The 60,948-nt window shown below is 40.7% G+C and overlaps 1 protein-coding gene across 2 annotated transcripts; it reads right to left on the bottom strand.

The window, feature by feature from the left end:
- Positions 1-1,588: 1,588 nt before the first annotated feature.
- DDHD1 (DDHD domain containing 1) lies at positions 1,589-56,516 on the bottom strand. 2 transcript variants are annotated; one of them, XM_070749319.1, is made up of 13 exons: positions 55,276-56,334; positions 42,514-42,684; positions 29,076-29,177; positions 26,699-26,827; positions 19,196-19,343; positions 18,097-18,203; positions 17,638-17,744; positions 13,564-13,826; positions 12,909-12,984; positions 11,111-11,260; positions 6,956-7,208; positions 4,462-4,656; positions 1,589-2,597 (listed from the first exon to the last, which is right to left on the bottom strand). In XM_070749319.1, exons 1-13 carry the CDS (start codon positions 56,249-56,251, stop codon positions 2,413-2,415), a joined length of 2,862 nt encoding a protein of 953 aa, XP_070605420.1. In that variant the 5' UTR covers positions 56,252-56,334; the 3' UTR covers positions 1,589-2,412. The 2 variants fall into 2 exon arrangements, with proteins under 2 accessions (XP_070605420.1, XP_070605421.1); XM_070749320.1 differs by lacking the exon at positions 29,076-29,177 and having other exon boundaries at positions 55,276-56,516.
- Positions 56,517-60,948: the final 4,432 nt, after the last annotated feature.

The following is a 60,948-nucleotide window of genomic DNA, read 5'->3' as shown; positions in this document are numbered from 1 at the left end:
CAGTTTATATTCTAGTGCAGTGATGGCAAACCTTTTTTGGTTCATGCGCCAAAATGGGTATGGGTGTGTGCTAGCATGCATACACATGCCCATACCCCTTCCCTCCCATCGCACCAGAAAGCCGCACCGATAGGAACCCAGTGTCAGGCCCAAAGCCATTATGTGAAGTTAGAGGCTTTAGCCTGCCACAGCAGCGATAGGGAGGGGTGAGAGAGAGAGAGATTGATACCACCACACATTATTTTACAGAGTCCAAGGTCAACTGAACAAATGAAGAAACCAGTGAATCCCTGCACCAGATTGGTCCATGTGATTGCACTTGTGGGTGTGGGGAGGTGAGATGAACCTTAACCTGGATGGGGAACTGAAGACAAATTCAGTATTGGAATGACGGTCACGAATCCAACATCGCTCTGCTAATAAATCGAACCTTGTGTGAGAGCTCAGGAGTGGAATGTGATTTATTTCTCAGATGCTATTTGGTTCGTTGACACCCAGTGATTTTCAGCAAAAAAAATTTTTACGGTGTTTTCGTGTGGAAGAAAGTCATCCCACCGGCCCTTGTCTTAATGCTGACCTTTATTCTTCGTCCGAAGCACAGCTGAGGGCTTCTTCCACATGAAGACACCGGGGGGGAAAATCATGGAAAATCAATTCACACTGGTGCGGCTCTGGACAACACCACTGCTGGTAGGTGAAAAAATACTACCATCTGTGTTAGGAGTTATCACACCGAAGCCCTAGTTCTCAGCCTGAGGGCTCCATCCCTAAACATAGAAAGTATGACTGTAGAAGCCACTTCTTAGGGAAGCTTTGTGATTCTGGGTAATAGCTTTTAGCTATAGCTATGATTTAGAACGGACGTCTCCAACCTTGGCAACTTTTAATACTTGTGGACTCCAACTCCCATAATTCCCCAGGCAGCCTGAGTTCCAGTCCACAAGTCTTAAAATTTGCCAAGGTTGGACATCCATGATTTAGAATCTTCTGTCCAAGTACTGCGGGAATTACATCAATGATCATATTTTAACGTTTTCCTAAATTGTTTCAATGTTTTCCTCCAAGTTCCCTCAATATCCAAGAATAAAGATTGAATTGATACACAAATCAAGTAAATTCGGTGTCACATTTACAGATTTAGGGATAACTCTGCATGGAAACGAAGGAGGGATGCATGTGAGGGAATGAACTGAATGTCTTGTTGAAGAAGGACTGAAGAAATGCTTTGTGCTTTGGACTGCAGTAGTTGCCCTTGTGAAGAATCAAGCACTCTGCAGTTTGAAAAGCAGATGGCTTCATTTACAGCCTGAGTAGCTGAAAGAAAAACCTGTTGAGTAGTTGAGTACGAATGCCTCTTTTTGGATACTGGCCAGCATCATTTTATCAACAGCTTAACAATGGTCTAATTGTTCAAAGTCAAACACTCATCTTAAGAATCTGCTTGATACTGAAGAACCACAAATTAAGACTTACTTTCCACCACTTACGTCTCCGAGAAGTTGAGTGCAGGTAGATTGCGAATTGAGAAGACAGCGAAATGAACGTATGCCCAAATCAAAGAGAAAGCGTATCTTTGAACAAATAATGCTTGTGTGATATCACAAAAGTTTATTTTTAATGAAAAAAATACTGAAAAGTGTGCCACAGTGTCCATAGCTCCATTGAAATAGTACAAAGGTATGACATATGTCATCTGAGGAATAAAGTTTTAACACTGTAGAAAATAAATGTGGTTTTTCTTTTTAAATTATGTTCCTCTGCTTCAAAGAAAACAAAAAGGAAAAAAAACTGTAGAAAACTAACATTTTTAATACATCGGAGAAAACAAATAGTAAGAGGTAATAATAAATTATTGTTACAATATTTCCAAACATTAAGGACTACTTGTCAGTTTTAGTACATGGAATGAGTTTTGTTACACCCTTGGTATCTGCCACTTGCTTGATAGGGTTTCAATGCAATCAAATTGAATACTCATTTGCTTCCTAATTCATACAAAGGACACAGAACATGGCTCTTTTAGATCTGCAGGCATTTGTCTTAAATGAAAACAAATTCCATTGTAACAGATTAATATCTGTATTTAATAAAAAAAAAGCAGCTACTCTTAAACAGATATGTTAATCTGCAAAGATGTTATTCTACATGGATGCTAAAACAACTACTGCTGGCTTGTTTGGGAGCTGGAAGGGTGGGTGCTGAGGATGATCTTTCAAGAAGGCCTCAATTAGCACAGAAACAGGTATGTGCACCGAAGGACAAATAATCTTGGAAGGAAGGAAATCAGACATGCATTTAAACCGAAACCACCATGCCTTATAAACAGATGTTGTCTGACTGCTTTTGTGCCAACTGACATGTTTCATCCTTTCTCCCCATCCCACTCCTCCCTAATTCCTGCCCTATCCCTAATCAAACAGGATCTAAGCGGGCCTTGATGCCATCCTCCTCTTGGTCCTGCTTGTACATGAAGGTAAGAAGGAAAAGAGCGATGTCCATTGATGACCAGTAAGCTGTATGCGATGTAACGGCGGACCAGTACCTGCTTTCCACCAGGCCTTCCCTGAGCTCGAAGTCGATCCGGTGCTCCAGCTCAACTAGGCGGGAAACAAAAACCGTTACTGCAGAAGAACTGTCCCCTGGTCCTTTCCTGCACTTTTGATTCTTCACGTCTAACCCAGGGGTAGGCAAAGTTGGCTCTTCTATGGCATGTGGACTTCAACTCCCAGAATTCCTGAGCTAGCATGATTGGCTCAGGAATTCTGGGAGTTGAAGTCCACAAGTTATAGAAGCCAACTTTGCCTACCCCTGGTCTAACCCAACATTTGAAGGGGGAGTGGGGAAGGGATAAGACTGGAAGTAGCATTACTGAATGGCATCCTTCATCTCCTAAAGCTGCTAATTAGATACAGATCTCAAAAAAATGCCACCCCTTCCTCCAAACCACCCAACAAAATGGAAATAGTGAGGCTCGGTAGCAATGCCACTAGAAAGTAGTTTCCAGCCAAAATATTAGAAGCTACATAACTGCCAAAGCAGCTATACGGGTTGGCCCTGGATTGGAAACCCCCACCCCCCCAATGGTCTTTATAATATGAGCAATTGAAGAATAGGGAAATGTGGGTAAAACTGAAAACTGAAGCAGCAAGTGATCTCTCATAAGAGCAAGATTTAAAAATTTATTTTTATTTTATTTATTTATTTATTAGATTTGTATGCCGCCCCTCTCCGAAGACTCGTGAAAAATCAGTTCACACTGGTGCGGCTCTCTGGACCACACCGGTGGTCCAGAGAATGGGAGAATGAGATCTTGTAGTGCTAAGATATTACTTTGCTTTCTGACTCGTAGGGTTGAAGGTGATGAATTTTAAGGAGGGTCAGAACTTCCAGAGCAGTGGTTCTCAACCTGGGGATTGGGACTCCTTTGGGGGTTGAATGACTGTTTCAGAGGGGTCATCTAAGACCATGGAAAAAGATTAATTGCCCTTGGTGTTAGGAACTAAAGCTTCTATTCCGACACATTGGAACATATTTTTACAATCCGACCAATCAGGTGTTTACAGTGGGGGTTTCCCCGCTGACCTTCCTGCCAATCAGCTTAAAGCTCTGTTGGGAGAACTGGCGCTAAAGTTATGGTTGGGGGTCACCACATGAGAAACTGTATTAAGGAGTCGTGACATTAGAAAGGTTGAGAACCACTGTTCTAGAACCAGATGAACTGGAATTTAAATCTACATTGAAGCTTGTCACGATTCCTTCTCTTGTCAACTCCCAGCGACCGATTAGGTCCCACAGAGTTGGCCTTCTCCGGGTCCCGTCGACGAAACAATGTTGTCTGCTGGGGCCCAGGGGAAGAGCCTTCTCTGTGGCGGCCCCGACCCTCTGGAACCAACTCCCTCCGGAGATCAGAATTGCCCACACCCTCCTTGCCTTTTGCAAACTCCTAAAAACCCACCTTTGCTGTCAGGCATGGGGGAATTGATTCCCCTGGGCCGTTTCATTTCATGTATGGTTTGTCTGGGATGCATGACTGTTTTTATAATAAGGGTTTTAAACTGTCCTTTTTAACCATTAGATTTATACTATGTATTGTTGTTGTAAGCCGCTCCGAGTCTCCGGAGAGGGGCGGCATACAAATCTAATAAATAATAATAATAATAATAATAATAATAATAATAATAATAACAACAACAACAACAACAACAACAACAACAACTCATGAGGCCTGCTCTCTGCTGATCAAAATCCTGCTTCCAGATCAGGAGGAAGCAGGGACTGGGTGAGGGGAGGGATGGTTTCGTGTGCTACCTAGGCCCTGCGCATGCACAGATGAAGCATTGCTCACTTATGCAGTTCCTAGTGGTCTGATACCAGTCCACGGACCAGGGCCAGGTGACTCCTGCCCTATAGATAGAAAGGTGAAAACATCGTTAGCAAAGTAAGGAACCAAGAATTACTTACTTGTTGGATCTAGGAAGCCAGAACTGCTGTGTGGAAAAGTCTGAGTCCCGACTGATGTTTGAATCAGAACTGGCTTCTTGTCCTCCACTTCTGTCCCTTCTTTTCCTGGCTCAGGCACTTGTGAGGCGGGCAGACTGGAGCGTCCGAATCTCGAGAACAGCATCCCTCCGAGGCCTTTCCCAATGCTAGCTGCCCCTATTCAATTAGCACAGTAAAACAACACGTGTCATTCTGCAGCCACAGCACACCAGGATTAGTGACAGGTTACAAGAGAAGCTCTCAACTGCTCCCTGTAAACAGAAATCACAGGGTTTCTCTACAAGCCCCTTTAAGATCAACTATAACTGACCAGTGTCCACACTTCATAATTTTTTTTCAGTCTGATTGCAATATTCAGTGGCTGATTCCGCCCCCCCCCCCCCCGGTCCATTGTCACCACCACCCCGAGCTTTCCTTCATCGTACATAAGAAATATTTGACTAAAATAGTGTCACTGAAACTGCAGTTATTGACCCTTAAAAGTATAAGTTTTTTTCTTTTGTCTCTGCTGCCCCCGTGTGGATAGTGTGACCCTGAAACTAGGGGGTGTGACTCCCAAATACTGTACTATTCCCAGGGTCACTACTTCATTAAAAAAAGCATCAATTGGAATTGTCTGCTTCACCTGTCTATGCCCCTGTATTAGCACACTTGAGGCTCTGTTATATATATGACCCACTCGCAACTAACTAGTTCCTTGTTTATTTAGGGTGGGATCCAGAGTTTATGAGAGTGTTGTACTAATATGAAAAGGAATCTCATTTACTTCAATCTGCTCAAGGCCAAGGTTTCTTTCCTTGAATAGTTTCCATCCATCGCTTCTTGCTGTCAACAGTCGTTTTGGAGAATAGGTTGACTCCCCTCTTCTCTGAGGCAGCTCCGTTCTTCATGTGTTTTAGTCTCTAGTCCCTCAATATTTGTTGCTCTTCTTCGGATGGTGACCAAAACTGGATGCCTGTCTTAAGCCCTTTCCTCCACTTAGGGGAATCATGGAATGATGTGGGACTGAGTAGTGTAAGAGTCATTTATGCAACAGGACCTTTAGCCCAAATGATTCATAAGTATTATCCACTAACTCACAGAGCAATGTTTTAAATTTTAATATTCTATATAGGATTATAGATCATGCAGAATGCAGCTGCGTGAGCAATCATGGGCTTTCCCAAATATGCCCATGTTACACCAACACTCCGCAGTCTGCATTGGTAGCCGATCAATTTCTGGTCACAATTCAAAGTGTTGGTTATGACCTATAAAGCCCTTCCTGGCATCGGACCAGAATATCTCCGGGACCGCCTTCTGCCGCACGAATTAGGTCCCACAGAGTTGGCCTTCTCCGGGTCCCGTCGACTAAACAATGTCGTTTGGCGGGACCCAGGAAAAGAGCCTTCTCTGTGGCGGCCCCGACCCTCTGGAACCAGCTCTCCCTGGAGATCAGAACTGCCCCCACCCTCCTTGCCTTTCGTAAAGTTCTTAAGACCCATCTCTGCCGTCAGGCATGGGGGAACTGAGACATCTCCCCTGGGCCTATACAGTTTATACATGGTATGTTTGTGTGTATGCTTGCTTTTAATAATGGGAGTTTTAGTGTTTTTTAAATTATTAGATTTGTTCTTACATTGTCTTTGTTATTGTTGTGAGCCGCCCCGAGTCTATGGAGAGGGGCGGCATACAAATCTAATAAATAATAATAATAAATAATAAATAATTATGAACTCTTGAAGAATGAGTCTGAAATATAATTAGGTAGCCTTCATTTAGCAACCAGAGTTGGGACCAGAACTTGGCCGTTAAGTGAAGTGGTTGCTAAGTGAAACTGTGCTTATCATCATACTGCAGCTTTACTTTACAGACATGTGAAGGTCATAAATGTGAGGACTGTTTGCAAAGTTACTTTTTCATTACTGTCAGAACTGTGAATGGTTACTGTACAAGGCAGATACTAAGTGAGAATTAACTAAACATTATGATTAAACATTTATGCTTTCTTGCAGCACCGTTTATAAGTAGCACATTTCCATTTCTTATTTAATTTATTCCTTTTTAAAAAAGGAAAAACATTAAAGACGACCATACTGAGGAAATCTAATTTATCTATATCTTGTGCTTATACTTCCTCTATTATTTCTGTGAAGTAGATTAATTGGAGATTGGCCCAATGTCACTATAAGCCTCATGGTTCCAGGAATTCTATTTTGCTTGACTCAATTATCCTTTTTCCTAATACCAGGAAAATGCCATTATTTCACAAAAACAAATTACAACCCACCCACCTCCAAACATTTTGCTCTTCACAGCAGCAATCGCAAACTGGATTTTGACTCATACATAAGCAATTACATATTGCTCCATTGCTTTCAGGATTATGCCTAATTTCTCCTCAATTTAAGATCCACTGCTTTAGAGGAAGACAAACACTACCAATAAAGAAAAAATTGATTTAGCGTATAGTTACCCAATATGCTTGCTTTGCCTATATTTGTTATGGATTCCCCATAATGCCGCCGAGACATGACAGGAGATGTTGTTGGACTGGGCAATGTTGTGAGAGATTCAGGGTCAGAAACAGAGGTAGATTCTTTTGCTGGATTAAGAAAGCTTGGCTTCATGTGTTCATAAGGTAGTGGATTTGTGGTGTTATACCAATGTATTTGCACAGGAGAAATATTACTGTAGTGCTTCAGAATTAAAGGTTCTAGTCTATAGGCCTGCAAATAAGAAGACAAAGGAAGAAACTGTGAACAGGGAACATTTTAGTTATATCCAGCCTTCATCTGGTGAAATATCTATGCATTTTTATCACGTAAATGTTTAAGAAATGTTCCTTCACTCTTCACCCCCATTTAAAAGTTGTAAACAATATGATTGATGCTGAATCCAATCTTGGTCACCGGGAACAAAGGTTTGATCTTCTGAGCTTTCGGACTTGTGCTGGATCCCATCTTTGGGGAACCTCTGCCTATTGTATCCTAGAGACTATTCTCTGCGTACTATTTATCTGGTGCCACACATAGCTAGGTGTCACATAAATACTATACATAGAATAATCCAAAGCACATACTGTATTCAATTACGGAGAAGTTCCTTGATGGGCTCCAGCACCAGTCCAAAAATTTGGAAGACTAAATCTTTGGTCCCAGTGACAGATTGGATCAGACAACATTATCCTGTGCACATATATTTGCCTTCATTCATAATATGATTAATCTGAAAATCCTGCTGCCTAGAAAAATAAAATCATTACTGTCCTACAGCTTCATATGAGCTTTATACAAACAATCATTTTTGCTTATATTAGAATTGAGAATATTTTACATTAATTTGTTCTACATATTTTTTTAAAAATAAACAACATATGCTGTTTTGGTGGCATATTTGCACATGGCCAAATTTTGCTAAGGATATTATTGCATTAAAGATAAAATAAGTTTTTGAATAAATTGTTTTCTTTTAACATTTCTAAAACAACCATCCCACATCTATGAAAGCAAAAATGCCATTTTCTAGTTATATAATACAGCTAGTTCATGCAGTTGATGTTTCTGATGTTCAGATATGTCTTCATTTTTTCTTTCATATTTGAGCTATTGGGAGTTAAGTAGCTATAAATTTGATAAGTACATAAATAAATATATAACCCATAACCAAGAAAAAAAAGAAAAGACAGACCCTGAACAAAGACTTAAAGGTCAAGACACATATTATGTGTTAGAACAAGAGTTTATATTTATTTATTTATTATTTATTACTTAGATTTGTATGCCGCCCCTCTCCGAAGACTTGGGGCGGCTCACAACATGTAGAAACAAATCATAAGCAATTAGACAAATTTAAAATATTTAAATATTTAAAAACCCCATATGCTAACAGACACACACACAGACATACCATGCATAAATTAAACGTGCCCAGGGGGAGATGTTTCAGTTCCCCCATGCCTGACGGCAAAGGTGGGTTTTAAGGAGTTTATGGAAGTCTCTTTGCAGAACTTAATTTTAAAAGGCTATTTTGTGTGACTGAATTAATTAAGAAAAATGTTTCTGTCAAGTTCAATTAGAAGTGAGCTATGACAATTACTTGGTAGCCTGTGATATCCAATTTTTTTTAAAAAAAAGCTTATATGTCTGTGATTATACATTATGGATCCACTGATAGACCCCCTGCAATTTGCATAGTGAGCAAATAGATCAACAGATGATGCTGTTAATATGGCTCTGCATTACATCCTACATCTTGAATCTCCAAAGACCTACTCAAGGGTGCTCTTTGTAGACTTTAGTTCAGCATTCAATACTATCATACCAGATATTCTTCTAACTAAATTAAAACAGCTAGTGGTACCTAACACACTTGTAACTGGATTACAAGCTTCCTAATAGACAGGAAGCAGCAGGTGAAGCTAGGCAAAATCCCATCAGATACCTGTACAATCAGCACAGTACCTGTCACCCTCCAAGATTGTGTAATTCTTACCACTTCTCTTTTCTCTATACGTATAACAATGACAGAATCTCAAACAATCCATCTGTTAAACTACTGAAATTTGCAGATGATACAACAGTGATTGGTCTCATTTGAGACAACGCTGAAACCGCATACAGACAGGAAGTTGAACAACTAGCCTCGTGGTATGCCCAGAGCAATCTGGAACTGAATACTGTACACTCAAAACCGTAGAAATGGTGGTAGACTTTAGGAGAAACATCCCATTCTACCCCCTCTCACAATATTAGACAACACGGTATCAACAGTAGAGACCTTCAAATGTCTAGATTTTATCATATCTCAAGACCTAAAATGGTCACCAAACATAAAAAATGTCATTAAAAAAGCACAAGAATGTTCTTTCTGCGTCAACTCAGGAAGCTCAAACTGCCCAAAGAGCTGCTGATACAGTTCCACAGAGGAATTATTGAGTCTGTCATCTGCACCTCTATCACTATCTGGTTTGGTTCTGCAACCCAACAAGACAGACAGGGACTTCAGAGGATAATCAGAACTGCAGAAAAAACAATTACTGCCAACCTGCCTTCCATTGAGGATCTGTATATTGCACAAGCCAAAAGGAGGATCGTGAAAATATTTACTGACCCCTTGTATCCTGGACATAAATTGTTTCAACTCCCACTCTCAAAATGAAGCTATAGAGTACTGCAGACCAAGACTAGACACAAGAACAATTTTCCCCGGAACACCATCACTCTGCTAAACAAATAATTCCCTCACCTCTGTCAAACTATTCACTAAGGCTGCATTACCAATACTCTTCTCATTGTTCCTACCATCCATCTCCTCCCACTTAATGACTGAATGACTGTAACGTGTTGCTTGTAACCTTACGATTTACAGTATATTGTTTCCTGATTGCTTATTTGTAACCTTTGACAATCATTAAATGATGTACCTCATGATTCTTGATAAATGTATCTTTTCTTTTATGTGCACTGAGAGCATATTCACCCAAAGACAAATTCCTTGTGTGTCCAATTATACTTGGCCAATAAAGAATTCTATTCTATTCTATTCTATTCTATTCTATCTGTAATGGGGCCATCCATCCCATGCTGTTCCATTTTATGAAAAATGGTCATCGTCCATTTTACCAACTGCTTTACTACAGTCTAAGGATACTTCATCCATAACATTCTCTTGGCCTACTAATCTAGTTATTTTGTCAAAAAATGTAATGAAATTTATTTGGCACAAACTATTTTTAACAAGTAATACTAGGTTCTAGTAATCACTCTGTTCCTTTCTAAATGCTTACAAACTCACTACTTGATCTTACTTTTTTTTCTTAGATTTTTCCAGATACTAAGGTGTCAAGTTGATTGGGCTGTGTTCTGAGCCACTTTTTTCATAAAACCTATCTTTTATCCAGTCTTCTGGAACTTTTCCAACACCTGCCAGCATTCTGGGATGTAACCCATCTAGGCTATTAGATCTGAATTTATTCAAAGCATCCAGGTATTTTCTTACAAATTCCTGGCCTATTTTGACCTGCATGTCTGTTTGGCCCCAATTCCGAAGCTGAACCATTTTTCTTTTTGTGAAAAGACAGATGCAAAATAAGAAATAAGAAATTCAGCCTTCTCCAAACAGCAGATGGATTGTTTCCCTCACATTCTTCCTGTTTTGCACAGGATTTAATTGCAAGATTCAGTTCAATCTTAGCCTTTCTAAAAGTGGTAAAATAGGTTTTAAGGATTTGAACTATTTATTTCAATTTTGGCATTTTTATGATACTCTTTTTCCAGTTTAAATTCAGTATTTTGTTTCTCTATTTCTCAGAAAGCTCTTTATGCCACCATACTGGTCTCATTAGTTCTTCCCATTTTTCTTTCTCTTTTATATTGTTTGTGTTTGAGCCTTTAATTACCTCATTTTTCAGAATTTCCCAACCATCTTGAATTGTTTTTCCCTTCAGACCTTTCACCAATGGAATTCTTCATTTTTTTTCCTTAGAAAAAAAATCCGGATGCACTATGGTCTAATAAACTTCATTGCCATTTTAATGGCATCATTTTTTTTGCTATCTGAGAGGCTACAGCATCTGGCTCCATGAAAGTTGCCTCTGTTCTTGAAAGCTTGCTACTATACTAACACTCACCACTGGATCTGTTGGATGAAAAATGTTTAGCAACCGGTTACAAATTTTTCTGGGTAGAATGTGATCTTGAGTTCCATTGTTTCCTGGACGGATGCCACGCAAGGCCAAAAACACTGCTAATGGAGATCCCATACAGAAGAAATTGTCCACCTATGGAAACATTTCATTTGATATTAACAGGCAGAGTAATAGGCAGCTGGCTTAGCACATAGCAGAAAACTTTGAGATAAGGAAGAAGAGCTGTGATCTCATTGCCTTGAGAAACAATGCAAATTGAGGAAAGCCACAGTTTAATAATGAATTAATAATCTTTTCGCATTATGTGATAACCAAAGAAAGCTATGTTACAAAAATACGATAATGTGGTTTTGGGTTTTTTTCTGAGAACATTTCAATTAAAAGAAGTATTGCAGGAAAGGTTGGGGAAACTGCAACTTAGGAAAACTGCAGTATTTTCCCCCCTACAAAAACGACAAGGAAGATATAGTGGTATGAGGGAAGGGCCATGGGAGACAGGGAGTGGAGCCACAGCTAGGGGGACAGCCTGATATATTATATGCTTGCATATGGCCCCCCAAACATGTTAAGGATCCCATTTCCTGGTTATATTGATAGTTATAGTTGTAATTTTTCACAGCTGATAAGACAGAAACATATATTTATGTGTTGTGCTTGCACTTGGTTCTAAATGCTCTTATGTACTTTTTCTGTTTGACAATTCATTGTTTTGACAATGACAATAAATTAATAAATTAATTAATTAATTATGGTTGTTCACAGTCCAGAGAGGAGTGGCTATAGAAACTGAATAAACAAACAAATAAGAGGCAGCTTAATCCACAGCAGGAATGTGGGTATGGCAAATATCACAGAAGGGACCCTCCCTAATTTCTTGGGCTCTAAAGGCAACAGGGAAGAAATGTACTTTCAGACTTGTAAGATTCTATTGTTGTAACCTTACAATAAAGTAGGACTGTGGCTCATCTGGGTGTGTTAGCTGTGCGGGTTACCATGCAAGGCTGCCAGAAGATGAAAAACAAATATGTTTTAAAATGTTTAATATCCAACATCATAGAGAATCCTATACGCCAGAATACAGTGATGGAAGATCTTTTAAAAAGTCCAGTACCAAATGTAATTATTGTGCAGTAATTTCTCACAAAATTAAGCTACCGTTATTAAGCTGTGTTCAATATCAGAGATGTGACTTCTTCAAAACAATCTGATCACAACTTGCAGATATACTGATGGGTTGACAGTAATAGATGCCCGCTTCCTATTATGCTCATATTCCTTTGTATAAACTGCATGATTTTTAAAAAACAACAACATATGAACTACTAGCTGGATTGAGATGACAAAACTGGAGAGAAAAAGGTAAATTCACACTGTTTTTGGTGATGGATCTTTTAATGTTGCAGAGACAAAAAAACTTTTGAGGCAAAAATAGCATCCAAATTTGCACAACTTCTTTTCACTGGGTGTGCACATATTGAAAACAATTCATGATGTACAGCCAAAACCAGCTAAATGACATTTGATAGCCTGACTCAGGTCAATGTGTACCACACCCTTCATGTCTTGATTATTTCCTCCTATCCTCTGTTATATAATAAGGTACTTTTTCTGTTTGAAAATAATCTATTTCCTGGTAATATTTGAATTAACAAGTTTTGTATGTAGAAAACATATTTGTAGATTTATCTACATTGAAAGTAGTATTGGTTAAAAAAAAAAGTTGACCAGCTTGTTAAAAGTGACCTATCAGAAATAAAAGACATTCCTTTTCTATTCATACCTTGAATTGTAAGGCAGGTGTTTTGGCTACAGTTGATGTCTTTAGTCCATGCAATCTATCTTCTATCTCCCTCAGCCTAGGAGAAAATTAACACTGGCATGAACACTTTTAATTAGAACAACCAATCCATTCTATTTAAATTTGTTATTTTCTATATATATGTGGCAACGGTAGAAAAGAAGATATTTTATTTAGGAAAACAGTGGGGGAAAAATATCCTTTTGCCCATGGTCCATTTGGCTAATCCCCTAGTGAAGAACTGAATGATAATTAAGAAATGTTCCCAACCTTCCTAAAATGCCTTTATGTAGACCAGGGGTCCCCAAGCTTGGCAACTTTAAGATTTATGGACCTCAATTCCCAGAATTCTGAGTTGAAGTCCACAAGTCTTAAAGTTGCCAAATCTGAAGACCTCTGGTGTAGAACGAAACCAACGAAGTGCTTCATGAATCATTACATTACCCCTGCCAGTGAAGTCTTTAAAAAATAAAATATGGATAGAAATGGCCTTCAATATTTATTTTACCAAGGCATAGCTGAACTAAGATCTGCCTATGTATCAAACCTTTCTTGTTCTCTCAAAATGGTGCTGAATCTACTCATGCATTTCCTTCAGGTCAGAGATTTCCCTAGTAATTCAAATACATTTTCTTACTGTTTCTTGGTTAAGTAAAACTCTTCTAGCAAACGCTGCTCCTCGTAGGTCATCCAAGAGTGCTCGAGAACATCATATTCCTTCTCAAGTAACTGTTCATAGAGCCTGACTGGATTCCATCCTGTCATGATATCATACGTAATCACACACCCTAAGGAATGTGATACAATAGACACCTTTCCACCTTTTTCTGTAAATTCTGGATTCCGGGAACAGAAAAGGTTGTACAAACGATTCATCTCTTGCTGGAGACCTTTTACAAGCTGTGTTAAAAGTGTCAGGAAAAGAGAGAGAGGGGGAGAGGGAAGGAGGTATGAAAAAAAAATCATTTAAAAACTATTCTGCATATTGTTAGCTTCTGCATTCCTGCTTATATTTAAGTGCATATTTTATGGCCAATTGAAATGGACAGAAAAACCAATGAAGAGCAACTAGTTCCAGCCTCCACATTTAATGGAATGGTAGCTTTTAAATGCAACATTTAAGTAAACAAAGAGTAAAGTATTTTAAAAAGCTAAATCCGAATGATTCTATTAAATTATAGTTAAATCAAGCTTGCAGCTTAACTCCTTAAAGTGCCAACTATTTAACAATATATATTAATCACAAGCAGCCTTTCTTTGGGTAGAAGATACTGTACATAGGCTACCACTATTTAGATGATTAACAAATTAGGGCAGATTGAAATAAAGTAATTTGCAACAAGAGGATTCAAATAAACGTTGTGGAACATCTGCTTGGAGGCACGAGGTATTATAAAGATTTTCTTCTTTGATGAAATCAGATCAAGCAGCGCAAATATGGAAAGGAATGTCTCAGGCAGCAGCTAAAGGATTGAGCTAGAAATTGGGATGTCATTTTTGTCCTCTCTTAGGAATGAAAGCTGACTAAGTGACTCTGGGTCAAACCCTCCTTCTTATTCCAACACACCTCGCAGGATTGTTGTTGGGAACATAGGGGGTAGCAACATTGAACTGATCCAAAATAAAGATGGGATAAACAGTGCATAAATAAGTAAATAAGCCCAATCTCAGAAGGTCAGAACAATCAGCTATTTTTATCAGTCATATTCATGATCTGTTTCTGTTGAGCGGTCCAATCCATTTGAAAAGATAGTAGTATTTAATGCATAAGTTCCAAGCATGGGGGAGGGGGGACATGAAATATGATTTGTGATATGAGATAAAAAAAACAAAAAAAGGGAAAAATTGCAAAATGAGAAAAATATACTAGTGACTTTTTGTAGTGTACCTAATTTATTAGATATTGAAGTATCTACTTGGTATATGAGAATAATCTAATAGTTTATATACCTGCTTTCAACCCTGTCCCTGCTATGGAAATTTATTATTACAATGTTAGCCTGACCCTGTTTAACTAAGTAAACTTCAGATGTGTGGCAGAGTTTTTACTTTCTGACTCTATCGTACCTTTTTCCTTTTTCATAGCAAGATCTTGACCATCAAATTTTTGTCGTTGGTTTTTCTTTTTTCGTGTTTTTTCTTATTAACTTAACACTATGTTTATTAGAATATGTAGACAAAATTCTTCTTTTCACTTAAAATATTATGTTGATTTAAAGACTTAAGAATATATCCTTTTTTCTGTATTAAAAATTGACTTCAAGAAAAGAGGGGTGATTGTAACCCCTACTATTTGTTTTTAAATGTTTGTGAGTGTGTATGTCTTTTTATGAAAAAATTAATAAAGTATATTTTTTAAAAAAAATTGTACACCGCTGTATGAATATTTATTCTATTTATCATACGTATTTGTCAGGGGAAGAATATCCTGGATCCTTGAAACCATCGTTTTGTTTATTCTTCAAAAATAGTTTCCTCTTTTTAAATTTTAAAATGTCTATTGGCACTGTAATATCTGACTGATTTCTTTTCCCTTTATGTAGCTTACAAAGCACATTTCTCTTTGACTCCTACAATCAAATTTCTCATTCCAGTTGCTGGATGACCTTCTTAAACCATGGAACATTTTTTTAATTCTTTAGGAAAATCTCTTAAAGAGATTGCTACCCTCTTATTCAATGCATAATGAATTTCATTTGGAACTGAAGGGAATAACATATTCTCATGCAAAAATGTTGAGTGGGGATTTTTCTCCTCTTAAAAATGTCTCCTACTTCCACATTGCAGCTCTTTGCTGCAGCTAACAATTGACTCTTTGAAGGATAAATCTTGTGATCTCATTATTTGCAAACCACTCCATAGTCCACTTCTTAGTCCATGCCTACTAATTTAAGCAAGCAATCAAACGCACTCAAACAGCTTATACTGAAAGTGTTAGAAAATTATCAGTGAGAATTCTATTAGGAAAACCATGGAATTATTTTTGTAAAGGATAATTAAAGTTGTATTTTTATGTAAAGTTGGATAATTACAGAAGCTGTGTAGAGGATAATTAAAATCGGGCTTAATTCTGTATTCAGTCATCAAAGAAAACAAAAAGTCCTGCTGAATCTTGCTACAAAGCTCAACATATTTAGCTTTTTGTTCAAACAGTAGCCAGGCAAGCAACTTTAAAGCAAAGTGCGAAGGCAAAAAACATTTCCACTAATGCTCATTGTTTAAACAATATTTCATACCACTTCTAATTTTGGAATAATATAACTACTGATAGATTTATTTGTTATGGATATATGTAAATCCCCTCCAAGTCAAACTAGTTATCATTACTGCATCTGTGATTAGTCCCATCATTTCATGGCATACTGGATATCTAAAACTACCTCTGCAACAACACAACAGCCCAAGGCAAACAAATGTTCAGCCTCAACTATCTCACGAGGTCACTGCAAATAAAAAATGTTGACTTAGACAGTTATACATTTGGCAATCCGTGTAGCCATCACATTACAGTATAAGAATGGATTTTAAAATTTTACCAGAAATAACCATGATTAACTGAACTTTCCCCCAGTGCTGAGAGAAGAAAGTGAGGAGATTTATTAAATGGATCCACCCCACAAATTACATGTATTCTGAATCAAGTCTGTGTTGCGCTAATTCAACTGTTATCACTGCACAGCTGGAATGTAGAGACCCGAAGAGGATGATGACATACTTACCGGTAACTATTATTATATCCCACTATCACAGCATAACTTAGTATACTTCTATCTTGCCTCTTGTATGGTAAATGAGGGACTATGAGATGCTACTGGTAAGGTTACGTTTTAGCAAATCATGGGCATCAAGTTATTTCCAACATACCAATTGATGCTGTGATTGTATATTTCGGCACACAATGTCTGAAAAAGATACTAACCTTACTCAAATCACTCAATGTGTTATCTGACTGTAGGACTTCCAACTGCAGGGCCGTAGAATGCAGGAAGTATCAGGGCTCCAATAAATAATAGTGGAGGTGCCCTATGCAACAGCTTCTTTTTTTAGACAACCTCTCTTCTCTTTCTTGTTTGGCACTAAGATGCCCTTTTAGAACCCTTCCACTAACCCAAAGCCTAGTTATCATGAGGTTTAGAACCAAATTAGATAAAACTATGAGATCATCTCTAAACTTTCACCTTTCTTTCTTGATGAGAGAATTCTATAGAATGGTTCAACCTAAGACATTATTAATTAATTAATTAATTAATTAATGCATTCTAATTTATATAGCATGTATATATCATTTGTGCAATTATTTCCTACACCTACAGGATTCCCTCTCATCTGTACAATCTTTAATATCTTAACTGATATAATCAGGCCAATCTGATTAAAAAACAACTTTTCCTGACATTTTATTTGAATGTCTCTCACTGATACTTTGACCTCCCAATACCCAGTGGTCATTTAGTTCACCCATATTTAAAATAAAAACTTAAAAACTATGATGTGTAGAACATATGTCCTTTTATTAACCGAAGAGTAGGATAAGAGGATTGTGCCTGGTTATTACCATACATAAAAACAAGAGCTCATTATTTTGTTTTTATACAATAGAACTTCACACTCTTCTTTAAGATAACAGAGAAACTGAAGTATGCTTAACTGAAAAGCTTCTGGGCCACTTTTTGTTCACACTTGAAAAAAAAGCACTCAACAATACACATACCTCATCTCTATAGAGTGGACTTGTGTAATACATTATGTCCATTGCACTGCTGTTAAGCAAATCCCTTAGTCCACGAACTTTATCTGGAGTAATAGAGTCAACAGTGTCTAAAATGAAAAAAGAGATCAAGGTGTGATAAAATCTTAAATGGTTCAAAATCAAAAATTCACAGCATCTAAATCCATAACTATGGAAATTGCTCAGGTGCTGTGATAATGTGGTTGTTCATCACTACCAATATTTTCCTTCTATATCAGTTTAGGCAGCTGAAGGATGTTTGGGGTTAAGTTTAGAGCCAACAGAGCTAACAAGCCTAAATTAAAATGAGCAGATAGTATCCAGGAACATTTACAATGTGGATGAGTTTCTTGTTAGATAACTGAACAAGTGAAACTCAGAGCTAGAGAAAATATAAAAAATGCCAATGCCATCAGGTTTTTTAAAAAGAGAAAGAAATACCTCCATCAAGTGTAAGCTTAGATCGCCATTCTACTGGCAAGAATTCAACATGTGTTGCAAGGTTGCTAAAATATTTGTCTTCAATTTTCCGTGCAGTTTCCCGCATCCTAGAAAATTAAAACAAAAACAAAAACAAATGTTAGACTGAAAAATAAGAGTACTTCTCATAAATAACAGTACTCTGCAAAGCAGATGTTTGTAGGAAATGATTTTGTCCAAAGCTATCCAACAAAGGATATTCTTGGGATTTGGTTAGCTTAAGAATTACCTTTCTCCTATTGTTTCTGCTTGACCAGAAAGTTCTGGTAAAGTTGGTATGCTCTAGATCCCAGCTGTAAAGCTCTGCCATCTTGCAAGACCCAAGAAATGCATCTTCTTAATAGCTCTACCTCTTCCCAAGATCTGCAAAGCCTTAAGCCTGCTGTGCTTTTGCAAATCTGTAAAAATTTAGCTTTTTCAGCAGGTCCTGGGATAAGGTGAGGTGGTATGTTCTATCATAGTGCATTCTGTTGGTCAATTATGATTTTGTTTCATTCTCTAGTTACTTGTATTTATTATTGTTTACATTTTATTTTTATGCCATTATTTTTAATCCTCATATTGTACAACCTGTGACTCACTGGATCCCTGTTTCAGTGACATTTTGTTACCTAAACAGGTGAATAGAATGACTATGGGTGGACAAAAATGTTGTGAGAGCGAGAGCTCCTTCCTCCCTCCCTCCCCTCCCACATTTTTCTCCCACCCCTCAAATCTCTTATCAAACTCTGATTTAATTTCATTTCAGAGAAGCAAGGATTTCTATAATATTCAAAATAAGAGCAAAACACTGTGCAACTTTCTAAATACCATATAAAATCTCCATCATGCTTATCTGATAAATGGAAACAATCAGTACTATAAAAACTTCTAATATAAACTGTAAGATAGTGCAATTTAAATAAAAAGGTTTTGTAGCCTAATTAAAAACCACATACAACTCTTAAACAGCTCTTAAATACATTTAAACAAAATTAACTTATTTTTATTTTGTAGAATTATTCCATCTACTGATGTAAATTAAAAACACAGGTTGCAAAAAAACAAATGAAGCACTTACATGGCAGTATTCCTTATAATCCTCCCTTGCTCTATTTTCTGTCCAATGCCATGCACAACAAACACAATGTGAGTTGTTGGAGAAGGCTTGTCTTCTAATGTAGCTTCTTCAACATAGCCTCTATGAAGTCTGGTCCCACTACTTGAAGCTGCAGAATGAAATTGGCTTCACTTAATTCTACTCAGAAAAAGCAATTACTTTGTGCACAACCATCTATTAAGTGTCCAAGCAAATAGGTTTGTTTAAACTTTTTATATTTTTCCTCATCTGCTTTAAATAAATTATAATCTATACTGAAAAACATATTTACACAAAATGTGTGTGTGTATTGTAGAAAGAAGGTTTTATAGAGTAGATTTAATAGCAAGATTAATTTTAACCCTGCAATGTTACTACTTCAATAGCAGATATTTGTAGGTAATGAAAAACTGATGTTTATATATGTAACACATAGACATATAAACATATTTCCGAGAGATACGCAGATGATACTACTCTAAATGGCAGAAAGTAAAGATAACTAAAGAGCCCCTTGATGCATCTGAAGGAGGAGAGTGCAAAAGCTGGCTTGGAATTCAACATTAAGAAAACTAAGATCATGGCATCTAGCCCTCTCAACTCCTGACAAATAAATGGGGAAGAAATCAAGGTAGTGACAGTGCTGGGCTCCAAGATCACCGCAGATGGGGACTGTAGCCAAAAAATTAAAAGACCCTTGCTCCTGGGGAGGAAAGCTAAATCTAGACAGCATACTACAACAAAAGTGTGTATAGTCAAGGCTATGATTTTCCAAGTTGCAAAGTATGGCTGTGAATGTTGGACCAGAAGGAAGGCCGAGGGCCAAAGAATTGAGGCCTTTGAACTATGGTGCTGGAGAAGACTCCTGCAAGTCCTGACTGCTCTTTAGAAGGCCAGATCCTGAAGATGAAACTCAAATACTTTGCCCACCTAATGAGAAGGAAGGACTCACTGGAGAAGAGCCTGATGCTCTTCTTTTGAGGGCAAAAGAAGAACGGGACAACAGAGAATGAGGTGGCTGGATGGAGTCACTGAAGCAGTCAGCGTCAAATTAAATGGACTCCGGGGGATGGTAGAGGACAGAAAGGCCTGAAGGAACGTTGTTCCTGGGGTCGCGATGGGTGGAACACGACTTTGCAACTAACAACGCACAACATCAGAAATCTTTATGTAATAGAATACTGAACTAATTATTTTATTAAGATTGAGGAAATCCAAATTTAAACCATACACTGGTTTAAACTATATGCCAGTTGTTAAAATTCTGCCTATTCTACTTAGAGTTTTGTGAAGATAAAATGAAGAAAATAGGCGTTGATTGCTTACCTGAACGCCTCTTCTCGTACGGTGAGCGGGTACAGCAGTCACATGGGTTGCTCATGTCCAATCCGGTGGAACTGAGCCTAGTATTAAAAAAGCTTGCCGGATCCGCCCCTTCCCCAGAATTCGCGAATCCATAGACTAGGCTCAGTTGTGAAGCTCTGTAGTGTTCAACTCTCATTGTTAGAGGAAGAAAGATATAGAAAGGTAAAGAAGACACATACAAGGGCGGGAAGTGACTGCTGTACCCGCTCACCGTACGAGAAGAGGCGTTCAGGTAAGCAATCAACGCCTATTCTCCGTACTGAAGGAGCGGGTCCAGCAGTCACATGGGACATACCCAATAGATGGTCCCTAGGGTGGGATTAGCTTGCTATCGTGTGAGATAACGGATTGGAGTACCCTTCTGCCGAAGGCAGCGTCCGCTGAAGCGTAAGAATCAATCTTGTAGTGCCTGATGAAGGAATTTGGCGAGGCCCAAGTGGCTGCTTTGCAGACCTCCTCCAACGGGGCTTGAGTCGCCCAAGCGGCCGAGGTGGCTGCGCTCCTGGTGGAATGCGCTGTGATGTTCCTTGGAACTGAGAGGGAGGCCGACTCATAGGCCTTAGATATAGTCCCTCTGATCCAACGGCCTATTACTGTTGAAGACACTTTGGCCCCCATGACTCTGGGATGATAGGCTACAAAAAGTGCTTCTGACCTCCGAAAGGGTCCTGTGCGTTGGATATAGATTCTCAGCGCTCTGGTGAGATCCAGGGTGTGCCATCTAATTGCCAAGGGATGGTCTCGTTGGAGGCAGAAGGAAGGTAGGACAATATCCTGAGATCTGTGGAACATGGAACTGACCTTGGGTAAGAAGGTGGGGTCCAGTCGCAAGACTACCTTGTCCTGATGGAATTGACAAAGGTCCTGCCTGATTGAGAGGGCAGCCAGCTCCGAAATGCGTCGGGCAGAGGTAATAGCCACCAGGAATGCTACCTTAAAGGATAGGTACCTGAGGGACGCCGATTTTAGGGGTTCGTATGGTGCCTGCGTGAGGGAATGGAGAACCCGTGGCAAATCCCAGGATGGATACCTGTGGACCTTGGAAGGTCTGAGGTTGGCTATGCCCTTGAGGAATTCCTGAACTTCAGGGAAGGATCGGAGAGGCTGTCTGCGGGGACCCCCTAGGACAGATGAAATGGCTGCCAGATGACGCCGGAGGGTGCTGGTGGAAAGTCCTTTATGGAAGCCTTGCATAAGGAAGGAAATAATTCTGTGTATGGGGATGCACAGAGGGGAGAGACCTTCCTGTAGACACCACTGGTGAAACTTGGACCACGTGTGGTCGTAGATTCGATTGGTCGAACCCCTTCTGGCCTTTAAAATGACCTCCACTGAATCGGGGTCATGACCACGCAGTTCTAAATCTCTCCTGATAACAGCCAGGCGGTGAGGTGGAACCACTCCGGGTCTGGATGGAAAGAGGCCCCCTGCCGCAGCATATCCCCCGAAACGGGGAGTCGCCAAGGGTCCTGGACGGACAGCTGTTGGAGATCCGCGAACCAGGGTCGGCGGGGCCAATGAGGGGCGATTAAGATTACTCGGGCCCTCTCGGTGAGGACCTTGTGAATCACGTCCGGGAGGATTGGAATTGGAGGAAATGCGTAGAGTAGGCCTGGGGGCCATGGACTCCGGAGGGCATTGATTGCTTCCGCTCCCGGGGATGGAAATCTGGAATAGAAGCGAGGGAGTTGGGCGTTCGCATTGGTCGCGAAGAGATCCAGGATTGGTAGGCCGAATCTGAGGGTGATTTGATGGAACAGGTCTTGATGGAGGTTCCACTCTCCTGGGTCTATCGTTGCTCGGGATAGCCAATCCGCCTGGACGTTGAGACTCCCCGAGATGTGATCGGCTAGGAGCGACTGGAGATGTTTTTCCGCCCAAAGGCCCAACTTGAGGGCCTCCCTCATGAGAGCCTTGGATCTCGTGCCCCCCTGTCTGCAGATATGGCTTTTTGTGGCAATGTTGTCGGTGAGAATGAGAACGTGCCGGTTGGGAATGCGAGGAGAGAAATGCTTCAGAGCCAGGGAAACGGCTCTTAACTCTAGCCAATTGATTGGCCTGGAAGCTTCCTCCGGGGACCACGTGCCCTGGGCTATCATCCCCTGGGCGTGGGCGCCCCATCCCGATAGACTGGCATCTGTGGTGATGACAAATTGATCCGGGCACCTGAACGGGGATCCTCTGTCCATGGCCGGAGACTTCCACCACTTGAAGGATCTGCGAACACTCAGTGGGATGACAATGCGTCGATTTGAGTTGCTGTGCCCCGATCTCTGAAAAGGTAACAGGAGCCACTGGAGTTCCCTAGCATGAAGGCGAGCCCAGGGAATGATGCCTATGCATGACACCATCTTCCCCAAAAGGGAAGATAGAGTAACTATGGATACTGAAGAATTAGATAAAATGTTAGAAATTAACTCCACTATACTGAGTTTTCTCTCGGGAGAGAGAAAAACCTGGGAGGATTCTGAATCAATAATGGATCCCAGGTGAGAAATGGATGTGGAAGGTTGGAGGTGACTTTTATCAAAGTTGATGGAAAATCCATGGTCCTGAAGGACTGACATGGTGACAGAAAGGTCTGTTTTCACTTTCTCTAGGGAGTTCCCATGAATCAAAATATCATCAAGATAACATAAAATGTGGATGGGAGACGCCCGGATATAGGCCGCCAGGGACTCCAAGAGCTTTGTAAAGACCCGAGGGGCCGAGGAAAGGCCAAATGGCATCGCCCTATACTGGAAATGCCTGCCTTGAAAGGAAAAACGTAAAAATTTTCTGTGGCATTTGGCTATAGGAATGTGAAGGTAGGCCTCAGTGAGGTCTAAGGAGACCATGAAATCTCCCGAGTGAATGGCGGCCAAAATAGAAGACAAGGAGTGCATCTTAAACTTCCTATATTTGATGAATAGGTTTAGTTTCTTTAAATCCAAAATAGCTCTCCAACCTCCGGAGGACTTTGGAACCATAAATAGGATGGAGTAAAAACCTAGTCCCTTCTGACCGGAAGGGACCGGTTGAATGGCTCTGATGGACAATAGATGAGAAATGGCCTCCTCCATACGGTTACAATCTGAGGATGACCTGGGAGAAGGGCAGGAAATAAAACGTTTAGGGGGAGGAGAAATAAATTCTAAAAGAAGGCCTGTTTGAACAGTGTCAATGACCCAAGGGTCCTTGGAGGTGAGACGCCAATTAGAGGCGAAATGAGCTAGGCGACCCCCTATGGGAATAGAGGTAAGATTACCATCTAGGTTTTTTTGAAGCCCTGTTAGAGGAAGCTCCCCTTTGGAAGCGAAACCCTCTACCCCTGGAGTTCCTACCTTGGGAACGAAAGCGGGGGGAATACTGACCTGGAGATCTCTGATAGGAAGCCGCTTGATCTTGCTGGCGCCCTGGGCGACGAAAGGGCTGCGTTTTGGTAGCCTTTTTTGTGGTTGGACCCAAAACTTTCTTCTTGTCCGTGGTCTCCGTGAGGAGTGGATCCAGAAGATCACCGAAGAGAAGGTCGCGCTTTAAGGGACCCTGGGATAACTGCCACTTTTGGCGAACTCCCGCTTGCCAAGGGCGAATCCATAGGAGTCTTCTTGCCGTTGTAGAAGCTGCAATAGACTTAGCAGAAAATCTGGTAGATTGCAAGGTGGCATCAGCCACGTACTGGGCAGCTGCAAAGACCTTGTTGAAGTCTTGTTGACCTCTCAAGTCATCGGGAGGAATATGCTGTTGAAGTTGGCGAAGCCACAGCAGCATGGCTCTGGAGAAAAAGGAAGCCGCTGCAGAACTTTTAATGGCCCAGGAATCAGCGGTGAATCCTCTTTTGAGCATTTGCTCAATGCGCTTGTCCTCTGGGCGGAGGACTTCCTCCGCCTCGCCTGGCACAGCCGCTGCCGAGTGAAGAATCTTGACAGGTTCATCCGGTTTGGGAAAGGATAGAAGCTCTTCATAGGAAGAGGAAAGTTTGTACAACTTTCTGTCCTTGGTGGAGGGATTAAGGCCAGAGGCTGGAAATTCCCACTGTTTGAGTAAAGCATCTTTAAACAATTTAGGCATAGGAATTACCTCGTTATCCTCCTGTTCCTCTGTGAAGTAAGGTAAATTCTCCTCCGGGGGATCAGTGGAAGTGGAGGCTTGTTTCTCCTGGGCCGCTAATCCCGTAGAAATTCTAGCTTTGAGGAGGAGAGATTTGAATAATTGAGAAGGAAAAATAGTAATTGGAGGAGGAACCTTTATTGGGGATTCCTCATCATCTGATAAGCCTTGAAAAGGATCCTCATCATCCTCTATATCCTCATATTCATCCTGGGAGGAATCTGAATCATCCTGAATAGGAGCTCTGACCGCTGGGGAAGAACCCAAGGGGCGGGAGGAACGAGAAGGAGGAAGAGGTAAGGGAAGCTCATTGATGGTGGAGAGTTTAGCATCAATGGCTTTGGACAACACAGCAAAAATAGACTGGAACTCAGGAGGTAAACTGGAAATATCAGCAGAAATGGCAGAAGAATCCCTAAAGGCCTGGGAGGATCCTGGCTGGGGGGAATCTTCAATAATATCTGGTTCCTCTGGACCTATGCCCCATAGGTTAGGTTGGGGTCTGTCTAGGTTTGGCTCATCCAGAGATAACACAGGGACCCCAGAAGGAGGTAGACTAGAAGCCTCTGGGGGGTCTTGACTACTGATTACTTGGGCCTGCACTTTCAAACGTTTTGCTGATTTGTCATGGATTTTTTGTAGGGCTAGGTCCCTTCTCTTCTCGGCCCTGGTGACCTTGGTCGAGGGGCGGGCCCCTGGAGAAGAGGAGGAAGAGGCCTGGGGGATACTAGTAATCTCATCGCCTGTAGGCCTGGCCTCTCTGGGACCTTTAGTTGTGCCTCTCTTGGGAAAAGTAGCCATAGTCTGACAATTAACAGAAGACAAGGCTGAGCCAATAACTAAATAATAAGGAGAAGAATTTCAAGGACTTCCCAAGAGGAATGGATCCTGCTTCGAGGCCTCGAAGCTGCTGAAACTTGAGGACAATCTGGGCAAACCCAGAGTTCGTGCCCCCAAATCCAGCGGGGCCAGCCTCCCTAAACTTTATAATTAAGTAAACCAAGGCACTCTGGTTGGAGGCTTAGCCGGTGGAGAATTTAGCCTGGGACCCCCAAGGCCCGCTCCGGGATCCACGCGGTGGACTGAGGCCTACGCGGCTGGCAGGAGGCCAACACGAGAGGCCTAGATTTAAAAAGGGCGCGAAGGCCTTCGCGCCGAAAAAATCGCTCCGTAAAATTTCTTAAAGGGGAAGCGATCGACTAAGTCCAGGAGACTAGAAGGCGTCTCACTCCGCAGGAGGTATTTCTTAAGCCCTTAAATATTTTGTATACAATAAAATATCAATAATTCAATAGATTAATACTTGCACCAGGACCTCCAGGCCAAGGGATTAGAAGAATCCACAAGCGGCCGCAGGAATCGTAACCGGCAAAACCGCCGGGGGAAAAACGAAACCGCAACTTCTCCAAAGGAAAAAAGCCGAGCCGCAAACGGCTGGCGCTATTAGTGCAAGTAAATAATAATGATAAAACAAATCTTACTACTTTTGAAGAAAAGGATCGAAGGGAAGGTGTTAGTATGTTGAACGAGCTATCACAATACAACCGCAGGATATGCGAACTGAGCGAATTCTGGGGAAGGGGCGGATCCGGCAAGCTTTTTTAATACTAGGCTCAGTTCCACCGGATTGGACATGAGCAACCCATGTGACTGCTGGACCCGCTCCTTCAGTACGGAGAAAAGTCATGCAAGCCTTTGGTTTACAAAAGAAACATAGCTGCTATGAATGAATAATATTATATATCAAAATACTGTATGTTTGTTTATCTTAGATTTCGGAGATGTCAGCTATATTATGGTTAAAACAATCCCTTTATCACAAACATTTGTCAGAAAAAAAGCAACCGATTGTATCACTGTAGGTTAGTAGGTTAGAACACTAATTTTATAGTTCCTTTCTGAGTAGCACAGGATCATCATTAAGTACAGTTCAGAAAAATAACCAGATCATTTTCCTATTTTTCACAGAATCATACAATATGTTCAGCAAGTATATTTTGATAATGCACACAAAACTCCAATTAGTTTTACCTTTAGAAAAACCTAGCTTCTGCGAGACTGTTCTTGCAATTTTTGAAGTTGTTGCATCACTATACAGATATACCTCCTCAACACTGTGCCAATCCACATGGTTACGACTCAGCTTCAAACTATGAACAGCTGAAGCAAAAAAAAGGGTATTTAATTAAAAAAATAAAATAAAACAGGAACTGCATCTTTTCCAGAACTAGGCATAGCAATCAACCGGGAGAAGGAAACACAAAAACAAGGGTATCGATATTACATATTAACATGTTACCCAAATATCAAATGGTGAATAATTAAAACCCATTTGTAGTCACTAATGTTTTAAAAGGACAACTAAGTCCGGTAAGATTGATTCATTTTTTTCTAAAAGCTCAAAAACATGGGGATATTTTTTTTGTTAATCGTACTTAAAGAATTCTTGTCCCTATAAACTCTGTATTCCATTTTTATCACTTACTTCACTGCTTTTGTTTAAGTACTGTAACCTTACTACGCTTATTTTGATTTTAATAATTTGTTGTGAGTTAGTTCGGTGAACTTCCAGCTAGGTAATTTTCATCTGAACAGGTAAATAAAGAATGTGTAGCGTATACACTTTCTGAATATAAGTGAAGATGAGATTATTCAGTTCACATAAAAATATTCAGCACTTAACGTTCTACCCTGCATTTATTATTTAAAATAGGGAATATTTGGTCCTTCTGCTGTTCCCTAAGTAAGTGTTAGCTGTCTGCAGTTCTCAGAATTCTAATGCCATCATCTAGGAGTTTAAAATACTTATACACTACTAAAGATTCCCATGATAGTACAAAGACAAACAAGATGACACATCTGTTGAAGAGACAAGTTATTCACATGAATGGTTTTTGGAGCAAAAGAAAATTGTGCTTGAAAAGGTACACATATTTTAGCCATTGTCACATATATGCTGCTTGATGATAAACCTAAGATAATACATTATGATGTGGTAAATTAAATGTTATATAAAAAAGCAGGTTGACTCCCATCCGTTTCATATTTTATTCTTTCTAAACAGTAGAAGTTTTGGGAGGAGAACATAAGAAGTGGCATAGCATTTCAACGCTATTAGCGATTTCTAACTTCTACATTCAACTGCTATTGGATCTTTTTCAAAAATGCACTTCTTTCTTAAGTACATTTAGCCTACAGAGTAAAAATCTTTGACCTGAAACATTAAATGTCATGAGTTAAATATTCTAATTTCACTAAGATCCACCAAGGGTTTCCTCAGAGGTGTGGAATTACCCTACAGGTCATTAACTCATCAACTCTTACCTTGAGTTGTAGGAATAAATTCAGGATATATACATAGAGATGCATACATATATACATGTTGCTGATCAACAATAAGATGATTAAGTCCACACCTTAAAATGGATTTTCAGAAATTATTTCTCAGGCCAAATATGCACGTTGAGCACAGCTCTGATTTTTTTTGGTTAAAATATATGTAAAGAATCAGAAAGCTGCCAAAGAGGTATGCAAGAATGTCCATTGTAAGAACAAGCCCAAACATTCATGACTCTTCCCAATGTTATTTTACTTGATCTGTAATAAGCATGAAGACTGACAAAACTTATGGTTGTTTAAACAGTAATTAGTTTCTTATGAGTCCATGGTGAAAAGATAGGATACTTTACTATTTTCCTTATGCTTTAAGAATTTACTTCCTTTTTGAGAATGAGAGCACTGTTTTTATTTAGTGAAAAGTGTTGACAAAAAAATCTTAAAAGATGCAAATGAGCAAAGAAGAGCAATGAACTTGTATTTCGGTGATACCTAAGGGCAAAATATTTGGCCCAATATCCATTTCTCTTCCTCCTCACTTTTTAAATCTCTTACATTAATTCACTTCAACATTGTGTAAAATAATTAGGTTTGTCAGGTTTAATCAAAACAATTGTATTAAATGTATCCAACTACTGTACTTTTATAGCTGAACAGGCATTTAATTACTATCCATATCAATTTTCAGTAAACAACTATTAAACAAATCATTCCCCGGACAGGGTTTATAAAAACCTTGCCCTTTTGGGGAGAGGGGGGAAGTGGAGGGTATTCCATGGCCAATGTTTATGTTAAGTAAATAATGTACAAAATATTTTAGAATTTTAATTAATTGTTAGTATATTTCGTTAAAGCACTGGCAGCTTCTAATTTTCTTTATAAGCAGCAAAGCACAGATGGTCTCATTAAGACCCACAATGTCTCCTTTTTTGTTTTGTTTTGGAATCAGAAAATATCAAAATTGTGCAGAGGGGAAAGCATTTGGTTATCTAAATGCTCTACAGTGCTAGCTACAGTGTAAAGCTTCCTACACAAGGAGAAGACAAGAACACAAATCTGTGACTTACTGTACCTTCAGACCACTTGCGTTTAACCCCTGTTGCCTCTGCATTCTCCTTATATCCTCTCCATTTGAACAGAGAATGGAGGGAGAAGGTAGGTAGATAGTTGACAACTAAAAGTAAAAAGACCGAGCTTCAAAGTGAACTTTTGAGAAGGTTCATAATTGGGTTGGATAGGGAACTATCATAAAACTAATGAACACAGAAAACAGAATAAAAATACTATGGATAAATGCTTGCAAAAAAACAAAACATTGATTTAATGAGGAACTAATTAAATATGTAAATAAATAATAATTGTCCTTACTTGCTCCTTTTGATACAAGTAAGATTCTGTTTAAAGAGCAGAGAAACAACAGATATGCAATGAAACAATGAATGGGTTCATCCATCACCTGTGAAGTCATAGATATACCAGTCAGCAATTTTACTGGGATTATAAAGCACAACTCTGTAATATAGGCTCGGGATATTAGGCAGCCTAAAAAGATGGCTAAAAACAAGGGAAGGGAAGAGACCACTGGTAGCTTTCCAACTCTTGAAAGAAACACAGGAAATTCCCAACATGCATTATCTATTAACAAGACTTCCATTCCTGAACAGCACTGGAGTTTCCCTGTGGTGGTAAATGCACATCCACTGTGATGCTTTCAATACTCATTTTAAGCTTCCAAGCTATTCAATGAGGATATTGAAAAAAGTGAAACCCCTGAAGATTACTGTGCTGTAGTTTGATGGACTTACCTTACCCCCTACAGGTAGATGCCAGTGCTGTTCAGTGTAGGAAGGGACATCACAAGGTGAATGAATGCTGAGGTATCTCACAAGTGGCAAGTTAGGAATGAAGAGGAAGCAGCTGTGGCCCACCTAAGAAACAGGAGAACAATAAGCACCACCAAGGTCAGCGGGCATTCAAACAGGGAGTCAAGCTCACTTGAAAGACAAAATGTGACAATTTTTAAAAAAAACTGAGCATCAGTTTGGAAGTCTCTGTTTGAAACCAAAACAAAACCAAAAGCCATAGGTTACTAAGAATTTGATGTGGTGGTGCATTTACTGGGCCCAACTGATCTAATTAAGAAAACAATAAATTAAGATATGGGATAATGTTGTCCAAACCCCTGAATGATCAGAGAAGAGGGTAGCTGCAACTAATTAGTAGCACCAAAATAACGATTTCTATATAGACGTGACTCCCTCCTATCAGAGTGCTCAGTAATCATTTTCAGAATTTCCAAAAGGCAATTATATATATAATGAAAGTTTGAACCACTAATGCAGATCCAGTGCTCTCCTTAGAGAGAAATGTTCATTGTACGGTATTTATTCTATCTCAACTCCTTCCAATCAGCGACTACTGACGATACACCATTGTGCCTATTTTTCCATTTTGCTGTGGTTGGCATGACACAGAGAATTCTTTGTGAAAGATTATCCTTTAAACAGGGAAGTTGGCATATAAAAGTCCTTGTAGAAGTTTCTGCTTTAGGCCCAGAATAATAATTAATGGAGAAACAAAGGGGAAGAGTGATGACTCTCAGAAATTCTAGGATAAGATGTTAATGTTAACTTTGAATACTGATTTCCTATCTATTTAACTGGGCAATCAATCATGTTGTAAAATCTCTGGTAGTTTACCAACTTCCCATTGTTCAAAGTCTGAAAAATTAGCCAGGCAATTGGAAACTGGAGGGTGAATTGTGCAAAATGCAGAATATCATGGGAGACTCCATCTCATTATAGAATCTAGAAGCGAACATTGAGGGAACATATATTTTTTTAAAAAAATATGTTTTCTCTGTGTTTGTTCTCAGAGTCTAGACAGCAAAGATCTTGCATTTTTCATCTAATATATAGTACTTCCCTTCCTTATGTCACAAGAACTTTGTTCACCAAGTCTACCGAGAGGGGCGGCATACAAATCCAATAAATTATTATTATTATTATTATTATTGTTGTTGTTGTTGTTGTTGTTAGGGGTGGAATGGGGTATTTATATTTGTATGTTTTGCTTTTTATTCTTCAAGTGATTTAGAAATTTATTGCTCCATTTTAATTTTTATCACCCTTGTTCTTATTTGTTTGTATTCTGGGTTTTCCTAGATTATAATTCAATATGATATTTATTTAAATGATTTTAAAAGTCAAATGAAATATTATACGTTATTATGAATAAAACACTAATAGAGAGGATTGTGGGTTTTTTAAAAAAAAGGGTCATAAATCAAGAATTTAAAAGGCAGGGAGCAGATGCAATCTACTCCTTCACAAAACAGGCAAGTTTCCAATTGCTTAGACAGAAGGCCAACAAGAACTTGCCATCCTGCACTGGTTGCCAATTTGCTCCTAGGGTTGATTCAAAATGCTGGCTGTTAGCTAGAAAGCCTTACATAGCATAGATGCTGGTTATTTGAGGGAGTACCTGCCCCCACAAATATTGACCCAGCCAATTCAATCTGTCAGGATTGGTATGTTGCAGATTTCTTTGATTAAATATGCCACCTTTTTCTGTAACAGCACAAAGTTTTCCTTAAATCTGGATGCCCCTTTACTGGTAGGATTTCCAACAGCCTAGAAAGACCTTGTTCCTTGTTATTTGTAAACTGCTCAGTGATTAGAGTTGGGCACTATATATAGTTAAATAAAATAAATAGTAAGTAATTTGGGCTGGATTCATTCTAATCCTTTAAAATGAGCAACCTGCAAATAACATTACATTACAGTTACCTTCATACAAAACTGAAAATAAAAACAAAGAGATTCTACCTTGGGTACAAAATGAATAAATTATTGCTAATATCTGGAAAATGTCCTTTAAAAATGGTAATAGTAAATTCTACATTAGTAAAGCCTTCAGTCATTTCTGACATTTCCTTCAAAAATATTTAGATCTTTTCTATTAATTATATATGAATTTATACAATTTTTTTTCTACATCAATGCTTAAATGGATTCTAGATATGATATGAAGGATGAAAAGAGATGCTGTCTAGGAGACAATCAGACAAGCAAGGTGTTCTGTCTGGCCGGATCAATTATCAGGAATAAAGACCCAATTAAACTCCGATTCAGAAGTAATCATAAGCAAGGAATTGAAAATTCAGGAGAATAGGAAAAGCTCTCAGCCCCCAGGCTCTGGTTTCCATTGCAAATGTTGTTTTTCCACACCTCCTTTTCCTATCAGCCTTGTCTTATATACTGCCAGGGTGTGGCCAAATGTCCCATAGAGATATTCAACTCCAATGACCCTTCTAGAGAGATATTCCTGTCTAGATCTCATCCTCCTTATTCTTGCATCAAATAGGGGTTCCTGATAATCAAAATCCCCATCGTCCTCTGACTCAGACAATACCCTAACTGGAGGTTCTGCAGTCTCTTGTGAGCCCTCAGTCCCTGATTTCTCCTCACTCTCAGACTCAGATGGCAATACTCTACCATCTCCTGGTCCTTGAAATCCGTGACCAGCTGAGCCGGACGTGGACCACTCACAACACAAGGAGTCCCCGGTGGCTTAATGATCAGAGAAAGAAACTTAAGAAGGACCTACCCTAACTAATCAGACTGTTAAAAGTGATGGTGAGAGTTTTGTACTTTCAGACTTTCAAAATTATGTAGCTCTACAATAAAGTAGAGGTAGTTCATCTTGTTACAGTATATTTCCTATCTGATCTATCTGAGAGGGTTAACATATATAACCAGCACGGGTAAGAAAACTTTGACAAGTGGGACAAAATGAGTAAACTGCAGTAAATTTATGAATACTTCCATCAGATATCTTCACAACAATAAAAGTTCTGGTTGTTCTCTTGTACTAAGATATAACGCATGCTGCAAGTTAATTCTTTATGGTTGATAACTTGATGCACCTCATATTATTCCAAGGATCAAGTTGTATTAAGAACAAATAGCAGTATTTTTTTCCTTGTCTTAGAGCCCATTATAGAGATAAGTGGCATAAAATTTAATGATTTAAAAATAAATAATAATAATAATAATTACTGAATTACAAAGCCATAATTATGCCCACACATAAGTTGTAACCTTGTCCTTGTCCTCATTCTAGTTCAGGAGGAATATTTATAGATAATCCTCAATTTACAATCATTTGTTTAGTGACCTTTATAAATTAGAATGGCACTGAAAAACATGATGGCAGTTTTTACACTTACAACTACTGTACTGCAATATCTCCATAGTCACATGATCAAAATTCATACACTTGGCAAGTGGCATATATTTATGATGGCTGCAATGTCCAAAGGTTTGTGGCTACCTTTTACGACCTTCTGACAAGCAAAGTCAATGAGGAAGCCAGATTTAATTTAACAAAGTTGGAAGGGACCTTGGAGGTCTTCTAATCCAACCCCCTGCTTTGGCAAGAAACCCAGCGACTGATAATGGCCCATAGGGCTGGCCTTCTCCAGGTCCCATCAACCAAACAAGGCCAACTGGCAGGGAAGGGCCTTCTCTGGGGCGGATCCGGCTCTCTGGAACCAGCTTTCCCCGTGGATCCATACCTCCCCACCATACTGGCCTTCTGCAAATCTGTAAAAATCAGGCTTTTCTGGTAGGCCTGGGATCGTTGACCAAATGAGGTACCATCTAGATCCGGCCATGACAGATATTGAAAGATATGTATGGCTTTTAGTAGGGCTTTGTAATTATTTCTTTTAATTGTTCTTTTAAATATTGTTTTTATTTGTTGTAAGCTGCCCAAAGTCCTTGAGGAGCTGGGCGGCATATAAATTAGATTAATAATAAATAAATAAATAAATAAATAAATAAATAAATAAATAAATAAATAATTACCATATTACCTCTAGTATCAATATGCATGCTAATACTTATTTTTAAGCTCCTTTCTCCTATATTATGTATCTAATGTGAATCTTCAACCTATCCCTGCTGCTATTTAACAGGGAAGATAAGCTTGAGTTCCATGCAAACAATTGTGAAACTCAATAGAATTATTATAAAATTGGGGAAAAACTGGTAAGAAAAATGCTATATAGGTTATACCTGTTCTACCTAGGCTTCCCCAGAAAGCACGAATCAAAATTCTGGTCCCGACAAAACCCTTTTATTAAACGAATGTGAATTCCTCTCATTCACATTCAGCAAAGGCCTGGCAAACAGTCTTTCAATTTATGACCGCAGACCTTATCTAGCTTGGAAAGCTGCCATGTTAATGTTTTCCTAACATAGTACTGTGGAAGGAAAGACTTGGCACAGAGTCTCTAAGATTCACAGACAGATCTTCACACACCTGAACCGAATGATTGAACACCTAATTGTTTCCTGCAAAGGCTTACTCCCCTTTCACTCCTCTTTTATTTCCTATGGGAGAGGCAATTCAGCGTCTACCTGTGGCTTTATTCCGAACTTGACCGTGATTTCTTAGCTATTCTTTCTTTTTTTGGGATAGCTTTGTGCATGCGCACACTGGGAACAGACTTTAACTGTTTATAGAAACATAGAAGATTGACGGCAGAAAAAGACCCCATGGTCCATCTAGTCTGCCCTTATACAATTTCCTGTATTTTATCTTAGGATGGATATATGTTTATCCCAGGCATATTTATATTCAGTTACTGTGGATTTACCAACCACGTCTGTTGGAAGTTTGTTCCAAGCATCTACTACTCTTTCAGTAAAATAATATTCTCACGTTGCTTCTGATCTTTCCCCCAACTAACCTCAGATTGTGCCCCCTTGTCCTTGTGTTCACTTTCCTATTAAAAACACTTCCCTCCTGAACCTTATTTAACACTTTAACATATTCAAATGTTTCGATCATGTCCCCCCCCTTTCCCTTCTGTCCTCCAGATTATACAGATTGAGTTCATGAAGTCTTTCCTGATACGTTTTATGCTTAAGACCTTCCACCATTTTTGTAGCCCGTCTTTGGACCCGTCCAATTTTGTCAATATCTTTTTGTAGGTGAGGTCTCCAGAACTGAACACAGTAATCCAAATGTGGTCTCACCAGCGCTCTATACAGCGGGGTCACAATCTTCCTCTTCCTGCTTGTTCCTCTGCCTCACTGTTGTCTAGCTCTGGAGGCAGCTGATAACTACCAGACGGCCTTGACCCTCTCTCTGCCTCTGATGCAGAACTGTCGTCGTCGAGCCATCCCCAGACTCCAGGACTGGCCAATGTTCCTCCCCAACCTCCTCACTGTCCGACTCTACTGCCAGCTCTGCTGGTGGGCTGCAACGCTACCAAACTGCACTATTTATATACTGTAATATGTAGCTTTGCCCTAGATTACACAATAAGCCAAACTAATGCCAAATAATATGAAGGACTTTACGGCTACACATGCAGTAGCAAAGAGCAGGAAACGGTGTTGGCAGCATTCCCAGCACTGATTAACTATTAACTCTGGGCGAAGAGCATTAAAGCTTACCAGTATCCTTTATGCTGACTGTATACAATCAGAAAAGGAGGGATAAGATCAAATGCTTTTCCTATCTTACAATGTAAAAAAATCCCCTGCCATTTTAATAACAATTTATTTCTTTGTATTGGTTGTTTTTATATGTTGTAAGCCGCCCCAAGTCCTCGGAGAAGGGTGACATATAAAACCAATAAACAAACAAACAAACAAACAAACAAACAAACAAACAAGCAAGCAAAAGAAGATTCTTAAGCTGTACAGAAAGAAACATGTGGTATCTTCTACTCCTAGTAGTTTATGGTTCAATTTGTACAATAGGTAAAATAATAGGTAGCTGGCAAAATTAATAGCACTCATAGACTTTGCTAAGTGCTGAACCAATTCAATTTTTGCAGAAAAAAAAATAGAAACTGTCTCTTGTGCTTCTATTTTTATGGATTAAATCACCTTAAAAATTGCCCAGCAGCTATTCTATTGCTTGCAAGTGAGGATCAAAGCTGTGATACAGTAAGTTGATTGCAGTCAGACTGCAACAGATTTAATGAAGTCTCAAATAGCTTTGCTGTCCTGGTGGTGGATAAAAAGATCACCCAATACAAAAAGGAAGTATTTTTAAAATGTTTTATTTTATTTTATTCTTCCTAACCTCAAGAATCAAAGAAAACATAGTGATAAATCTGCTGGCCAATTTGGGATTTATCCAGCAAGCTTTACGGGCAGCAAAATCTAACTCTGTGTTACCCTGATGCTTACATCCATTTGACCCACTAGAGCAGGGAGGCAATGTTGCAGGTCCTATCCCCTAAGAAGGTACATCTGTTGGGACCTAAAAAGGGTCATTCTCCATAGTGGCTCCCTCCATTTGCAATATCATCTCTGCAGAAATTAGACTGGCTCCTACTTTTATATTCTTAAGGCCCTGGACACTTGATTTTGCCAGTGGATCTGAGGAACCCAGAGTGGATTGGAGCCCATCAAGTGGTTCGTCTGACTGTGTGTTGTCACCAGCTTAGTGTGTGCGCATTTTTTTTACTGCTTGTAAGCCACCCAGAGTCACTGTGAGAGATTGGCGGCCTCATACATTTTTCAATATATAAACAAATTGTCATCATATAGTTATGGAAGCTTTTGTGCATTTGTTTATTTGTGCCTTTAAAATCATTTAAAGATAGTTTTAAAATATACTGCTCAAAAAAAATAAAGGGAACACTCAAATAACACATCCTAGATCTGAATGAATGAAATATTCTCACTGAATACTTTGTTCTGTACAAAGTTGAATGTGCACAACAGCATGTGAAGTTGATTGTCAATCAGTGTGGCTTCCTAAGTGGACAATTTGATTTCACAGAAGTTTGATTTACTTGGAGTTATATTGTGTTGTTTAAGTATTCCCTTTATTTTTTTGAGCAGTGTATATGAGCTAGCCTCAGGCTTTGTGCCTTGTTAGACGCAATTAGGAAACTAATGCTACGTTATTATACTGCACTTTATTGAGAAAGGTTACATTAACAACCACTGGATCATAGAACAACTGAATCCAGAGTTCTCATTCAAAGCACAAATGTCTAGCACAAATCAAGGGAAAAATTTCTTCACCCAGAGGGTCATTGGTTTATGGAATTCACTTCCAGAAGAGGTCGTGACACCCAGAGGGTCATTGGTTTATGGAATTCACTTCCAGAAGAGGTCGTGACAGCTGTCAGCCTTGCGAGCTTCAAGGCAGGATTAGACAGATTCATGGATGCCAAGTGTATCAGTGGTTATTGAAATGGATGTCCATGAGCTGCCTCTATGCTGGTTGAGGCAGGCAGGATTCCCTTGAGTACCATTTGTTGGGAATCAGAGGAAAGGGAGGGTCTTGCCTTCTCCTTCTGCTCAAGATCCCCAAGGACAATTGGTGGGCCACTGTGTGACACAGATTGCTGGACTTGATGGGCTTTGGCCTGATTCAGCATGGCTCTTCTTATGTTCTTATGTCCTTAGGCTCAAATTATCCTACTGTACTTTGGACATATTTTGTGAAGATGTAGCTTTCTGGAGAATTTTGTAACAGTGGGAGACAGTGGAAGAGATGCAAAGAAAGGTAAGAGGAAAGAAAGATAAGCAGCAACATGGAGTTAGGGTTGGTGCACCATTGGAAAGATCTAAAGGATCAGAATAGGGACAGACCTTCCTGGAGAAAATGTATGTGGCTATTAAGTCTAGTAAGAACTTTAGTTGCACAGTGGTTAGAGTGCAGTACTGCAAGCTACTTCTGCTGATCACCAACTGCCAGTAGTTTGGCAGATCGAATCTCAGTAGCCTCAAGGTAGACTCAGCCTTCTATCCTTCCGAAGTGGGTAAAATGAGGACCCAGATTGTTGGGGGCAATATGCTTGCACTGTGAACTGCTTAGAGAAGGCTATAAAGCACTGTGAAGCAGTATATAAGTCTAAATGCTAAAGAGTCAACACTGACTTGATAGCACATAATCAATACGATAAAAGAAAAGGATTATAAAAGTATTATTAAAAAGGCAATAGCAAAGCACTTCTGAAAATCTTGCAAGGAAAACGCAAAGACTAGTCCAAGCAGTTTTACTGGAGTCAAGACTGATTCAAAGGCTAATAATGAAAGAATAAAAGAACATGATAATTTTTAAAACTAATATAAAAGTTCCCTATTCCTGTCCCATTAAAGTGATGCCTTTCAACTGTGGACATTACATCACAGAACAACTTTTTTTATTATTCATACCTCCAGTTGAACAGAGACAAAGTTTACTTCTCCCAGAGCACCTGCAGAGTTATGCAAGGTTGCATTTTCAAAATTGCATTTTAGAATGCAATTTCAGAAATAGCATTTCTGAATAACATTTCAGAAGTAGGAGTAGAATTTGGTCTCGTCTTTCTTCATTTCTCCTAATAGTTGATTAGCAATATATAGTATATAAAAATTATATTATTTTGCTTCAAGGCAAGAGTTCTTAAATTATGAGTCACAATCAATTTAGATGTAGATGAGGTCACAACATTTTTGACAGCTGCTCAAGTTAATGCAGGTAAAGCAGTAATTTAAAAATGCTTTTGGTAGTTTTATGCAAGAACAGTGAAAAGCAAAGGCTGAAGGAAATTTTTAGAAATAGCTAAATAGAGATATTTTTTATTTACAAAAGTTCACTTAGTTACATAGAAACATAGAAACATAGAAGACTGACGGCAGAGAAAGACCTCATGATCCATCTAGTCTGCCCATATACTATTTCCTCTATTTTATCTTAGGATGGATATATGTTTATCCCAGGCATGTTTAAATTCAGTTACTGTGGATTTACCAACCACTTCTGCTGGAAGTTTGTTCCAAGTATCTACTACTCTTGCAGTAAAATAATATTTTCTCATGTTGCTTTTGATCTTTCCAACTAACTTCAGATTGTGTCCCCTTGTTCTTGTGTTCACTTTCCTATTAAAAACACTTCCCTCCTGAACCTTATTTAACCCTTTAACATATTTAAATGTTTCGATCATGTCCCCCCTTTTCCTTCTGTCCTCCAGACTATACAGATTACCATTCAAAGTTACAACAGCATAGAAAAAAATAACTTGTGAACATTTTTCACACTTATGACTGTTGTAGCATCCCCCACGTTCACATGATCAAAATTTGGATGCTTGGCAACTGGCTCCTATTTATGATGGCTGCAATGTCCCAGGGTCATGTGATCACTTTGAAAAGCAAAATCAATGGGGAAACTGGATTCACTTAAGAACATAATTACTAACTACAGAGATTTACTATAGCAAGAAAGGTCATAAAATGGAGCAAAACTCACTTAACAAACATCTTGCTTAGCAATAGAAATATTGGGTTCAATTGTAGTTGCAAATTAACTAAAATGATTCAATCCCAAAATAAAAACTACTCTGCAGTTATCTTGACACTAACACTAACACATATATAATCTATTTAAAAAAAATCTGTGATCTATCATGTTTCACAGAGATAAATTATTTATATCACTTTATATACCATATTTTGGTGTATAAATTGCACTCTTCCCCCCACCCCCAAAAAGTGGGTGGAAATGTCTGTGTATCTTATAGAGCGAATATTGCCGAAGCCCTGCCTATCCACCAGCATGGCAAGAGGCGCCCTCTGCCTCCAAGCAATTTGCCTCCTTGCAGCAAACAGCAAGGTCAGCTTCAGCACAGCCTGAAGGGCAGCTGATTGGCGGTTGGATCTGCCTCCTGGAATGCTGCCTATCAACTATTCCAGGCTTCAGAGATCAGTATAGCCTATCGCCGCCTCCACACGCCCTATGTCCTGTTTTTTTGCTCCATCTGCCCCACTTTTGGCCTTCGCATACCCTATTTTTGGCCTCGCCATGCTCCATTTTCATCCTGTTCCAGGTGGCAGTGTAGGCAGGTGAAAACCAGATATGTGGAGGGCAAAAATGGGGCACATGGATGACAAAAATGAGAAGCAGAGGCCAAAAACAGGGCATGTATAGATGGCAAAAGGTGGCGGCAGCGATGGGCGATGACAGTGGCGACAGGCAGTGGGATCCCTGTAGCCTGGAACAGCTGATAGGTGGTAATCTGGCAGGCCAATCCAACTGTTGATTAGCTGCTCATGCTAAATCAGGCTGTGCTGAAGCTGACCAGACTATTTGCTGTTTACTGCAAGGCCACAAATTATAGTCAGAAAAATACAGTAATATCTTATTTTAATCTTTCCAACAGCATTTGTTGCACTCACTTTAACAGTATTAAGTAGAATTCAAAACAGAAAAAAGGTAATTTTGATGTTTGTTAAGCCCTAAAATTATTGTAATATTAATTATGTAACTCAGAAAGAGATTTGTCATGGCTTTACGAGTCAAATTTAAAAGTTTACAGAAAAAAATGTATACTTCAAAAAGTAAGTTAATCTACTTTGGATTTAATCTTAGTAATGCTTAGTGCAGAAGTTTTACTTGCTGAGCACTGTTGTAGATTTGAACAGTTGCTTAATAAGGCAGTCAGTGAAACGACATATAGGAGAAGAAGAGACTGGACTGTTGTCTGTCAGGAATGGTATAAGGCAGTGATGGCCAACCTTTTTTTCCTTGGGTGCCAAAAGAGCGTCTATGTGTGCTATTGCAAATGTGCAAGTGCCCACACCCATAATTCAATGCCTGGGGAGGGTGAAAACAGCTTCCTCCAACCTCCAACTTCTGGTGGGCCCAGTAGGTTTGTGTTTCATCCTTCCCAGGCTCCAAAGGCTTCCCTCCCTGCCCCATCCCCCTGGAGGCTCTCAGGAAGCCAAAAACGCCCTCCCAGAGCCTCTGTGCAAACCAAAAATCAGCTAGCTGGCACACATATGCATGTTGGAGTTGAGCTAGGGCAATGGCTCACGTGCCAGCAGATATGGCTCCGCGTGCCACCTGTGTCACCCATGCCATAGGTTTGCCATCACTGTTGTATGGTCTCCTGCTTGGGTGGGGACTGGACTAAATGACCTACAAGGTCCCTTTGAACTCTGTTATTCTGCTATTTCTTTGTATTTTCTCTGCTAATAAGTTTAATAGCATGATCATTTTTTGTAATCTGTTTCGTAGCCTGAATTTCAGTTTGATGCTGAAAAAAAGGCTAAAATCTAAACAATTGCACAAAAGTATCAAGTTTTTGAGAATGGACCAGTCTGATATCTTTGCTGAAGATAAATGGTTCAAATGCAGCTATTTTTTGAGATTTATCAAACAGTCCGTTAAGATTTAAAATGTGACTGGCCAAGGAGATATGACCAAACTGTTTTTTTTAATTTTTCAAACTCTGCCTTAATAAGATCAATAAAATAATTTAATCATTAATCAGATTTAACACTTGTGTAAACTGCAGAAACAGATCATCTAAACCAGGGGTGTCAAACTCAAGGTCACTGGGCCAGATCCGATCCATGGGGTGCTTAAATCTGGCCCATAGGGCCAATTTAGAAATAGTAAAGGACTGGCCTGCCCTGCCTCTGGCAGACAAAATGGGGCATGGGGGCCACGTTTGAAACCCTCATGCCCTGTTTTGGCTGGCCAAGTGCTGCAGGAGGCACCAGTGCCATCTCCACTCCCCCTACATGGCCAGCGCGTGGAGAACTGGTGCTCGAAGAAATCCAGTTCGACAACTCTGATCTAAACAATGATTTCTTAAGAAGATTGCAATTAATTACAAAGTAACAATTAAGCAAAATTTATGTTAATCTGCACTGAGCTTTTAAGTGCAGCGTAATTAATAGAATCAATCTGTTTTGACTCACTTCAGATCAGTATCTCTCAACCTCCCCAATTTTGAGATGCAAGGACTGCAACTCTCAAAGTTCTAATTGGCTGGGGAATTATGGGGGAAATTCTGGGAGTTGAAGTCCATGCATCTTAAACTTACTGTGGTTGAAAAATAGTACTCTGTACACACTGGAATTAAAGACAGAGTTCTCCCTTTGTTAATTCATGATAATTTCATGAAATTTAAAAACAAAGTACCGCCAGCACAATTTTAGCTTTCTTGAATAGTTGACCAGTCAAGTAAGTATTTAATTAACTTTTCTATACCACCAAACTAGTGCAAACTATTATTATTCAGAACAGAGCAAGTGGTTTGTCCAGATTCAGTCTGATCACTTACAATTTTATTCTATGGAAAAGAAAAACAAAACAAGTCTACTTAAGATAGATGGATCATTTTTCTTAGCTGTATACTAAGAGCTAATTGAATGGATTTTTTAAAAATATTATTCAAGTTACTACATTTTTCAGATATTAAAAGCAAGCAACTAAGTAGATTTATAGAAATGCTATATCTTAATATATATTTGTTGCATCACATTGTTGATTTAGAAATGTCTCAGAAGATATATTCATGGAAGAACAGTTTCTGGCAATTCTATGTAAGCTGAGAAAGACTTCTCTCTGTTATTCTAGGAGACGTCCTGCCCCTTAATGTGGAAATATAAATGTAATTACCTAATTATCAGATATCCTGCAAAAGGTATGACCACCATAACAAAGAGTATCAGCAAATTTTCGGGAGTCAATCTTACCCTCTTTTCTATCTATAGGTTTTGAGACAGTTGTGTCAAAGTTCTGCATCTGTTGCCCTTTGAAACAGCGAAGATGCTCCTCTTCTATCAGATTACTTTCTTCTTCTTCTAGTGGTTGCCATGTGCCGTCAATAAACCATTGTCCCCGCATCACAGGAATCTTTTCAGATTCTAAAATGGAAAGAAAAAGAATGAAATTAAGATCCAATGTAGGCCACAACAATGTTGTTGAATCTATAACAACAGACAGCATATCAATTTCAATGTTATTTTTCCCTCTACGATTATACAGCATATTATAATAGAACCCGGCTGTCTAGTAAACAATCAATAATAAGAAAATAATTTCATTATTAGGCTCTCTTTGTCTGATGATTCCTAATAAGGATGAAACTGGTAAGTGATCAATGTCACTTGAGGGCTATCGGTACAAAATACGGGTAGTCCTCAACTTATGACCACAAGTGAGCCCACAATTTTCACTGCTAAGCAAAATAGTTTTTAATGTAAATTTTGTCCTATTTCACTACTTTTCTTGTCACGATTGTTAAGTGAATCACTGCAGTTGTTAAGTTAATACCACAGTTGGCAAGTGAATCTGACTTTTCCATTAACTTTGCTGATCGGAAAGTCATCCCGCAACTGTCATAAATACATGTCAGTTGTCAAGTGTCCAAATTTTGATCACATGACCATGGGGAAGCTGCAATGGTCACAAATTGAAAAACAGGACTGTTGTAACATTCACTAAACAAATGGTGGTAAGTAAAGGACCACCTGAACTCATCTCATCTTCCTCCTTGATGCTGGAACTGCTGGAATTTACTAGAGGGATGGAGTTCTTGAGACATATTGGACTTAGGAACTTCAGCTCATTTTCTCTGGGGGAAAAAGTCAAAGGCAACTCTGGAGTCCATGAAATCAGGATAGCCATAAACCTGTCAACACAGGATTTGACACCAGTTGCTTATAGACAGAACTGAGCCATCTCTGGAGTTAGATGTGGAGGATGCTGTTTTGCAATATTTCTCCTTCCTGAAGGGAAGCTTCAAGAGACACATAATGTTCCAAACCACTCAAGTGTAAAAAGACTCAGGGCTCTCAATATTCTCCATGCTCCTATTCAACATCTATCATGTTTTCCCCACAATAAGACATGTTCTGATATTAAGCGCAATAGGGCTTTTCAGGGCATGCGCTAAAATAAGTCCCACCCCAATAAGCCACTCCAACTACTTTCCGGGGAAAGGGAGGGACATGCCCCATGCACCCGGGCCGAGCCCGAGTGGGGGCAACAGAGGCAGACGCTCTCCATCCAAGCCCCCCATCCTTTCCTTGGAAAGGCGGCGGCGGCAGCAACTCATCCAGCGGGAGGAAATGTTTGATGTTAACTAATGCCCAGCAGTGCGAGGCAGCAGGAGGGCCCTGCTACGGAGTCCGCTGAGAAGAGTAGTCCACCAAGCCAGAGGTGCAGGGAAGCAGATCCCAGGGTGAACAGGTGGAAGAGCACTTTCACACCTCTCATCTCTCCATGTTGCTGTCAGGTGCAGAATGGGGCTCCCCCCCTCCTGCTATGATGGCTATAGAGAAAACTTCTTGTGAGTTCACACAGCCTGCAGGACTGCCTCACCACCTCTTCACAGGCAGGAGTGCATTTCATAATAATAATAATAATAATAATAATAATAATAATAATAATAATAATAATAACAACAACAACAACAACAACAACAACAACAATAATACCCCAGAGGAGCTGAACCAGTCCAATGGTGTGTGTGTATCTTTTTTATATATACAGTATTTATTTTTATAATTTTCAAACTTTCACCCTTAACCCACTCCCCCCCTTCCCTCAGTTCTTTCTTATTCATAGCCCCAGCCAGGTCAGAGTTCTAGACAATTTCTTCTTGATGTCTTCATTGACCTTATCCCTTTCCACCCATGCAAAATAAAGTTTCCATGGTGTGTGTGCATCTTGTGTCGGTGCCTGTGTGCCCCTGCCTCTCACTTGCTCTCTCTCACTCACTCACCCACTCTCTCCCAGCCAGGAGCCACTCTTTTTGCAGTGGGCACTCTTTTTTGGGGGGGGGGGAGAGAGAGCGCAAGCGAAATGAAAGTGTGTGAACACCCCGGAGGACTGGCTCAGCTTCTCTGGGCTCTGCCACTGGTGGCATTTTGAAATGCATTCCTGCCTATGAGGAAGCGGCAAGGCAGTCCTGCACGCTGTGCAAACTCGAGATAAGTTTTTTTTTACAATGGGCTTCCCTGGACACAACGCCGAGGAACTCAACAGAGCTACAAGTCTCAGATAGAACATGCATTTTGCGGCCCAACATCACACTTGCCAGAAATGAGTCTCTGTGAGACTCGTCACACCACTGTTGCCCTGTGGAGCAGGACTCTGCAAGGCTTGTTGTGTCATTGCATGCACGAACGGCAACACTATGCCGGCACAGACGTGAGGAGCAGGACACCAGTATGCCGGTATGACCCCCTCAGAGAGGGTCCGTAACTTGGACATCCTCCTCGATCCACAGCTCACATTAGAGAAACATCTTTTGGCTGTGGCGAGGGGGGCGTTTGCCCAGGTTCGCCTGGTGCACCAGTTGCGGCCCTATTTGGACAGGGAGTCATTGCTCAAAGTCACTCATGCCCTCATCACCTCGAGGCTTGACTACTGCAATGGTGTCTACATGGGGCTACCTTTGAAAAGTGTTCGGAAATTTCAGATCGTGCAGAATGCAGCTACGAGAGCAATCATGGGCTTTTCCAAATATGCCCATGTTACACCAACACTCCGCAGTCTGCGTTGGTTGCCAATCAGTTTCCAGTCACAATTCAAAGTGTTGGTTATGACCTATAAAGCCCTTCATGGCACCGGACCAGATTATCTCAGGGACCGCCTTCTACTGCACGAATCCCAACGACCAGTTAGGTCCCACAGAGTGGGTCTTCTCCGGGTCCCGTCAACTAAACAATGTCGCTTGGCGGGACCCAGGGGAAGAGCCTTCTCTGTGGCGGCCCCGGCCCTCTGGAACTAACTCCCCCCAGAGATTAGAGTTGCCCCCACCCTCCTCGCCTTTCGTAAGCTTCTTAAAACCTACCTCTGCCGCCAGGCATGGGGGAACTGAGATACTCTTTTCCCCTAGGCCTTTACAATTTACACATGGTATGTCTGTATTTATGTTTGGTTTTTATAATAAGGGTTTTTTTAGTTATTTTAGTATTGGATTGGATTGTTACATGCTGTTTTTATCATTGTTGTTAGTCGCTCCGAGTGTCCGGAGAGGGGCGGCATACAAATCCAATAAATGAATGAATGACTGAATGAATGAATGAATGAATGAATGATGAAGCTCGTGGCAGTCCTGCAGTTTGTGCATGCAACAGAACAACAGGCCTTGCAAAGTCCTGTTCCATGAGGCAGTGATGGTGGGCCAGCCGTTTGGCCAGTGCCAAGAACAGGGAGAGGAGGCAGTAGCAATGGGACATCCAGTCCCACGCTTGCTGCCTACTGCATCCTTAAAATAATACCCCACCCCCATTTCCGATAATAAGGCCAAGGCCATATTTCGGGGAAACACAGTATGTGAAACTTCTGTGGGACATCATCTAGTAGTATGGTGGTAGATTTCATCAGAATGCTAATTTTCACATCTTGACCTCTGGCTGCAAAATCAAACTGCAAACCAGGTGACTGGTGTCTAACCAGATTTGAATGGAGAGGAACAAGCTGAGATTAAATTTCTTAAAGACTGAGTGACATTGGGTTCAAAGGTCTACTGATTCCAGAAGGATTCCATTCTTAAATTTGATTTGCACTCCCACAGGAGGAGGAAAGTCACATTCTGGGGGCTTACAATCTCAGATTTACAGCTTCTGCTTGAGAAATTGATGACACCTGTGACTAACTCATCTTATATACGTACTCATTTTGACTTTCTGGAACTTGAGGCATTATTAATTGTCATTCATGCCTTAGTCTATCAAATGATCTTGCAAGGCACTGTATTTGGGGCTGCCTTTGAACAGCATTCAGAGATTACAGTTCACCCAGAATGCAGTGACTTAGGTTATAGATTATAACTTTTTAAAAAGCTACTTTTATCTCTCAAACAAAGGTTGAAAAGATTAAACTAGGCTAAAACCCATGTTATGCAGACAGAGGAACAATGGGACAGTGTTATTTGGAGTGATGAGACCAAGATCTCCTTGTTTGATAGTGATGGCATAAAATATATAAGGAGAAGAATCGGAGATTTGCATCCTGACTGCATTACATGTACCGTGAAACACCCAGTCAGTGTTATGAACTGGACTTGTATTACACCAAAAGGTGTGGGCAGAGTTTGTGTGATTAATGGGAACATAAATGGCCAAAAATATATTAATGAAACACTTGAGCCCAAGCTGAAGCCACACATCATCTTTTCCAAGACAATGAAGCATTTATATTTCAACAGTATTCAGCTCCATGTCGTCGTTGTTATTATTATTATTATTATTATTATTATTATTATTATTAATTAGATTTGTATGCCGCCCCTCTCCAGAGACTCGGAGTGGCTCACAACAAAAACAACAATGTGACAAATCCAATATATTAAAAGACATCTAAAAACCCATTATTAAAACCATCCAACACAATCATACCATACATAAACAATATAAGCTCAGTGGTATTTTAATTTCCCCATGCCTGACGACATAGGTGGCTCTTTAATTGCTTACAAAAGGCAAGGAGGGTGGGGGCAGTTCTGATCTCTGGGGGGAGTTGATTCCAGAGGGCTGGGGCTGCCACAGAGAAGGCTCTTCCCCCTAGGTCCCGCCAGACGACATTGTCCGGTCGACGGGACTTGGAGAAGGCCAACTCTGTGGGACCTAATCGGCCGCTGGGATTTGTGCAGCAGAAGGCGGTCCTGTAAGTAATCTGGTCCGAAGCCATGTAGGGCTTTATAGGTCATCACCAACACTTTGAATTGTGTCCGGAAACCAATCGACAGCCAATGCAGGCCGCAGAGTGTTGGAGAAACTAGAGTATATCTGGGGAGACCCATGACTGCTCACGCAGCTGCATTCTGCACAATTTGAAGTTTCCGAAGTTTCCAAACACTCTTTAGAGGCAGCCCCATGTAGAAATAAATGTGATGGTTGCAGTATCCAGAGGTCATGTGATCACCTTTTGCAACTTTCTCACAAGCAAAGTCAATGGGGAACCCAGATTCACTTAACAACCGTGTTACCAACATTAACAACTGCAGTGATTTACCTAACAACTATGGCAAGAAAGGTTGTAAAAAATGTCTCAATTAGCAGCAGACATTTTGGGCTCAATTGTGGTCCTTAAGTCGAGGACTATTTGTAATTCAATAGACACCAAGAAACAACTTGTGTAAGTCTTAAGTAGTATTTGAAAGTAGTATTTGTAGAAAAATTGCAGAAAAAATATGGGTGAATGCTCTGGTGGAAATTGTTACTTGTTCTATAAAATGTTTTCCTACTAAGTGAAAAAGAACGTTCACCATGTAAATTGTCACCAAAGTGTCACAAATGAAACTCTAAGAATATGAGTTTTAAGAGACAGTAAAAATGTCAGTGTGTGATATCTAGCAGCACAAACCACAGAATCCCAATTTTATCATAAATTTTAGAAATGTTCTTGTATGAGAAATTGATTCTCATGGCAAACAGCGTCAGACTTCAGATGTATATTAAATCTGTTCTTTCAGAAACTCAAGTACATATTCAACAATAACAGAAGCTTTACAATTTAGTCATAGCTAAATAAATTGCTTTATTGGAAATAAAAATCAAGTTATGCATATAAAGATTTATGTCTGCCCAAGCACAAACATCAAATCCTATAAATCTTATAAGTCACAGGTTTATATCCTAAGCCTTTTACTTAGTCATTCCAAATTAATAAGATTTTGGGTCATTCTTTTCTCAGCTTCAAGAATATGTGGCACCTACTCAATATTTATTCAGTGTTTGGGCTGATTTGAGCACTGTGGTTCCTACCTTGCCTGCTTCAGCTTTTACATGCAATATTTTGACAAAAACAATGGAGGTTATATATTATTCAGTTACTCCTTGAATAGTAGAATCAATAGAGTCAAAATGTAATGATTTTAAATAAAGATAACAAATTCCGAATGCTATATCAATCAATGGTTGTCAGCAAAAGTCTAGTAAGGGCAACTAGATGTACAGTAACTATTTTCTTCTTTTAACTTAGTCAAACAAATCAATATTAACCCTTTCATACCCTTCAAACCATATCTGCTGCAGAAAAACTATATACATTTTTGAAATCAGAACAAAAAAATATTCCGAAAAATACAAGGTCAACGGCGATGATTACAAAACAATTTTTTTTGTAGACTTGTATAATAAATTGAGGATTACCTATAACTGTGATGGCAAACCTATGGCACGTGTGGGGGATGTGACAGCACATGGAGGGCTGTTGTTTGCACGTGCACAGGGTGAATTATATTATGGGTGTGGGTATGTGTGCGTGCATGATAGCGCCCTTACATGCACTTTCAGCACCCAAGGCAAAAAAGGTTCGCCATCACTGATCTATAACAGACTATTTTGGGGACAGTGCATTTGTTCTGGCTGTTTAATGGTTTATCTACTAGTGTGGACTCTAACTCTATACTTCTGTAATAAAATTTGATTCTAATCTTTAACTGGGCAAAATGGTACGTCAATAGGCAACACTTTAGAACCAAGATATTTCAAATGGGCTAACTTAAAGAATGCATTCAAAATCCAGGACCCTTGGCTCTTGTGGAACTGAAATTTGGCGAACGTAATTAAACATTTCATAACTTAAACATTATCATAAAGCAAGTTATGACATAATGCAAATGTAATAAACATTTACTGTATTGATCTTTATCTGTGCTATCTAGTTCAACGTGGACTAAACTATTTATGGCATAATTCAAAATGTCATAAAACATTTCCTGTGTTGATGTTTGACTATGTTCTACAATTCAACTTGGGTGGTTTTCCAAGGCAAATACACATCTGAATGTATCCCAACTTTTCCAGTCAACACAGTAAATTAGAAGCTCTGCCATTGTTGCAGGGATTAAAGAATCTGATAAGGAAATATTTCCAAAATGATGATCCAACTGGCCATAGTTTGTATGGTATACTTTACCGTGTTTCCCCGAAAGTAAGAAAGTGTCTTACTTTCTTTTTACCCCCAAAAGCCCCACTACGTCTTACTTTCGGGGTATGTCTTACATTGGAAAAAAATTGAAAGGGTTGCGTTCCCGAAGGCATCTCCCCAGAGTCCAGAAGGGCAGCCGCGGGTCAGGAGCCTCGTGAGCCCTTTTCCAAGTTCAACCTCAGGGCTCCAAGCGGCGTGCACGCGTGGAGCCACAGACGCGTGTCGGGGAAGCGTGTGTCTGGAGGGGAGGAGCCGCTCTGCGCAGTTGGGCAGCCCCACCTGCCTGCCGGAAAGGAGGCGGGCGAAGGAGGGCGCAGCTCCGGCCGCTCGCCTCGGAGCTGGTCGGCCTCGCTGGCCGCTTGCAGCCGAGCCTCGGCAGGACTCGGTTGCTGGGACGAGCGCCTTCGCTGCAAGCCGCCGCCCGCTCAGCTCGCTTCGGACCAGCGCCGTCCTTCGCTTTGCCAAGCCGGGGAAGAGGCGGTGGCGCCGCGGCGAGGCGAAGGGCACGCGGGGAGCTTGGAAGCGACGTCATCGGGCTCCCCCCCCCGGCAATACCCCCGTGTTTCCCCGAAAGTAAGACATATGTCTTACTTTCGGGGTACGGCTTATATTAGCCGACCCCCCTGAAACCCCCGATACGTCTTACAATCGGGGGTGTCTTACTATCGGGGAAAGAGGGTAGTTATTTAAAAGATTTAGTATTTATGTTGTACATTGTTAATTAGTGTCAGTAACTTCCTGTTTTAAATACATAGAAAATTATTTTTCTCTTCTTATTAACAGTCCAAACAAAGGCCCTAAAGTATACCACTATAAAACCCTTTGCTAGTACAGTACATCTTTCTTGGTCTTGAAACGACATAGAGGAACAAACAGCCTTTATGTACTTCTTTAAAAGCAACCAGCTTTTACAGAACAGTAAAATTTCATCAGACTCATTGGAAAATTATGTTGTTATGCCAGCTCCCATTTACAGTAATCTACGCTGTCAACAAAGGGGAGTGTACATCAACCTAGAGAACCTAACAATTTTCATGTGTCCTCTGAAAGACTACAAGAGATATAATAAAACAAATATATACAAACATAATATCTCAGGATCAGTGTAAATGAAACTATGCTATACTTCCTTTTCATGTCAGAGGAAAAGACTGAATTTCTCTGGATAGCACAAGAATAATAAAGCAGTAAGAGAACCCAGACCAAAACAAAGATGCTGATTTGACAGATGTGAATACAGTACAGTATAAGAAAGCTTACAAGCAACAACTAACACTATGCAATTTACTGTGGCAAATATTCAACTGCGCTGTTCATCATGTTCTTTCAAATGTATCACATTCCAATACACACAATTTAGTATGTGGAAAATCGGCCCTTCCTTTCCTGAGTCATGAAAGAAACATTATTGAAGGCAATCTCCATGGATATATTATGACTGCATGGAATCAATGAGACTTCATATACACACATATACCCTCCTATGTAGTTGGAAATTTACTATATCATGATTTTATAGAAACCTTCATGAATATACAAAGATTCCCCGTTGTAAGTAGTCATGTTATATATATCATAATTTAGGGAGGCGAAGAACTGCACAAAATCTTTTCACACTGAATTATATTATGTCAATATATCACCGGAACAAGAATCCATTTGACTATAAAAACTCTTGCCCAGAGTAAAAATCCATATCCCCTTCCCAGCATCTATTTGAACAAAGAAAGAACAAACTATAACCCTATGCTAATCTGGCATTAGAGTCCAGTTCTAATTTCAATCCAGACATACATTATGAGATTAGTGATGGTAAATGTAACAATTGTAGATATCCCTATAGAGATGAAGCCTTGCGTTTAAGTTAACTACTTTAATTTTCTAGGGATCACATAATCATTTTTTTTAATAGAACACAATTTTAGGAGGTACTCAAGAGATTGTGGTATCAGGCCACAGCCAACTCCACAGGCCAATACCCACTCACAGTGCCATAGAACACCACTGAGGTCTTTTGGACCACATGAATCAAATAAGGGTCTCTGTGCCAAACCATGTGGAACTGTAAAGATTAAAACTAGCACTTTTGATTGCAGCTGGAAACTTATGGGAAGCCATTGCAGGGCCTCCAGTAGAGATCTCATGTGGTGATGATGATGATGATGATGATGATGATGATGATGATGATTATTATTATTATTATTTATTTATTAGATTTGTATGCCGCCCCTCTCCATAGACTTATGTCATTCTGTAGCAGCCAAAACTCAACATGGTGTATTGTGTCAATCAAACAAGTGACCTTTAATGGCAAACCATGTAGAGTGCATAGCAATAGTGCAAAGAAATAATAATGGGATGTGAGTTATTCTTGAGAGATGTAATAGTGCTATAAGTGGCACAACAGGTGGAGATGCACAAACTATAACATGAACACAGAGTTCACTTGCTTGTTCTGTAGATCCTAGAAATTACACATCTTTTATTTTGGGACTATTGCTAGCACGGCAAAAGGTAACACAGGCTGTTAGAGAATCTGCTGGGCAGCAGGATGCCTAAACTGTGCCCATAGCATATTAGTATTAACATGTTGCTATCTCAGGAGCAAAATCCTTAATCATAGGTAAAGAAATCTGTAAGATCTATGTATGCCATGCTGCCTCCCCAGTTCTGTTACATGACCCAAAACCCCAAACGGTTATCTCATTTAAAACATTTCCAATTTTGTCCCATCACATCTCAAAAATTTATTTATTATTTATTTATTAATTGGACTTTTATGCCGCCCCTCTCCAAGGACTCGGGGTGGCTCACAACATATAATAAAACAATACATAACATTTTGGGTCCAATTAATTACATATATATGTATGTATATACATACATACATGTATATACATACATACATGTATATACATACATACATATATACATGCATGTGTGTATAATACATAAAATAAGCACATAAAATGTTTAAGAAATAGCAAGCCAAAGACATTAAAAACCAAGATGATGAAAAATATGTAGCTAAAACTAACTTGCAGCAATAATGTTCAGTATACCAGAACATACATTTCTAACTTTAATATTCACTTCCACAAAATCCATAAGTTGTTCCTATAATGCCTTTGTTCTTTAAAAATCTCACCTTTCTTTTTCAGGACACTAACAATTGCACAACAAGGCGAACATAACCCGAGATTCCTTATTGCTAGTTGCTTAATTAAATAATGAGCCAACCGATACTAACTAATGATGCAGATTTTTAAAGAGATAAACCAACTTTATTTAGTTAGTTGTTTTGTTAGATTTTTGAAGCCCCTCAACCAAAGAACACCCTCAGGTTATCCAATAGGATAGACATACACTTGCATAAGGAAGTGTGTGTGTGTGTGTGAAAGAGAGACAGAGACAGAGAAAGAGACACACATAGATCATTTTCAATTAGGAACATACACACACACACACACACACACACACACACACACAAGAAACAAAATTTAAACGTAAACTATCAAATTTGGGAAGGTGCTCCACAACAGGAGAAAATAATATGATATACAAAAAAGGTGACGACATGTATTGAAGACACAATTGTTCTTCTTAGTTGACAGATGAAGAGTGAGTCTGTAAGATGAAGCAAGTGTTCAGTGATTCTGCATATTTGAAGAATGGCCAGTGCAAGGGGCGGGGGGGGGGGGGGGAAGGACACCCATGCTGGACATTCTTCTTCTTCATCCTTCACCTGGCTCCTATGCTTATCATGTCTTTGGTACATGCTTACAAACCTTTTTTAAGGAACAAACACATTTACATAGACTCCTAAGTTTACAAATGCATGTTCGGTTGAGAAGTAATGCGTACTGAACGTAAGGGAGTTGATTTTTCTTGTCCAAAGTTTAGAGTAGTGTACTTAGCCTTCCAGGTCAATTTGGCATATAACTAGACAATGATGCTTGGCGGGTGCTAGGGGAAGAGCCTTCTCTGTGGGGGCTCCAGCCCTCTGGAATCAGCTCCCCCCAGAGATTCGTTCTGACCCCACCCTCCTTGCCTTCTGCAAGAGTCTGAAGACCTACTTGTGCAGACAGGCTTGGGGACATTAGACATCAGCCCCTGCCAATGGATGGAACACATATTTGGTTTGATTGAATGAATGAGGGTTTTAGATTGTTAATTTTAGTTTTAAAAATTGGATTCTTTTATATGTTGTAAGCCGCTCTGAGTCCTCGGAGAGGGGTGGCATATCAATCAATCAATCTGAGCAGACCATCATCCTACTGGACATTACTCCACCCTACTGGCCCTCACCCAAGACTTTCAGCTCCTTAGTAAGTGATGGCAAGGCATCTCTCTCTCTACAGGAAATAACAGTTTGAATTCCCAAAGGATGCTCACTTGCACCTAGCCAGCATCCAGCGGGAGCAAAGATTAAAATTTAGCATCTACCATTTAGATTTACAGTGATCCCTCGAGTTTCGCGATCTCGATCTTCGCGAAACGCTATATCGCGATTTTTCCACCGATGACGTCACTCTCTTCCTTCCTTTCTCATCTTTCTTTCTCTCCCTCTTTCTCTATCTTGCTTCTTCCTCTCTCACACTCTCTTCCTCCCTCTCTCATCTCTTTCTTTCCTTCTCTCTCTTTCTCTATCTCTCCCCCTCTTGCTGGCGGGCGGCGGGCGGCGGGTGGGCGAGCGGGGGCATCAGCAAGGAGCCGGGGTTTCCCCTTTGCGTGGGCGGCTGGGAAACCCCGATCTTCGTCTGCTCGCTGCTGCTGTACCGAGCAGATCAGCTGCTGGGCGGCCGAAGGAACCTTCCCTGGGTCTTCCCGGCCGCCCACGCAAAGGGGAAACCCCGGCTCCTCGCTGATGCCCGCCGCTCGCCCGCCCGCCAGCAAGAGGGGGAAGACCCAGGGAAGGTTCCTTCGGCCGCCGAGCAGCTGATCTGCTCGGTAGTGCAGCAGCAGCGAGGAGCCGAATCGGGTTTCCCCTTTGCGTGGGCGGCGGGGAACGCAGACTCCACCCTCTACGCATGCGCGGCCATAGAAAAAAGGGCGCGCATGCGCAGATGGTGTTTTTACTTCCGCAACCCTACATCGCGAAAAATCGATTATCGCGAGGGGTCTTGGAACGGAACCCTCGCGATAATAGAGGGATCACTGTATATACTGCTTCCTAGTGCTTTTACAGCCCTCTCTAAACAGTTTATATACTGCTCAAAAAAATAAAGGGAACATTCAGAGAACACACCCTAGATCTGAATGAATGACATATTCTCATTGAATACTTTGTTCTGTACAAAGTTGAATGTGCTGATAACATGTGAAACTGGTTGTCAATCAGTGTTGCTTCCTAAGTGGACAGTTTGATTTCACAGAAGTTGGATTTACTTGGAGTTATATTGTGTTGTTTAAATGTCCCCTTTATTTTTTTGAGCAGTGTAGAATCTGCATATTGCTCCCACCAATCTGGGTCTTCGTTGTAGCCACCTCGGAAGGCTGGAAGGCTGAGGCAACCTTGAGCCGGTGGTGAGGCTCAATGGGAGGAGGAGGAAGAAGAGGAAGGCACTTACGGTTCCAATAGACCGGGTAGCACTCGGAGTGGGCAACATCCACCTCGTAGAGTCCGCCGCGGACACAAACGGGCTCAGGGTTCGGGGCGCTGGAAGACGGCGTGAGTTTCTCAGGCCTTTCGGCGGCGGCGGTGGGGCTGGGCGAGCCTCGGCCGTCGGGAAGCAGAAGGGCGCGATAGGCCAGTTCGAGGCGCAGCGAGTCGTAGCCGATGAACGGCTTCCAGCTCTTGCGGTCCTCGCGGTAGAACCAGCGCACCTCCTCGGCGCCCAGCTCGCGGACCACCTCGTAAGCGCGGGTGAGGCAGGACACCGAGCTGCCACAGCCGCTCAGCCCGCTCCCGGATCCGCGGGCTCGCTTGCGGCGCTCGGCCGGGCCGAAGCCGCTGCCGGTGCTCTCGCTGCTCGCCAAGCCGCCGCCGCCTTCCTCGTCGCCGACATCGTCCAGCTCGTCGTCGTCGTCATCATCGTCGTCGTCCTCCTTCTCGTCGTCGTCCTCCACCTCCCCGTCTTCCACCCGGCCCAACGGCGGGTAGAGCAGCCCGGCAGCGCCGCCCGCGTCCATCAACGCGGCGCCGCCGGGGTCGAGGAGCAAGAGGCGGTTGCTGCGGCGGCGCCGCCGCCGCTGGGGGGGAGAAGCGTTCAGCGGGGAATGGTGGCGGCGGTGGTGGTGGTGGTGATGCGGGCGCCGGTGAGGGAGAGGCGGCGGCGGGGGCAAGTGCGTGGGGCCGTCCGGGTGGTCCGGGGCAGCTTCCTCCGAACCCGAAGACGACGGAGGAGGAGGAGGGGAAGAACGCCGGCGCGGCGGCTGCTGCTGCTGCCCCTCGCCGGCCGCCTTAGAATCGCTCAGTGGGTTCTCCTCAGAAGCATCGCAGAGCCTCCTCGCGCCTTTACGGAAGCCGCCCAAGCAGGCGGCGGTCAGATTCGAAGCGGAGGAATTCCCGTTGGCGGCGGCTACTGCCGCCTCAGGACTCTCCATGCCGGCGCCGCCGCCACCGCGGAGGGAAAAGGGAGGGTCGAAGCAGAGGCCGGGCGAGGTGGTCTCCCGGCTCGGTCTCTTTGCTCCGGGCTCCGCCTTTAGCTCCGCCTCACGACACCGGCCGGGTTTCCAAGCCGGCGGTGGTGGCGGTGACGGTTGGGATGGGGGGAAAGAAAGCGCATGCGCATCCAAAGGAGGTTGTACAGTGTACTGTTGTTCCCCTCGGCCACAAGAAAGGAGGCCATAAAGACGCCACGTCTAGGGTGGGCGAGCCGGAGACGCGCCTTTCCTCTTTCACTGGGGGCCCTCGCCATTACTTCCGGAGCGGCGCCCTTGGTTAGACTGCGGGTATTCTTTAGCACAGCATAGAAGGCACTTAAGCAGTGAATTGTAAGAAACACCCCGCCCCGGGCTGTTAAAATGAGTTCAACGTTTCCAGTCGGAGTTGAACTCAAAGGAACCTCCTTGTAATATAACACCTGGCAGTCCCTATGCTGCCCCACTGAGGCATCGTTTCGAAGAGATTTCCTGGTCAGATTCTTCAATTGAAATATAACTTGAGGATTACATAGACTCCAGAATACCAATAGTAATCCTGCCAAACTGACAGGAACAGCCAACACTCCAGAAGATAGGCTCAAGATACAGAAGGATCTTGACAGACTTGAACAATGGGCACTAGCTAACAAAATGAAATTCAGTGAAAAAAGTAAGGTTCTACGTTTAGGCAAGAAAAACAAAATGCACAGGTACAGTGTATGTAGTACCTTGTTCAACTGTAGTAACTGTGACAGGGACCTTCGAGTCCTAGTGGACAACCATTTTAATATGAGCCAGCAGTGTGCAGCAGCTGCCCAAAAAGCCAACACAGTTCTAGGCTGCATTAACAGGGATAGAATCAAGATCATGTGAAGTGTTAATACCACTTTATAAGGCCCTGGAAAGGCCACACTTGAAATACTGCATTCAGTTTTGGCTGCTATGATGTAAAAAAGATGTTGAGTCCCTAGTGCAGAGAAGAGCAACAAAGATGATTAGGGGACTGGAAGCTAAAACATGAAGAACAGTTGCAGGAACGGGTATGTCTAATTTAATGAAAAGAAGGATCAGGGAACATGATAGCACTGTTCCAATATCTCATGGGTTGCCACAAAGAAGAGGGAGTCAACAAGACCAAAGAGAGATTCAACCTAGAAGTAAGGAAGAACTTCCTGATGGTCAGAGCAATCAACCAGTGGAACAACCTGCCTGCGGAGGTGGTGAACTCCCCAACTCTGGACACTTTCAAGAGGAGATTGGACTGCCACCTGGCTGGGGTGCTTTAGGATTCCTGCTCAGGCAGGGGGTTGGACTTGATGACCTGCATGGTCCCTTTCAGCTCTAACAATCAATCAATCAATCAATCAATCAATAAATAAATAAATAAATAAGCAATGGGTGGAAACTAAACAAGGAGAGAAGTAACTTAGAACTAAGGAGAAATTTCCTGACAGTTAGAACAATTAATCAGTGGAACAGCTTGCTTCCAGAAGTTGTGAATGCTCCAACACTGGAAGTTTTTAAGCAGATGTTGGATAATCATCTGTCTGAAGTAGTGTAGGGTTTCCTGCCTCCAGGGTCCCTTCCAATTCTTGTTGTTGTTGTTATAGCATTTAGACTTATATACAGATTCACGGGGCTTTACAGCCTTTTCTACACAGTTTACAGAGAGTAAGCATATAGGCCTCAACAATCTGGGTCCTCATTTTATCGACCTTGGAAGGATAGAAGGCTGAGTCAACTTTGAGCCTACTGAGATTCAATCTGTCAAACTGCTGGCAGTCGGTAATCAGCAGAAGTAGCTTGCAGTGCTGCACTCTAACCACTGCACCACCAAGGCTCTCAACTGAAGTTGTAAATGCTCCAACACTGAAAGTTTTCCTGCCCAAGCAGGGGGTTGGAGTAGAAGACCTCCAAGGTCTCTTCCAACTCTTGTTATTGTAGTAGTAGCTCGGATTAGTAGCTGGATTGTTGTGCAATGTGGTTGCAAATGCTTTGTCATCATTCAAGGCAACCACACCAAACTGCATCACATAAAATGGTATTTTAAAGGTCAGTGCTTAGACAGACGAGCATTTAGATAGACAAGCACAATTCAAAGAGCACTGATTAGATTAGATTTATTACATTTGTATGCCGTCCCTCTCTGAAGACTCAGAGCAGCTCACAACAGCAAAACACAGTACAAATCCAGTGATTAAAAAAAAAACAGCTAAAACTCTTAATATAAAAAACAGTCATATATCCCAGACAAACCAATAATGACGATGTCTCCTCAAATGTTTCCAGCTGGAGAGGAACTCAAAGGAATCTTGTTGTAATATAACACCAGGCAATCCCTATGCCCCACTAAGTCATCGTTTTGAAGAGATTTCTTGATCAGAGTCCTCAATTGAAATGTACTTGAAGATTTGAAGATTTCTACATTTGAAAAAAAAAAATGTATTTGAAGCTGGTATAACTCGGCTTTTGGTTTGAGCTTCCAGCTTGGCAATGTGGTTGCAAACCATTCGAGGAGGCCACACCAATCTGCATCACGTAAAATTGTATTTTTAAAGGCCAGTGCTCAGACAGACGAGCACAATTCGGAAGTGCACTGACGGTGTCTCCTCAAATATTTGCAACCAAATTGCCAAGCTCGGAGCTCAAACCAACTGCCCGGATTCCTCAATGTCTTCAATGATGATGGAGCTTCTAATGTACAGCCTTCACTGGAAAAGAGGTGTATTTGCTTTGAAAAGACTATGTTCAACCTTATAGTGTGATTAAACAACCCATACGTTGTGTTCTGTATTATGTCATAAACTGTTAACAGCCCTTCTTGAAATGTAATAGCACAGACAAACTTGGGCACAGGAAATATTTTATGGCATTTTTGCATTAGGTCCTAAACTGCTTTAAGATAATGCAAATGTCCATCTGGATTGAGTTCCAAGTGGGGAGAAAGAGACTGGAAACATGGTGGCTAACTGGAAATATTGTTTTAGTGGTGGATGGGACCACATGGTTTGAGGTCCTGGGCAAAAAAAAGTATGTGTGTGTGTGTGTGAGAGAGAGAGAGATTGATTGATATCTGTTAGGCTTTGAATTTGGGCTTGTATTCTGAATTTGAGCTTGAGTTTGAGTTTGTCAGACTCCCATGGGGCCATGCAGGAGTAATTTTGTACGTTGTCTTTTGAGTCCTATGCTTAGTTGACCTAGTTGATTCTTGCTGGGTGATGATGTAATGAAACGGCCCAGCTCTTAATAGCTCATTGACCAAGGTGGGGGAAGATAAATTTCTGCCTGTCTTTTACAGGAAATATTCTGCCCTTTTAATATTTCCTAAAATATTTCTAATATTTTTTAAGAGTGGGTTGGGTGCTAGCTTCCTACAATGCTTATATTATAAATTTGCCAAATTTCAATACCACAAGGAAATACAGGACCTGGATTTTGGACACATTATGTAAGCTACGCCACTTTAGGTAATTTGGTTAAAAAATTGTTGACATATGGATAAAAGTTAAAGGTTACAGGAATCAGAATTTTGCTAATGTAGAGATGAAATACTGTTTTGTTTAATTGGGGCTTTGCACAGCTCATACATTGTTTATGGCTGGATTCAGCCACAGTGTACTGATTCACCAGGGTCCTATTGTATGATCCTAAAACCCAGCTAAAACAGGGATCTGTGTGGGTATAGCAGCAGTTACTCTGGACCGAGGAAAAATGTGGCCTTAAAGAAGGATGTCCAAAAGGTGCTTTTTCAAGAGGCAACTGGCCTTTCTGTTTTTTCTTTGAAGACATTTTGCTTCTCGGCCAAGAAGCTTCTTCAGCACCTTGAAGACATTTCGCTTCTTATCCAACAAGCTTCTTCAAAAGCTTATCGGATAAGAAACTAAAAATCTTCAAAGAACAACCAGAAAGTCTAGTTACCTCTTGAAAAAGCATCTTTGGGACAGCCATGACCTGGTTTGAATGAGAATGTCCATAGACGCTTGTAGAAGGATGTTGGGAGCTAAAGTTATCCCTATTTAGTGAGATTCAAATTATAGATCTGTATTTAATTGTGTTCCAGAAGTTTGACAACAATATGCTGATTTTAATAGCATTAATACCATTTAATAGATAATCCCTAATATCAACAGTAGGTATGAAAACTAACTGGGTGACTTTGGGCCAATCACTCTGTCTCAACCCAACTCACCTTACAGGGTTATTGTTATGGGGGAAATAGGAGGATGAAGAAGTATTCAATATATTTGCCACCTTGGGTTATTATTACAAAAATAATAAAAATGGGGTTTAAAAAATCTAAATGAAAGTGTGTTAAGACTCCACTGTGTACTCTGTGCTCTAATTTTACAGATTATTCCAAATTCTACAAAATTGGAAACATGAGCACAAAATGTCTACCCATTTTTCAGTAAAGTCAGTTCTAAGGTCAGCAAAAATGAAAAAAAAGTCTACTTCTGTATTAATGTATGAATTCAATTAATTCACATCTAGGTAAGGGATAAAACTGGAAATGGTGCTAGTGGATGATCTAACATTGAGACCAATGGAAGGAATAGTCCCCTCCCAGAACTGAGCTATGACACGTGAGTCCTGTTAGATTCATGGCTATTTCTAGATTGATATGTAGAAGACATGGCTTCGGGTTGATTGCTGGTAAC

Source organism: Erythrolamprus reginae, chromosome 1, assembly GCF_031021105.1.
Source record: "Erythrolamprus reginae isolate rEryReg1 chromosome 1, rEryReg1.hap1, whole genome shotgun sequence".
In the NCBI taxonomy this organism is placed as follows: domain Eukaryota; kingdom Metazoa; phylum Chordata; class Lepidosauria; order Squamata; family Dipsadidae; genus Erythrolamprus; species Erythrolamprus reginae.
This window is presented reverse-complemented; position numbering and strand designations above follow the sequence as displayed.

Bases quoted from the DNA above. Each gene is read 5' to 3' on its own strand.
- DDHD1 (XM_070749319.1), bottom strand. From the start codon at position 56,251: ATGGAGAGTCCTGAGGCGGCAGTAGCCGCCGCCAACGGGAATTCCTCC. The intron at 13,827-17,637 runs GTATGTGTATTG...CTTTTAACACAG, and splicing joins GTCCACTCTATAGAGATGAG to CTTGTAAAAGGTCTCCAGCA. The intron at 11,261-12,908 runs GTATGAATAGAA...ATGTTTCCATAG, and splicing joins CACCTGCCTTACAATTCAAG to GTGGACAATTTCTTCTGTAT.